We start from the raw sequence: 71,905 nt of genomic DNA, 5'->3' as shown, positions 1-71,905 counted from the left end.
ATCCGTTACTAATTACTTTAAAATTTTTTATATATAGTATTTTTATAGTATATGGGTGTTTTCTATAAAATATGTGAGTATTTTTTATAGAATATAAAGTAATAAATAATAACTAATAAAAATAATTTTTCTTTATTAATAACGTGTTAACTGCGCTTATAAAAAAAAATGTTAACTACTCTACATTTTATTTTGAGAAAAATAAAAACTTATATTTGCAATCATTAATCATTCCATCAAGTTGGGTACACAATGGTTTTTTTTTTTAATTCTTGCTAGGTTAATTTAGTTCTTCTACTCATTATTTTTATATCATATATTTATTAATAAAAAAATAAAAATAAATGTGTCGTATAAAAATGATGAGTAGAATTATTTTTACTGTCATAAAGTGTGTAAATGTCTCATACTTTTTTTAAAAAAAATGAGTAAAAAATTCACATAAAAAATAATTTTTTAATAATAAATTTTATTTTCTTTTTTAAAAAATGTGTCACGTTGCAACTCATAACTATATTAAACATTACTTTTCTATTTTTATATTAATCTAATCTAAAGTTGTGTAATGGTCGTGGGGATGATATGCAATTATGCATGGTGATTGGTGGGTGATGGGTTTGGAAATAGGAAAATGTTATCGGTAATTATAATTTTTATTTATGTAATAATACACGTTGACGCTTTATTTATTAATATATTAAAAATTATTAATTTTAAATTTTAAATTTTAAAAAAATTGGTAAAATAGATTTTATACATAAAATTATAAATACATATAGTACTATTCTTGAGATAAATAAAAAATATTAAAAACAAAATTAAGTTTTCACTAGTTTATTGATTTTTTAATTTTCACATATTATACATGGATTTTCTTTTCAAAAACTTTTTAATTCATAAGAGTATTTTATAAAAGTAAAATTTACAAATAATATAATTTAATGTGATAAATTTTATTATAAAATTATTTTTATTATAAAGTAAGATTAGCATGTAAGTCTTGGCATCGATTTGTTATTTTTCTTTTAATAAGATTTTTTTAGACCAACACTTTTGTTTTTTAAAATTTAATAAAAAATATTATCACTTCTTTTTTGGGGGATGACGCAGAAAAATTTTGAACTGCACAGCAACAAAATTAATCATGGACAAGAGCAAGGTACGCCTATTCGATGCAGCTATTCGCACCATGTTAGTTGCTTCGCTATATTTTCTAACGTGGCATTCCTATAAGATTGTTTGGACATAAATATATTAAAATATTTATAAATAGTAATAAAATAATTTATTAATAATAATAAAATTATTTGAATTAAAGATATCTAAAAGCCAAAGAGCAAGAGAGGAGAAAGAAAGTACGAGAACAGAGGGAGAAAAAAGGAAAGAAAAGTACTTCTTGTATTTCTGATTTTGTATAAAGACTACTGTATATTACAGAAGCACACGTGCAATATTTATACTGTAATTGAAATTAGTTACAACCAATGTGAATGATCCAACTAAACTATTACTTAACTCCCCTTCAAGATGGAATGTGATTATTTAGCACACCCATCTTATTGAGTAGAGAATGAAATTGAACAGAGCTTAGAGTTTTGATCACACTGGCTTGTAATTTTTTCCTCACAATATGACAGTTAATTTTAATATATTTTGTTCTTTCTTAAAAGGCGAGATTGATAACAATATGAAGGGTAGCATTTTGACACAAAATAAGAAAGCTAGTTGGGAATGACAGATATAAAAGTCCTTTAACAAAACAAGTTGCCATGAAAGTTCACAAGTAGTGGAAGCTATAGACTTATATTTGGCTTCAGCTGAAGACCTTGAGATAATTTGTTGTTTCTTTGATTTCAAAGAGATTAAGGAGTCTTCAAGAAAAATACAAAAACTAGTAACTAACTTACAAGTATCAATACATTCAGCTCAGTCTCAATTATAGAAGGTTTTGAGGTGAAAATTAGAATGGGTAGGAAAGAAAATACTTTGTCCAAGAGTGCATTTCAAGTCTCTAAGCACTCTGTGCACAACATCCAAATGAGGCTGTCAGCTTATCTATATATTGACTCAAAACTTGCACTGCATAGACAAGATTTGGTCTTCACATAGTGAGCTAGATAAGTCTACCAATGAGCCAGTGATAGCTAGAAGGATCTGTTAAGATATCACCATCTATGGAGAAGAATTTAGCATTTTGCTCTATAGGAAAATTAGCTGGTTTTGCAACCAAGAAACCCTTTCAGTATGTCTAAAGCATATTTTCTTTAGCATAAAGTAATGCCTTTAGATGACCTAACAATCTCATATTGGATTATCCCGCATTGGTCATGGAAATGACTGGTGGCTAGTTTATAAATATGAAAACAATGCAAGAAAAATAAAGTAAAATAAGAAATCAATAACACAATATAAAGATTTGTGTGCTTCAACAACCTGGCTATGTCCACAAAGTTGTAGATGATTTTATTCTCTTGAGGAATGTCAAGGTGCACTGTGGGGAAAAATTCCAATACTCAAAATAGCAATATTGTTCATAATAAACATAAATAGGTTGTACGAAAGAAATCCTAATTTCACAATTATCGCATTATTCGCTTAAATAAAGTATCGAGTGAGCCTCAAGCGAACTCTCTACCTAAACTTTGCTCAAGAAATCTGTCTCGCAAATGTCGAACGAACTTTCTTTCTAGCGATTCTCGAGTCGGGTAAAAAATTATCAGCCAAAGTCTACGGTCCATGGACCAAGCCTCATTAAAACTCCACCTAAAAAAAAAGTGACGAATCCTTGTCGGGTTAGGTCATCAAATCGGGCCACCACAACAATAAACCAAGCTCCACAAACCTAACACTTCTAAGCCAAGACGATATTTCAGATTGCTCAAATCTCTTATCATAAACTTGTTATCCAAAAAAGTTTTCAATTCAGAAATGGAGTTTAGATCATTGCTTGCGAAGATTATGTCATTAACATAAACCAGTAAAGCAATGAAACTACCATCAGCCAACTTGATAAATAAGGAATGATCAGAATTTACTTAATGAAATCCACAACCAATTATAGCAATAAACAGCTTAGAAAATCATTGTCTAGAGGCTTGCCGCAAGCCATAAAAAGATTTCTTAGGTTTGGAAACCCTTGAGTCCCCCCATTGTGCATATCTAGGAGGGATATCCATATAAACTTCTTCACTTAACTCATCATGCAAAAATGAATTATTACATCTAATTTAAATACTAATTTTTGGCAGCTACCAATGCTAGCAAGCATCTAACAGTAGATAGTTTGAAACCGAAGAAAAAGTCCCTTGAAAATCGAAGCCCTCAATTTGGTTGAAACCTTTAGCAATCAAATGAGCTTTGTACCTTTCAATGGTACCATCAGATTTGTATTTGGTTCGATAAACCTATTTACATCCTATTGACTTCTTTCCTACAGGTAAAGAAGTAAGAGTTCAAGTTTCATTTGCCTTAAAGGCTTTTATTTCAGCATGCATTGCTTCTTGACATTCAATAAATTGCATGGCCTAAAAAAATGATTGTGGTTCAAAATTAGAAGAGATACTTAAAGCAAAAGTTTTATGAGAATGAGAGAATTTATAGTAAGAAAGAACATTAGATAAAGGAAATTTTGTACCTAAGGAACTTTCTGCCAAGGAAACAAATTGTGGTGAGGAATGAGAAGCCAACTGACAGTGATAATCCTACAAGTAGCTTGGTAGTTTTCGTGATTGTATGGATTGTCACATAGGAGGTGAAGGAGTACATTGATTTGTGGGGTTTGATGTAGAAGAAGAAGAAGATAAATGACAATGTATGGTGGAAAGTGAGGGAGAATAGAAAAGCAAATCTAGAAAATTAGAGGCTGGTTTGGGGAAGACAAAAGAACTTGTATGAGTGGGAGAGAGAGGAAGAGGAAAAGAGGAAAAGAAAGAAAAAATGGTTTCATGAAACACAACATCTCAAGATATAAAAGTTATTTAAGTTTCAAGATCATACAACCTGCATCATTTAACAGCAAATGGATAGCCAATAAAGATACATTTAATGGCTCTTGGCTCAAATTTAGATCTACTTCGAGTGAAGGTGGATGCAAAACAAAGACAACCAAACACTTTAAGATGAGTATAAGAAGTAGGAACGGAATACAAAATTTCATATGGGGATTTATTAGAAAACAATGGAGTTGGTTTAAGTTTAATCAAATATGTGGCAGTGAGAATATGATCACCCCAAAAATTGAGTGGCAAAGGAGTTTGAAACCATAGGGATCAAGCAACATTAGAAGATGTTGACGTTTTGGTTCGACTACACCATTTTGTTGTGGTCTTCCAATACTACATTTCTCATGTATGACACCTTTAGAGGAGAAATATTTTGGTAGGACAAATTTAACCCCATTATCGGTTTCTATTTTCTTTATTTGGGATAAAGTTTATGTCTCGACTAGGTTAAAGAAAGATTGTAAATAAGGTTTGGCTTGAGACTTATTTTGCATAAGATATACCCAAGTGGACTTGGAGAAGTCATCAACAATGGTAAGAAACTATTTTGAGCCATCTAAAGGAGGGACTGAAAATGACCCCATAAATCACAATGTATAAAATCGAAAGGAGATTTGGAAATAGTTTCACTGGATGGAAAAGGTAAACACTTTTGCTTTGCTAATGGACATATCGTCCAGGGACAAGAATCTGAAATTTTTGACACATGTATATCTGATACAGAATTATTGAGAAATTTCAACCTAGAAAAGGAAATGTGACCTAGCCTATAGTGCCACAGATTGAAGTCTTGATGTATTGAAGAGGCAACAAAAGGACCAACCAAAGGTTTTTGCAGCAAATGATACAAACCGACTTTCTCTTTACCCACTTCAATCATTGTCCATGAAGATAGGTCCTGAATGAAAAGATTCGAGACAAAAACAAGGCAACAAAAAGAATTATGAGTTAGTTTGCTAGCAGAGATGAGGTTGAAAGAAAATGATAGGAAACAAAGTACATTATGAAAAATCAGTTTATCATAAAGATGAACAATTTCAATGTGTGTAACTGAAACTAAATGAATATTTGGCAATCTAACAGAAGATGTAATTTGGGAAGTAATAGATGCAAAGTAACGAGTGGAGTTGACTGTGTGGTTTGTTGTTCCAGTGTCAATTATTCAGAGAATATATTTACTTATAAAATTTTCGTAATGAGGCATTTTGTGGAATTAGGAGAATATTAGAATTTGATAGAGATTGACTGTTTGGTGGTTCGATTGAGAGAGAAGTAGCTTGATTGATAGAATGAGTAGTAAGTTGTGGTTTTAATATAGTAAGAAGCTGCTGGTACTGATCTTGAGTTAATGAACATTGTGGAGCATCATCACTAACTAGACTTGTAGAAGACGATGTTTGATTTGTTGAGTGATTTGCTCTTCTTCTTTTTTTTCCTTTTTTTTTTACTTCAAACTAGGTGGAAACCCATGGATTCGATAACATTTCTCCAATGTATGTCCTATGTAACCACAATGACGACACACAAGTTTATCTTTGGGGAAGTCAGATTGTTTTGAAGCAGAAATACCACCTTTTGTGGACTGTGTCAGCAAGGTAATAAATTATTCAAAGGTAGGTTGTTGTTTTGTCATTAAAGTTGAAATTGATTCAAGATTTGGTGTAGCATTGATACTAATTTCCCTATGTTTTTCTTCTTGTAATAGAAGGGCGATGACCTTATTAATGGAATCACTTAAACCCATCAAGAATTGCACCACATATTCTTCTTGCAGTGATTCTTCAAAAAAAAAAAAATAAATAAATAAGGTTACAAGAGAACATTGTGGCAAATTTCGCTTATAATTTGTTAATTCATCCCAGTAGGATTTCAAATCAATGTAATAATCACTCACCGATTCCTGTTCTTGTTTCAAAGAAATAATTGCATTTCTCAATTGAAATATTCTTGGACGATTACCTTGTAAAAAGCAATCATTCAAATCCTTCCACATATCGGCTGCATTATCTCTGTACATAATGCTTGAACCAATATTCTTGGCAACTAAATTCACAATCCATGAGACCACCATGTTGTTGCATTAGACCCATGGCGAATAAAGAGGATCGGCTTCTCCAAATGGCGTCTTGAGGACTATGAAAATGAATCCCATCTTATTATTGGCACTGATGACTTTGGACATAGACCTTGCCCAAAGATGATAATTTTTTCAAGCATTCAGTCCCGAGTATGACACCAAGGCTCTCTCCGTGATGTAAAAAATGAGGGCTTGAAGGGTTGTCGGTCGAGATTGGGGGAGTAGAAGAAATCATAGTTGATTCCATAGCAAAATTCAAGAACAATCAATTAGATTACTATGGCAAAAATGAAATTCTGCCACAAAGAATCTTGAAAGGCTAAAGAGAGAGAGGAGAAAGAAACAAAGATAAAAGAAAGAAGAAATGTACTTCTTATATTTTTTATTTGGAAAATGTTTTGGATCCCGACAATGGGTCTCAATTGTCTTTTTTATTTTATTTTATTTGTAATAATGATTAATATTTTTTTTAAAAATAATTTTACATATAATCGTATCGTACATAAACATCGCATAATCGTTTTGAAAAATAGTGAAGTCTAATGTTAAAAAATTAATTTTTTTTATATAAATTCTTTGTTTTATTATTTTTTATAAAGTGATTATGCACAATTTACTATTGTAAATATATATATATATATATATATATATTTTAATGATATCGTGATTTTTAAGTTTTAAGGAGATTAAAAAAATACATAAAAAAAAAAAAAAAAAACACTCAAATCGTCCGTGACTTTTCTCGACAGGGTGTAGTGTACTTTTTATTCTGTGCAAGAACTATTGTATATTACAAAATCACGTGTAGTATTTATTCTGGAAATGAATTAGTTACAGCCAATGAGAATGAGCCAACTAAACTATTACTTCGAACGGCATATATATGTGCGTGAACAATTAGAGCTATTGTACCCTTGTATTATTGTGAGAGCATTTTTCACATTGCAGAGATACCACTCAATTCAGAATTCAGGTGGCTAAGCATAAACCTTCAAAAGCTGGTATTCTTCAAGTTCGCGTAGGGGGAAAAAGCTATATTGAAGTTTAATCTGCGATCTTTTATTGGGTTTTACGGATCATCTTCTCCCTCGTCAATGGCGCCGCTCCGCTCAATTCTTCTTCTTTTGGTGTTTGCATCTTCTTTCTTGATCTGTTTCACAGAAAGGTGGAAGCCCGTCTCAATTTTTTCGCATTGCAGCCACAAACGATTTATAATTTAGCTCTGTAACTAACCTATGTGAGTTTTTTCATTGCGGTGATTGTTGATTTCTATTTAACTATTCAGAACCTAGTAATTCTAGGCGAAAAATGGGAATTTATAGCGTTCTTCATCTGGATTTTCGTCAAAATGCTACATCTGTTTGAATATATGGATATTTTTGTGTTTTGTGAAACATGCTTATGTATGGAATATATATTGTTATCAATGACTTCGTTCTAGCTATATGTGTGTTTCTCAGTTCTGTGATTCAGTAATTCTTTCTGTAGGCCTTTTGAATTTTAGCAATTTTGAATATAGATTTTTCTCATGATGCCCTCGATCTGGTTTGTGCTGCAGTGCTACCATTACACGTTTCTATTTGTTGTAAATGTGCATTCTTTTGTCGTGGAAATATATCCTGAAGTTGGTCTTGCGAATTCCCCAAAAAATCTGCATGTATGTAGATTAACTAATTACATATCCACTTTTGTATATCTTTGAATGAGTTACTTGAGAGTGAGTGCATGTGCATCTGTGTAAAAGGAGGAATTCCATCACATTTTTGGGTTAATTCATTTAGCTATGAATTCTCTCTGGCAGATAAGCGGTTGATCATGATTGGAGGATAATTCCTCTCATTGTTATTACTTATTTGATGGTCCTTTTTCTCCTATTAATATGACCTTTTATTTGTTGCCACTATTTTGGTTCAGCAGCCGGAAGAAATTTAGTGGTAAGCAGTCTGATCAGGAAACTGTCATAAAATTGGGGCACTCTGTTGATTCCAACAGAATTGACCCATCACGGGTTGTCCAACTCTCTTGGCAACCAAGGTCAGGTACTTGATGACCTTTGGGTTTTTTCCCCTTCGTGACAGATGACATGGCTTTTTTCATATGCAATTGATTAATATGTAAATGTATGGAGACTGTTTTTTCTATAAGAGGGGCAATCATTTGTGGCATTTTATTACAGCTTTGAATATAATGACATAATCTTCAACTAGGTCTTTTTGGAGGAACAATTCCATTCACATTGATTTACCTCAAAATTTTGATGATCTGCTTCTTATAATAGGGTTTTCTTATATGAAGGTTTTCTATCAGTTGAGGAGTGCGACCACCTTATTTCATTGGTAAATTATTGTCTAACCACTTTCAGGATCTTTATTCATTATGCTTGTATGGGTTTTAAAATATGTGTTTCACACTTAGGTGCATGGGAGGAAAAAAGAAGATTTGGGCAACAATGGCAATTCAGAACATGTTGTCACGAACAGGCTGCTTATGAGTTCAAAAATGCATTTAAACATAGAAGTGAGTTTCCATGTGTTCCCAATGTTAAAATTTTTACTTTATCCCACTTTCGTAGGATTTTTATAAAACCAGAGGCTATTTATCAAATTGGTGTAGCTTGAGGGTCACAGTTCTCCACCTGGGGACTTTTAACCGGCCTATATGGTCATATCACTAGTACTTGTTAAAATTCTAATTCATGAACTAATGCATAAATTATGTTTGTTCTTTAGTGACATAGAAGCTTATTTTAACATACAATGACATAACCATATGAATTCTATTTCTCTTAATAATATTTCTGATTTCTAGGATGATGTAGTTTCAAGGATTGAGGATAGAATTTCAGCATGGACTTTCCTTCCCAAAGGTACCTCAGCCCTGGCCCATTGTTCCTTGTCCTTGTCTCCCTAAAACAGCTGTCGTGTTGGTGCTATACCTTCCTGACATGATGCTTTCTATTATTATGTGATGCTCATTTCCCTTCAGAGAACAGCAGGCCTTTACAGGTTATGCATTATGGACTTGAAAAGGTTGATCGGAACTACAATTTTTTTGGAAACAGAGACTTGTTGGGATTAACCGAGCCTTTGATGGCAATAATTGTTTTGTACCTCTCAAATGTAACTCAGGGTGGTGAGATTCTCTTCCCCGAGTCGAAGGTGAGAGAGAAGCAATATAAAACCCTGCTTTAATTAACATTACAAGTTGATAAAGTCACCACTGCTCATTAACCACTGTCGAAATTGTGTCAGCTAAAGAGTAGGATTCGGTCCGATTGTACGGGTAGTAGTATCCCGAGACCCATAAAAGGGAATGCTATTCTGTTTTTCACTCTGCACCCAAATGCATCTCCTGACAAGAGTAGCTTCCATGCTAGATGCCCTGTCCTTGAGGGGGAAATGTGGCATGCCACCAAGTTCTTTCACATAAGATCCATTAGTGGGGAAAAAGTCTCACCTGAATCAGATGGCTCAGATGACACCGGATGCATTGATGAAGATGAAAATTGTCCCAGGTGGGCAGCCATCGGGGAATGTCAAAGAAACCCTGTATTCATGATTGGTTCTCCTGATTACTATGGTACGTGTAGGAAGAGTTGTAATGCATGCTGACGAGCAATCTCCTCTCTCCAACACCCTATTCTGTCAATTTTGGAGCTAATGGTGCATTCTACATTCGCCTCTTGAGCCAAAAATAATCTTTATAAGACCATTGGTAATTGAGAAATTAGTTAGCAACACTGAGGATATTGTAGAAAAACCATCTTCTGTGAGTATTTCAGTTGCTACTTTGGTGTTAGTACATTTCTATTGGTCTCTGGACTGTTCCAAAGTTTATGGTTGCCTATCTTGATTTGGCATCTACATAATGATATTTTACCGTGAAAAAAGGGGAAGAAAGTTCTTTGGATTAGGTAAAAAAAAAACTTTTATCAGATATGAATTTCACCTTGTAGGAAATATCTATATACTCCACTCTGATTTCATTTCTATTATTTTTTGTTGATATGGCTCTATTCATATGATATTTGATCAACTCTTGTTTTTTAAAACGAAAATAATATATATTAAATTTTCATCTCACTTTTATTCAACCATGTTGAGGTGGTATTTCTTTTTTTAAATCAATACCGTATGAATAAAAAAAGGTTGATAGTTAATGCCTACTTCTAAAATGAAAGAAGGGGAAACCGAGATTAAGGATATGTCTGGTTACCAAGAATTTTTTAGAATATTTAAGAATTTTGAGAACTTTTTTTTATATATATTTGTTATTTGGTTTTGGGAAAAGAGATAATTTTTTGAATTTGTTTTGAAAAAAAAAATTGTATTGAAATTTGTGAAAATTAATAAGTAGATTAAAAACTTGTTTTAACATAAATTTTTAAAAGTGTTTTTATTCTGAATTTGTAAAATTTGTAATAATTTTATTATCGATTGGGTATTAAGAAAATGAAAAGTTGAAATATTTTTTTTTTTAAGATTTATTTTATGTTTAGGAATAAAGTTACGAAAAATAGTAAAGCTTTTTAAAAATTATTTGACTGACATACTTGGCCTAAAAGAGTTGTACATATATACTTTTTTATTTGGAGAAATTGACAATTAAAAAAGCTTGATTGTAGTAAAGTGCACCAGAATTTTTCCATTCAGCTTATTCTATTTAGCTTACTATTTATTATTTTACTATTACTTTTTACCTATTATTCAATACTATTTAATATTATATCCTTACTTTTTTATTATTTTTTTATTATTATTCACAAAATATCTGAGATCACCTCACTACCTAAACTCAACATAAAATTTGTCACGACATGGGCTTTTCTCTTGAAGGTATTACTAGTTAGTTCCATAAGTTTTGCCCCCTCAAATTTACTATAAGTGTTGTTAACGTCATGTTTCCCAAACCTTTGAGCCAAGTTCTAACAACTCAAATTTTCAAAAAGGGTCCTGCACAAGATAGAAAATATTACGGCTTTGAGAGGGTGGCCTTGGGGCTGGGAACCTCCGATACCAAAGTTAGTAAATATTATTTGAGTGTAGCAAATAAGTAAGAGAGTCTAGGGATCAGAGAGAATATTTTCGTACCTGAGATCTGCTATTTATACTACTAGTCTGAGGAACAGATCGTGCCTACTTTCATGAAGCCTACATTTCTCGTACTATTCCTTTTGTCAAAGTATTTAAATGTGGCGTGGCTCTGCGAGGGTGTCATTAATATGGCGAGTTGTCTGAGTGGCGGAACTATTAATGTGGCGTGATTCTCTAACTCTCTCCTCTTAGTCCGCCTTCCTTCTGGTCCGTTCATGCCTTCTCTATCAGTGGATCAATAGTTCTCTGTATATCACGCCTATAGTGTGGGTGGGCACTCAAAGACTGGACAATACTCAAGGAGTTCTCAGATCAACAAGTCTTATCCTGTGCACCATCATCCCTCCTGCAGGTTATGTACAGAGGAGCCTCCTAGTGGGCTGGGTTCGTGGCTTTCTGCTTTGGGTTGGACTTGATAGGGCCTCTTGGGCCTTGTGGGGAAAATCCCCTTATAAGTGTAATTGTATTTCTTTTTCTTTTTCTGTTAAATATTTTTAAATATTTAAAAAAAATAGGCCATTTCATTAATATTCACTTCTTTAATTATTAAAAAAATAAAAAATAAATAAACAAAATACCCTCCTTTAAGAGACAAAATCATGGCACAAGTATCATTTTCCTTTCTCTTAAATGCGGGAGGTTTGAGTCAGTCAATCAACCGTAAAGCTATAGGAAAATGCTGTCGATTGTAGGTTTATATATATATAATAGTTAAGAAATTATTTTTTAATGAATTTGTGATTTATATTTAAAAAATATGTAAAAATAATTTACACACTCTATACCCCCCTCTCGATTAATCTTCTCAGCGAGTGTAGCATGATCCGGCAAGTAAAACACAGTCCGGAATAGCAGCTGCTTAACTAGTTTAATAAGATTTTTTTGTTTTGATTTTTTGTAAAAATTGTTTGATTTTTATGTTTTTTTACTTTTCATTAAAACATAAATAAACTACTTGATAAAAAGTTTAAAAGGACATTTTTTTTTTTCTTTTTGAGATTGAAAGATATTAGTTGAGAAATTTTAAAGATTTTCTTATTTTATACAAGAGAAATTTTAAAGATTTGAGTAAACGAAACATGGTCATCCACTAGCCTTACTGCCCTATCCAGTAAAGCTATTATTAGTAGGGGTGCTACCCCTTCCCCACTGCCCAGCCCAGCATGGGACGATGGTGGGATTTTCGCCCTCGGCACCCGCCCCTATGGTGTGGGGGCAGGGTATCCCGTCCGAGTATAGGGGTGAATTTAGGCCCGTCAGTTTGTACAATGTTCTATATAAAATCATTGCTAAAACTATTGCTAATGGGTTGAAAAAATTGTTGCCTAATGTGATCTCTTTGTCTCAAATTGCCTTTATTCTTGGAAGGCTAATATCATATAACATTATAGTGGCGTATGAGGCTTTGCATTCAATGAAAACCAAGAAGAAAAGGAAATGAAGTATGGCCATTAAACTGGATATTTCGAAAGCCTATGAGAGGTTGAATGGGTCTATTTGGAAGCAATTATGAAGAAAATGGGATTTGGGCCAAGACAGGTGGGTTTGATGATGCAGTGTGTCTTCAGTTCAATATTCAATACTAGTAAATGGTCAGCCAGGTGAAGTGATTGTGCCTACAAGGGAATTAAGACAAGGTAACCCTTTATCACCTTATATTTTTGTTATCTGTACAGAAGATCTTAGTTCCTTGATAAAGTACTCAGAAGCTAGAGGTGCTATTAGAGGTATAACAGTGGCAAAATGGGGTACAAGCATTAATCATCTCCTTTTTTATGATGATTGTATTTTATTTTGTAGATCCAATTTGTAGGAGTGGAGGAATGTAGCAGATATCTTGGATCAATATCGAGCAGCTTCTGGTCAAAGTCTCAATTTGCAAAAAACAAGTATGTTAAATACTAAGTTAGATATCAAGGATCAGATTGTAAGAGAGTTAGGAGCTAGGGTGAGTAGGGATGCTGAGAAGTATCTAGGGCTTCCATCAATGGTTGGGAAGTCAAAATCTAAAGCCTTTAGGGAGATAAAGGAGAAGGTGTGGAGTAAATTGCAAAACTGGAAGAACAATTTTCTTAGACAAGCTGGCAAAGAGATCTTTACCAAAGCAGTGATTCAAGCCATACTGACATATACCATGAGTGTTTTCAAGCTTCCAAAGAAGTTATGTAAAGAAATTTCTGATATAATGGTCAGGTTCTGGTGAGGTCACAAAACTTAAGACAAAAAGATCCAATGGAAGAAGTGGGAGCATTTGGGTAGGCCAAAAGTTGAAGGAGGGCTAGGATTCAGGGATATAGAATGTTTTAATTAAGCCATTTTGGCTAAGCAATGTTGGAGGCTTCTTATAAATCCTTCATCACTGGCAGGAAAAATTATGAAGGAAAAATACTACAAAACATGGACTATCCTAGATGCAAGGTTAGGGGCATGTCCATCACAAATCTGGAGAAGCATAAGGGGTCTTTAGCCTTACTCAGAGAAGGATTAAGATGGAGAGTAGGGAATGGAATTAAAATAAAGATATGGGAAGATAAATGGTTGCTCACTCCAAGTACCTTCACTGTACAGTCACCTATTAAAATTCTGAATAAGGATGCAAAGATGGGGGAGTTGATAAATAGTGATGTGGTTTGCTGGAAGAAAGATTTAGCCCATGAATTTTTGAAGCAAGTGAGGCAGGTGCTCTATGCAAATTATCTTTTAATAGAATGAAGTTAGAAGATAAATTATTTTGGGGACCTACCAAAAATGTAATATTCACTGTAAAGAGTGCATACCATTTAGAAGTTAATAAAATGAGGGAGGATGGAGAATCTTCAGGTGGTAAGGGACATTTGATAGGGTGGAAGAAAATATGGTCTTTAGATGTGCGAAATGGGGTTAAAGTGTTTCTTTGGAACGCAGTGAATGATGCCCTTCCAACTAAAAAGAAGCTATTTAATAGAAGGATTATAGACAATGCTATATGTCCCATTTGTGAGACCGTGGAGGAAACAAACTCTCAGGTTTTATGGAGTCGTGTAACTACCACTGATGTATGGTCTAAAGAGGGTAGTTAATGGCAGATTCTCCAATCAACTTGATTTTAGGAATTAGCTTACTTACCATATACACTCAGCAACAAATTAGCATCAACTTGATTTTAGGAATTAGCATACCATATACATTTGTTTGCATACATAGCATAGTCAATTGTAATCTATTTATTTGTACTCTTCTCCAAATGTACAGAATGAAGCAATACAGAGTTAGTGAAAAAACTTTGCAATTTGCAATCTTAACATGGTATCAGCCTAACATGCAATCCTCTATCCTTAGCCCAAATGGTTACCAACCCTCCTTCCTCCTCTCCTTACCTACTCCACCCCTCTGATTCCCCTAGCCACATTCTTGTCGCTGGTCTCCTCACTAGAGATAACTTTCCCAAATGGCAGAAAAACATGACCCCATGCTCTCGAAGCCAAAAATAAGTTAAGTTTTGTTGATGGCACACTCAACCCACCAGATCCTACCTCTCGAATATGCTTAATGGAACCAAACAAAGGATATGGTTCTCATATGGATTCTCAACTCTATCAGCCCTTCAATTGCTAATTCTCTTGAGTATCATATTGATCCTCGTGAAGTTTGGGTCTATCTCACATCTCGGTTCTGCCATGGCAACAATGCTCACATATACCATCTTAAACGAGCACTTTCCTCCTTGCAACAAACAACAAATTCTGTCCATGAGTATTATAATCAAATGAAACAGATTTGGGATGAACTTGGATATTTACAAAGCAACAATGACTTCAAAGAACTGCAACAACAGATTGAAGATGAAAGGGTTTTCCAATTTCTTCTTGGACTAAATGATTCCTTTGCTCTTCTCCGTACCCAGATTCTAGCCATGGATCCTCTTCCCTCAATCGGCAAAGTTCTCTCAATACTTCTTCAAGAAGAACAGTAGGGGCTCTTGAATATCCAATCTACACCCTTCGACACCCTCTCCTTGGCTGCTCGATCTACCGGCCATTTCAAACCTCCACTGAAATGCACGGCATGTGGCAAGGACGGCCATCTTCACGACCATTGTTGGATCTCATTGGTTACCCACCTGGCCGAGAGCCCCGCCACAAATCTCGGCCCTCTATTCTTGGCCAACCACCACCGATTGCAAATCAGGTCTCCACCACACTCCCTGCCTTGAGTCCAGTCCCAAGTCTTTCGCCAGAGCTCTACCAAAAATTGATGGCCATGCTCACACCGTCCACTTCCTCCTCTTTCCATTTGGCTCACTTTGTCAGTAACGCTTCTTCCCCTAATTTTTCTTTTGATCGCTACAGTGACTGGGTCTTGGACAGTGGTGCCAGCAACCACATGTGCCACCGTCGTGAGTCATTCTCCAATCTAAGGAGCCTTGCCTCTGATAATCTAGTTTGGCTACCCACAAGCCAGACCATTTATATTGAAGGGTTTGGGACCTGCGTCCTCTCTCCCACTCTTATTTTGTCTAATGTCCTTTATGTCCCTCAATTCTCTTTTAATCTCTTATTTGTCCCTCAACTCACCACTAATCTTTCTTGTGTTATTTTTTTTTTCTTTTACCACTTGTCTCTTTTAGGACCCACAATCGACAAGACTGATTGAAGCGGGTGAGTTTTGCAATGGGCTTTACGTCTACCAACCCCATCCTATTCTAGCACTATCTGCGTAACCTATTGCTAATAAGACCTTGTGGCACCAGCGTCTAGGTCACCCTTCTAGTTTCACCATTCCTAGTATTTTTAATTCTCCCTGTATTATTTCTATTTGTGACATTTGTGATGGTTCTAAGCACACCATATTACCATTTCCTACTCATGTTAATAATTTTTTTTTCATTTTAATCGTATTTTTTGTAATATTTAGGGTGGCTATCATACTTCTTCTATATGTGGGGCTCTTTATTTTTCTCACGATAGTCGATGATTTTTCACTTACTACTTGGATATACCTTATGCGTTATAAATCTGAAGCATACACTCATCTCATGCATTTTTTTGCACTTGTTCAAAATCAATTCAATACTACTGTTAAAATTATTAGGACTGATAATGAAAAAGAATTTCCTTCTCACCAATTTCAAACATATCTTCATGATGGCATCATTCATGACCGTACCTATGTTGAAAATCCACAACAAAATAGCGTTGCGAACCGTAAACGTCGGCACCTTCTGAACGTTGCTCGCAGTCTTTGCTTTTAGGCCCACTTACCTTTAAGATTTTGGGGTGAGTGTGTTCTCACCGCCGCATACCTCATCAACCGTACACGCAGTCATATTCTTCAAAATAAATCTCATTTTGAACTTCTCTTCTCTAAAATGCCCAGCTATAACTACATTCGTGTGTTCGGTTGTCTTTGTTATGCCCAAACCCTCCATGCTCATCACGATAAATTTTCTCCCCGTACCTCGCAATGTGTTTTCCTAGGCTGTCCTAGCACCCATAAAGCCTACAAGCTTTACAACATTGACACTCAAAAAATCTTTTATTCTTGTGATGCCACCTTTCATGAATAGCAATTTCCTTTTCAGCACATCTCTGATCCTCCTCTTTCATCTCTCCATGTCCTCCCTCTTCTTGTTCCTGAACCTATATTGCCATCTTCTTCTTTACTTCATCTTCACCCCCCATCTTCGCTGCACTATTACTCGACCTGCTTATCTCCAAGATTGCGTCTGTCCAACCTTACACACGAAGCCCACAGAATCCTCACTTGCTACATAGACCTCAGGTACTACTCATCCTTTATCTGTTTTTCTTACCTACTCTCGTTTCTCATCTTCTCATCTTAATTTTTTAACTGCTCTCACCGCTTCTGTTGAACCATCTTGTTATTCTGATACTCCTTGCCACTCTCATTGGCGTGAAGCTATGTCTACTGAAATTCGTGCTCTTGAGGAAAATTCAATTTGGACACTTGAGCCACTTCCTCTTAATAAGAAACTTATTGATTGCAAATGGGTTTTCAAAACTAAGCTCAAAACGGACGGTTCCATCGAAAGGTACAAGGCTTGGCTGGTAGCCAAGGGCTACACTCAGGTTGAAGGTCTTGACTATCATGAGACTTTCGCTCCCGTTGCCAAAATGACTATTGTTTGCTGCTTGTTAGTTATTGCTGCCACAAAACATTAGATCATCTATAAACTTGATGTCAACAATGTTTTTTTACTTGGTGATCTTGATGAAGAAGTCTACATGACACCACCTCCCGGATATTGCATCAAGGGGAGGCCTACGTTTGCCAACTCCAAAAATCTCTCTACGAGCCTCCCGCAACTGGTTTTTTAAACTAGCCATTGTGCTTCTTGATGCAAGTTTTCATCAGCCTCAAGCAGATCATTCTTTATTCACCTTGGTCATTCCCACCACTATCACTCTTGTCCTTGTTTATGTTGAAGATATCTTGGTTGCCGGCAATGATATTTCTCAAATTGGGGTGTTCAAAAGTGCTCTATCCACACACTTCAAAATCAAAAATTTTGGTCCTCTAAAATACTTCCTTGGACTCGAAGTTGCTCGCTCTCACACAGGTATCTTCCTCAATCAACGCAAATATGCTCTTGACATTCTTTCTGACAATGGATAACTTGGTGCTCGGACCGCTCCTTTTCCTATGGAGCAACACTTGAAGCTCACCACTCATGACGGCGATCTCCTACCCGACCCTTGTGCTTATCGCCGACTCATTGGACAACTCATCTACCTGCCCATCACATGTCCTGATATTGTCTATGTAGTAAATATCCTCAGTTAGTTTATGCATGCTCCTCGGGTTCCCCACATGACCACTGCTACCCCTGTTCTCTGTTACATTAAAGGCAATCCAAGGCAAGATATTTTCTTCTCATCATCTAGCGGGACACAGGTCACAGCCTATGCTGACTCTGATTGGGCCAGTTTTCCCACCAATTGTCATTCCACCACAGGATACTTCATTCAATTAGGCACGAGTCCTATCTCCTAGCGTACAAAAAAACAGATTACAGTGGCTTGCTCTTCCGCCATAGCCGAATACTGCGCTATGGCTGTCACTACCTGTGAACGCACGTAGTTGAAGCAACTTCTCACTGATCTTGGTATCTCTCACCCTAAGCCATTCACCTTACATTGTGACAATCAATCTGCTTTCTACATCTCTCACAACCCAGTGTTTCATGAGCGTACCAAACGCATTGAGATTAACTGCCATATTACCCGTGATAAGATCTGCTTGGGTCTCCTTGCTGCCGTTCATAGCTCTTCCAATGAGCAAGTTACTGACATTTTAACCAAAGTCTTAGGCGAGAACTTTTTTCTAATTTTTCACGCAAATTGGGCATTACGGATCTCTATGTGCTAACTTGAGAGGAGTATTGACAGATTCTCCAATTTACTTGATTTTAGGAATTAGCATACTTACCATATACATTCAGTAGCAAATTAGCATCAACTTGATTTTAGGAATTAGCATGCCATATACATTTGTTTCCATACATAGCATAGTCAATTGTAATCTATTTATTTGTACTCTTCTCCAAATGTACGTAATGAAGCAATAAAGAGTTAGTGAAAAAGCTTTACAATTTGCAATCTTAACAGTAGTCCAGGTAAAAAATGGAGCAGTTCTGATGATGTTTTTCTCAACTTATGGGAGAATATGGTTTTTAAACTAAAAAATATGAGCTGGAGGAGACAACAGTAATTCTCAGAAGAATTTGGCACAGACGAAATAAATTTGTGTTTGAGCAGAAATTTGAATGTCCAAGATATGTAGTTACTGTGACAAAGAAGGAACTGGAAGAGTTTAAAGGAGTTCAGAGTATGATGATACAACATATTAACACAATTGAAAGAGCATACATATATATTAAATGGCAGAAACCAGATGTTAATGTGTTTAAGTTTAACTAGGATGCAGCTACTGATGGCCAGAATCATCAAATGGGTGTTGGGATCATCGTAAGGGACTGGCAGGGTGAAGTCATTGCATCTCTATGTCGGAAGGATGAAGCAGCATCAACACCACAGATTGCAGAAATAAGAGGGCTTTGGAGAGCTATGGTCTTATGTGATGAAATTGGCCTAAATGCAGTGCTGTTTGAAGGTGATGCCAAAGCAGTGATCAATGATGTTAATAGCCCAGAGGAGAATTGGTCTGAACATGGTCAACTTATTGAAGACATCAAATGCTTTAGAAGGAGTCGGCAGCAGTGTTCAATTAGATTCATTCCACGTGAAGGAAATAAGGTGGCACACCTACTTGCCAAACATGCACTGTCTTGCTAAGGAGAAATAGTTTGGATAGAGGAGTGTCCTGATTTAGTCAGAGGATGTATTCTTGAGGAAAAACAATATATTCAAAAAAAAAAAAAAAAAAAAAAAACTAGCCTTACTTCTAAGACTATTCTTTAACTTCCTGAAGTAATAGTTTACAATGCATGAAAATGAAATTGCAGTCCCTTCTATCGCGTATTCATTTTAACTAATTCCGACTCTCCATCACCAATATCTCTGCGACTTCAAAATTGGTGTGCACGTACTATCATTATTATCTTCTCATTTTTCCATCAATCACCAATTGAATAAACCTGAAATCTAAATAATTGCATGAAATAAAAAGCCTTAATTGACTATTAATTTTCAAGGCTCTTCATATCCAATACTCAATATTAAATAAGAATATATAGTTTCATTGATATATCATCAACGATTTGGACGGTATACGTGATTAAAGTGACACGTGATATATTTTTATTAACAATCATGTGGTATGGGCCACGTGAAATAGGCTACCATGTGTGGGTCTGGCTGTTGCATAATAATGGAAGTATCAAAATGATCGAAATTGAGAATACAATATTGAAAATTCTAAAAATTAGTCTCGATACCAATTTGTCTATTTTTAGTATGAAATCCTGAATTTTTGAAAACGGTAAAATCACAGTTAATGATTTGTGATGAATCCTAATAGGAGAGACTAGAACAAGAGCTTATTAAAACCTACGAGTACGTAATTATATAAAACCTTTTTGTAATTATTTTAAAAATGCAAAATAATATGTTAGAACCCTTTTACTTAAAAAAAAGTAATTTGCTAGCATAACATACGCCTAGTAATTGTAAAACTGATTGTATGCTGGTTGTATCAATATTCATTTAGCTAGGCAGCCTACTACCCACACCTAGTAGGTAACACCATTCTATCACCAAGAACGAGGTGTAAGATTTATGATCCGAACTTTAGAGAGTTTTAGGTATATTGAGATTATTATTTTAGGTGGAGAATTTTATTATTATTTCATATGGAGAGTTTTAATTATGTGAAGATCTTTAGTTACTATTGTACCTGGAGTTAAGATAATTGTTAGGTAGATTTATTATTAAGCTTTTAATTGATCTCATTATTAAGCCAGACACTTGTTTAGGTTTGAGTTAAATTTAGAATATATGAGGGTTGACACATAGTGTGCCAAAGTGTACACTTAAAAGGTTTAGTAAAGCATCTTACCAAAATAGGGGATGATTATAATTGTTGGAATATTAAGCTCGACTAAACTATTTAGGAGTAAAAGAGACATAGAATGAATGTAAGTTATTGGAGGTCTAGCAAATTCCGAGAATGTAATTTTATAAGGAGGGGAGTCTTGTAACGTCTCAACCCAATAATTCTAATGTCGAGATATTAATAATTTTTATTATGACTAAATTATATTTAATGGGCCATACTGAATAAGCCCACGAGCGATAACTTATTCAGATTGATTAAGAATTTTAATTAGGCCCAATAACTAGATTTAATTCTATTTATTATTTATTGAACGAGTTAGACTTCTTTTAGAATTTACAGATCGGCCATTAAAAATTTATTTCAATTTAAAATTATCATTGATTGAAGTCTTCTACACAGTCTCAGTCATTGTCAATCCTAAATTGAATGAACTACTAGATCATGTTTTTAAATTCAAACTCTCTTCCTGAATGATCTTGATCGAGTCCAACTCGAACTCGTCCGCATTCTATTCCAACAGTGATACAACTCTACTAGTTACCTTCACGTTAAAATTCTTTAACCGAATCCAACTCAAACTGGTCGTCACTATCTCCCAAATATCTCTATGTCCCTTCTGCATGTTATTTGGAAAAAAAAAAAAAAAAAACCATAAACCGCACAGTCCAGTATCGTGATCCATTTTGTGTCAAAAAATTTTTAAGACAACACAGTAAGGTAAGTAGCTTGATCATAAATTAGGATTAACATACATTAGCTGGTTATATATATTATTATTAAAGCCAGTTCTTTCAAAACCAGTGTTTATGTACCATGCATGTTATGATATTTGCAAGCACTTCATTCATTATTTTTCATTCCGCATATTACAGTTATATATGTATTGTGCATGTCATGCATCTCACGTTGCATAAAATACATAAGTTCTCTTAAGATCAAGTATAAGATAAACTCATAACAGATAATCATATAGTCATTCAGATGAATGGTACCAATGCAGTTTCAGGGTGGGCGCAAGTCACGGACTCAAGCGTGATCCACCGTAGTATGCTAGAGTACCGCACAGTCAGTTTCCCTTACTGCAGCAAGGGAAGTTAGTGAACAACCTTACACATAGGGTTAAGTGTGTTAGCCAACTAGATAAGTCAAATGAGTAAGATAAATCAGATTAGTCAATTAATTCAAATAAATCAGTCATGCATAGCATAAACATCTGTATGATCTGTCATGATTTTAATTCTCAACATGAAAAATATTTTTTGAAAAACATTATGTTAAGTATGTTTACGTTATGATGGGTTTCTTATTGAGTCATCGACTCATTTTAGTTTGTTTTTATGTTTTTAAACCACCCCAAGTCAAAATATTTATAACGATAGAGTTGCATTATGAGACTTAGTCCAAGGAGGCGTTATAGTGACCTTAATTATGTACAAAGATTTTAACTTATAATTTTTATAGCACAAATTTTGAGAAATTTTAATAATCATTTCATGCACTCTCATTTATGATTTCAGTATTTTAATACAAAATGACTCTATTTATTATAATAAATCTTTGTACTTTGCATTTTTTTAAGAAAATTTATTTTTAAGTCAAGTTAAGTAGTAACACTCAAGCTCCCTAGAATTTTCAAAAGTGACTTTATTTTTAACCATGGGGAGAGGGGTGTTACAAGTTGGTATCAGAGCCCAGGTCGAAAGATTTTGTAGATTTTGAAAATAAAAGAGAACAAAACTTTTGAAAAAAAAATTACAAGGAAAAAAAAAATTTGAAAACAAAAAGTGAAAAAAAAAAAGATCTAGGCCAAAGTCTCCTCAAGGCATGTCCAGCTATGCAGTACGTATTTTTAAATTTTATTATTTAGTGTGTTCATGAAAATTAAGAATGATAATTTTAAATAAATGCATGTCAAAGTGCACCTAGTACGTGAAAGGATTTTAGTGCATAAGGTTTGGAAGTTTCTAAATATGAGTTTAGAAACCTTTGGTTTTAATATTGATGAAGTATCTTGTTCATGAGAAATAGTCTTATATTTTGTGGAGTTTGATCCGAGGAAATTAGGAATGAATTTAGTGGATTTTGGACTTATGACATAGATTTATGAATGGTGTATGATATTTCATGATGATTGGTGGAACATATCTTATGTTCTATAGGTAACACGATTCTATCACCAAAAACAAAGTGTAATATTTATGATCCGAACTTTGGAGAGTTTTAGGTTACGATTAATTGAGGTTATTATTTTAGTTGGAGAATTTTATTATTATTTCATGTGGAGAGTTTTATTTATGTGGAGATCATTAGTTACTAATATATGTGTAGTTAAGATAATTGTTGGGTGAATTTATTATTAAGCTTTTAATCAATCACATTGTTAAGGCAGATACTTGTTTAAGTTTGAGTTGAATTTAGAGTGTATGATAGTTGACACGTAGCGTGCCAACGTGTACGCTTAAATGTTTAGTAAAACACCGGACGAAAATAGGGGATGATTATAATTGTTGGAATATTAAGTTCTACTAAACTATTGAGGAGTAAAAGAGACATAGAAAGCATGTAAGTTGTTAGAGGTCTAAAAAAATTTCGAGGATGGAATTTTTACGAGGGGAGTTTTATAACGACCCAGCACAATAATTGTAATTTCGAGATATTTATAATTTTTATTGGGTCTAAATTATATTTAATAGGCCATATTGGATAAGCCCCCGAGCAATAATTTATTGAGATTGCCTAGGAGTTTTAATTAGACTCAATAACTAGGTTAAATTCTATATGTTATTTATTAAACAAGTTAGACTCCTTTTAGAATTTAGATTTCATTAGAAATTTATTTCAATTTAAAATCATATTGATTGAAGTCCCCTATGCAATCTCAGTTACTATCAATCATACATTTGAATGAACTACTAGATCATGTTTTTATATTCAAACTCTTTTTTTGAATGATCGTGACCGAGTCCAACTCAAACTAGTCATCACTCTCTCCCAAATCTCTCTATAAATATGTCACTTACGCATGTTATTTGAAAAAAAAAAAACCATAAACCACCAAGTCCAACACTGTATCGATTTTGTATCCGAAATTTTAGAAAGCAACACTACAAGGTAAGCAACAAGGGAAGTTAGTGCACAACCTTGCACACAGAATTAAGTGTGTTGGCCAGCTAGATAAGTCATACCAGTCAAATAAATCATATCAGTCAATTAATTCAAATAAATCAGTCATGCATCGCATAAACTTCAGTACAATCAATCATGACTTTAATTCTCAACATGAAAAATCTTATGTTAAGTATGCTCAAGTTATAATGGGTTTCTTACTGAGTCATCGACTCAATTTAGTTTATTTTTATGTTTTTAAACCACCTCAGGTCAAAATATGTATGAAGGTAAAGCTGTAAGATGAGACTTAGTCCAAAGAGGCGTGACAGTGGCCTAGATCATATACAGAGATTTTAAGTTATGATTTTTATGGCACATATTTTGAGAAATTTAAATAAATGTTTTCACACACTCTCATTTAAGATTTCAGTATTCTAATACAAAACAACTCTATTTATTATAAGGAATCTTTGTACTTAGCGCATCTTTAAGAAGAAATATTTGTAAGTCAAGTTAGGGAGAAGAACTACTGCTCCTGAGAATTTCCAAAAGTGACTTTATTATTAACTGTGGGGAACGTGGTGTTACAAGTTGGTATCAGAGCCCAGGTTGAAAGATTTTGTAGTCTTTTCAAAATAAAATAGAAGAAAACATTTTTAAAAGAAAAAAAAGTTTTACAAGGAAAAAAAATGATTTTTGATAACAGAAAGTAAAAAAAAAATCTTGGTCGAGGTCTCCTCAATGCATGTCCTTCTCTGAAGTAATTATTTTTAACTTTTACTATTTAGTGTGTTAATTAAAATTAAGAATGATAATTTTAAATACATGCATGTCAAAGTGAACCTAGTACGTGAACAGGTTTTAGCGCATAAGGTGAGGAAGTTTCTAACGATGAGATTAGATACCTTTTGTTTTAAGATTGATGAAGCATCTTGTTCATTAGAAAATAGTCTTATATTTTGTGGAGTTTGATCCGAGAAAATTAGGAATGAATTTAGTGGATTTTGGAGTTATGACATAGATTTATGAATGGTGTATGGCATTTCACGATAATTGGTGGAAATTATCTTATGTTCTATAGGTAACATGATTCTATCACCAAGAACGAGGTGTAAGATTTATTATCCGAACTTTGGAGAGTTTTAGATAACGATTTATTGAGGTTATTATTTTAGGTAAAGAATTTTATTATTATTTCATGTGGAGAGTTTTATTTATGTGGAGATCTTTTGTTACTAATGTATGTAGAGTTAAGATAATTGTTGGGTGAATTTATTATTAAACTTTTAATCGATCCCATCGTTAAGGGAGGCACCTGTTTAGGCTTGAGTTAAATTTTGAGTGTATAATGGTTGACACGTAGCGTGCTAGTGTGTACGCTTAAATGTTCAATAAAGCACCAAACCAAAATAGGGGATGATTATAATTGTTGGAATATTAAGTTCGACTAAAGTATTGAGGAGTAAAAGAGACACAACAAGAATGTAGGTTGTTGGAAGTCTAGCAAATTCCGAGGATGATATTTTTATAAGGAGGGGATTTTTGTATCGATCCGGCCCAATAATTCTAATGTCGAGATATTAATAATTTTTATTAGGTCTAAATTATATTTAATAGGCCATATTGGATAAGCTCATGAGCAATAAATTATTCATGTTGATTAGGAGTTTTAATTACGCTCAATAACTAGGTTAAATTCTATTTATTATTTATTGAACGAGTTAGACACCTTTTAAAATTTAAGAATCGGCCACTAGAAACTTATTTCAGTTTAAAATCATCACTGATTAAAATCCCCTACGCAGTCTCAATTATTGTCAATCCTACATTGAATGAACTACCAGATAATGTTTTTAAATTCAAACTCTCATCTTGAATGATTGTAACCGAGTCCAACTCGAACTCGAACTTGTCGGCATCCTATTCCAATAGGAATACAACTTTACTAGTTATCTTCATGTTAAAACTCTTTAACTGATTCCAACTCAAACTAGTTGTCTCCCTCCCCCAAATCTTTTTATAAATATCACCCTTCCGCATGTTATTTGGAAAAAAATCATAAAACTTCCAATCTAGCACTGTGATTGATTTTGTATCGAAAATTTTAGAAAGCAATGCTACAAAGTAAGTAGCTTGATCATAAATTAGGATTAGCATATGTTAGCTAGCTATATATTATATTCTTAACGTCAGTTCTTTCGAAGCCTATATTTATGTATCACACATGTCATAATATTTACAAACATGTCAATTATCATGTTTCACTCTACATATTATACTTGTATGTATTGTGAATCTCATGCGTCTCACATTGGATAAAACATGTAACCTTTCATGAGATAAAGTGTAAGATAAGCTTATAACAGTTAATTAGATGGTCATTCAGATGTATGATACCAATATTGTTTTAGGGTAGACTTGCAAGTCACAAACTCAAGCATGGTCCACCATAGTACGCCAGAGTATTGCACAGTCGGCTTCCATTGCTGAAGCAAGGGAAGTTAGTGCACAACCTTAAACACATGGTTAAGTGTGTTGGCCAACTAGATAAGTCAGATAAATCTGATCAGTCAATAAATTCAAATAAATCAGTCATGCATAACATAAGCATCCGTATAATCAGTCATGCTTTTAACTCTCACCATGAAAAATATTTTATGAAAACTTTATACTAAGTATGTTTACGTTATGATAAATTTTTTACTGAGTCATCGACTCATTTTAGTTTATTTTTATGTTTTTAGACCACCCTAGGTTAGAATATTTATGAAGGTAGAGCTGCAGGACGTGACTTAGTCTAGGGAGGCATGACAGTGGCCTAGATCATGTATAAAGATTTTAAGTTATGATTTTTATGGCACAGATTTTGAAAATTTTCAAGAAGTGCTTCCACGCACTCTCATCTATGATTTCAATATTTTAATACAAAATGATCCTATTTATTATAAAGAATCTTTGTATTTAGCGCTTCTTTAAGAAGAATATTTTAAGTCAAGTTCAGAAGTAGCACTCCGGCTCCCAAGAATTTTCAAAACAGACTTTATTATTAACCGCAGGAAGCGGGGTGTTACAATTTTGTATTAGAGCCCAGGTCAAAAGATTTTGTAGACTTTTTAAAATAAAAGAGAAGAAAAGATTTTGCTAAAAGAAGAAACGTTCTACAAGGGAAAAAAAAAAAAGAATTTTGAAGACAGAAAGTGAAGAAAGAAAAATTAGGCCAAGTTTTACTCAAAGCATGTCCTCTTTTGCAATAAGTATTTTTAACTTTTACTATTTAGTGTGTTAATGAAAATTAAGAATTATAATTTTAAATACATGCATGTCAAAGTCCACCTAGTACGTGAAAGGATTTTAGCTCATAAGGTGAGGAAGTTTCTAAATATGAGGTTAGGAACCTTTAGTTTTAAGATTGATGAAGCATCTTGTTCATGAGAAAATAGTTTTATATTTTGTGGAGTTTAATCCGAAGAAATTAGGAATGAATTTAGTGGAGTTTGGAGTTATGACATAGATTTGTGTATGGTGTATGGTATTTCATGATAATTGGTAGAAAATATCTTATGTTCTATATATAACACGATTTTATCACCAAGAACGAAGTGTAAGATTTAGGAGTCATTTGGATTGAGAAACACTCTCAACTCATATCATTTCATCGCATCTCATCATTACAAGTTTTTCAAATTCTAAAAAAATTATAATAAACAATTCAACTTTTTTAAATCTTAAAATAATAATAATATTAAAAAATATTATTTTAACAATATTTTGTTCAACTCATCTAAAATCATCTAATCTCATCTCACTATCCAAACAGCTCCTTATGATCCAAACTTTGGAGAGTTTTAGATTTCGATTTTTCTAGGTTATTATTTTAGGTGAAGAATTTAATTATTATTTCATGTGGAGAGTTTTATTTATGTGGAGAAGGTTAGTTACTATTTTGAGAAATTTTAATAAATGCTTCCGCAATCTCTCATTTATGATTTCAGTAATTTAATACAAAATGCTTTATTTATTAAGAAGAAATATTTTAAGTCAAGTTTAGTAGCAGCACTTTAACTCCCAAGAATTTCTAAAAATGACTTTATTATTTACTGTTGAAGAGTGGGATATTACATTTTCCCTTCTATACTTGGGGGGAGGTGAAATCCAGGCGGGTGGGTAGCCCCATCTGCTCCCCGTACTTGCATGTTCTTTTTCTTGGAAAGCCTGTCCGCCAACTCACTTTGGCCGGATTCGGGGGCCTGGCAACAACCCTACATTTAATGTCAATACCATTATAAAAGAAAACATGGAAATTTGGAAGTTTGAGGAGTTACTGGATTTCCATTTTCTTTGACAATTGAGATTTAATTTACTTTCTTGCACATGTGAATTTGATGCAGTAAGATATCCTAAGTTCAATTTAAACCCCTATCTTTGAAAGCTGGCCCAACAGATATAATATTGAAGGGAAGGGGAGAGAGAGAGAGAGAGAGAGAGAGAGAGAGAGAGAGAAAAGGAAAATGGTACTTAGCAGTTAGCATAACAAATGTAATTGTAATTTTGCCGAATTGGCATTAGGCCTAATTTAGTCATCTCTTTCTATGAAATGTGAGGTAGTTTTTCTTTCCCTTGGCAAAGGACTGTCTCTTGGGCTCAAGTCTGAAGAGTTCTAGTATGGATGAAGAGATAGTAAAACTATGAGAAGGTTTTAGTATCACTAATCAAGAGAGACAGGATCCGGTCCTACCAACCTCTGCAATGAATAGTCCATATCAAAAGGGAAGTTATGTCTTCTTGCACTGATTGTTTCTAATAAAGTAGTGAATAAGGAAGCTTTTTGCAAAATCATGGCAAAAGTTCGGAGATCGGATGGATGGATACAATTCAAAATTTGGTGAAAATAGATTTTTGTTAGAATTTCAAAATAGGCATGATAAATAGAAGGTAATGTGGGGGAGGCCATAATCTTGCGACAAATTGCTTGTATGCCTTCTAGAATTTGAAGGTAACACTCCTACAAAAGATATTTCCTCTTGTCAAAGAGCATTTTTGGTTGCAACTTCACAATATGTCATTGTCATGCATGACAAAAGAGATCGGATTTCAACTAGGATATGTTCTTGGAAAAGACTTGAGGGTGGAAGCGGATGGGAAATGCATTTGATAGGAAAAATTCTCGAGAGTTAGAGTGGAGATACATCACAAAGCCTTTACTTCGAGGTAGATTTATGAATATTGATGATAAGCAAATGTGAATTCCTTTCACATATGAACGACTCCCAATTTTTGTTTTGATTGTGGAGTTCCCAAAATCAATCGTAGAATTGCTGGGGGTTTGGAAACTATCAGACAGTTAGAGACCTTTATCAGATGGTGAAGACTAAGGTCTTGTATGTTTTCAAAGATAAGTTGAGATTAAAGTTAAAAAGTTGAATAAAATATTGTTAGAATATATTTTTTAATATTATTTTTATTTTGGAATTTGAAAAAGTTGAATTGTTTATTTTATTTTGTGTGGAGATTTAAAAAAGTTGTAGTGATGAGATGAGAAGTTTTCAAAGTTTTCAAAATTTTGAGTTTTAGTCTTGAAAGCAAACCAGGCCCAAGTCCCCAAACTTTATTTTTCTTATTGAGACAAAGTGTAGCAGGAATAAAGTGGAGAATGTGAGGAATGGTATTGGGTTTGAGTATAATTTTGTTGTGGACAATAAGAGGATAAGTGGAGGCCTTACTTTTCTATGGAAAGATCATATAAATGTTGCTCTAGTCTCTTACACTCATAGTCATATATCTTTAAAAGTCACAAATCCAGGGAGAGGAAAGAACTGGCTTTTAACTAGTTTTTATGGAAATCCTTTGACTACTAAAAGGATTTTCGGCTGGAAACTGACTCGAGCACTAAAGCCAGATATGGGAGTAGCATGGTTATGTATAGAGGACTTCAATGAGATCCTTTATCATTCTGAGAAACATGGGGTAGCAGTGAGACCATTTAGATAGTTGGGGGCTTTTAGAGAAGCTATTGAAGAGAGTGGACTCAATGACCTAGGTTACATAGGTAATAAATACACATGGAGTAATAACAGAGAAGGCAAGAATTTTAACAAAGAAAGACTTGACTGAGGTTTTGGCAACTCAACTTGGCATGATATGTAGTTAGCAACATATGTAAGAACCCTTGCAGGACAAAGCTCTGATCATTTTCCCTTACTAATTGCAATGCAGAACAATTGATTTGGTGATAGAAAAGAGAAAAAATTGTTTCATTATGAAACTACCTGGGCCCAAAGAGAGGAATGCCATGTCATTATTAAGGAAATGTGGAAAAAAAAACCTACAATTGTCACCAATAAGCTGATGGCTACTACTGCTGGCTTATAAAGGTGTAAAGACAACTGACTATTTGGAGTAAAAAGACTTTTACCAAACTCAACCAATTCAACATCTTTAGAGTTTAAATCAGGGTGACTTGACTAGTAATATCAAACAATTGTAGATGGAAGCAAACTTATTGTTGGAAGAGGACAATCTCAAGTGGAAGCAAATGGCAAAACCGAATTGGTTAAATGAAGGTGATAGAAACACTAAATTCTACCACTCGTGTGCAAACAAAAGAAGGAAAACCAACTCTATTCACAAAATTTCTAATGGGGCAGGTAATCTAGTAGCAACACCTGAAGAGATCAACTCACAATTTCAGCAATATTTTCAGGAGCTTTTTCAATCTTCCAAGCCTAAAGGAATTGAAGAATGCCTGTAGTTCATGGCTCCAAAAGTGACTGTCGAAATGAATGTTCTCTTTTAAAAGATTACACTGTCCATGATGTGGATGAGGCTATATTCCAAATGAATGCTATTGTCTCATCAAGCCCTGATGGCTTTCCAGCAGCATTCTACCAAAACCACTAGAATACTGTCGGCAAAGAGGTATGTGATGCTATTTTACATGTGCTTAATGCAAATGGATTGGTTGATTCTATTAATGATACTTATTTTGCTCTTATTCCTAACTCAAGTCCCTTACAAAAGTCTCTGATTTTAGGCCTATCAGCCTATGTAATGGGATTTACAAAATTGTTTCTAAGGATATGGCTAACAGGATGAAACTTGTTTTAAATGACATTATCTCTCCCATGCATACAATGAATAGTAGGTTGGCTAAAAAATCAGGATATATGGCTTTAAAGCTAGATGTGAATAAGGCCTATGATCGAATAAAATGGGCCTTTCTGAGAGCAATGTTGAAGAAATTGGGTTTTGATAAGAGATGGATTGATCTTGTGATGAGGTGCATTGAATCTGTTTCATATTATATTAGTATTACTGGTATTCCTTTGTTTCAAACCAACCAGAGGAATCAAGCAAGGTGATACTTTATCACCTTACCTGTTCATTTTGTGTGATGAATCTTTGAGCAATCTTCTAAGTCATGTGGAGATCTCTTGTATTCTCTCAGGCACCCCCTTAGCTCGAGGAAGCGTCACATAAACCACCTATTTTTTGCAAATGATAGCCTTCTGATATGCAAAGCTAATTCACTAGATTGGAGCGAGCTCATACACATTCTGGAATCCTATGAGAAGGCATCTGACCAAAGACTTAATAAAGAAAAAACTTGCATCCACCTTAGTAAGAACACACTTAGAGATACTCAAGACATCATTCTTAGCATAGAAGGCATAATATCTACTATGTCATATGAAAAGTACCTGGAACTGCCAACACTCATTAAGAGATCTTGAGCCAATTCTTTTAGCAGCATCCTGGATAGAATGAGACAAAGGATCAACAAAGTTTTTATCTTAGGCAGGTAAAGAAGCCATTCTCAAATCAGTGGTGCAAGCTCTCCCCACTTATAGTATGAAAGTTTTCAAACTTCTTAACTCCCTTCTCAAAAATATCAATCAAGTTATGCAACAATACCGGTGGGGACAACAAGACAAGAAAAAAAATATACACTGGGTTTCTTGGAATAGGATGGGAAAGACTAAATCTGCTGGTGGGTTTTGGATTTATAGATTTGGAAAGCTTTAATCTAGCCATGCTTGCAAAGCAAGGCTGGAGGCTTCTCTAGAGCCTTAACTCTCTAGCTTCAGAAGTTCTGAAGTTCAAATATTTTGCTGATGTCTCTTTCTTTCAGGCTAAATCTGGCAGAAAACCATCATTTATCTAGAGAAGTATCCTAGCAACAAGACATCTATTAAAAGAAGGAACGATGTGGAGAATTGTGAACATGTCAAAATATGGAAAGACAAATAGATTCCTTATCCCCCTTCATTCAGAGTACAGAGTGTTGTAAGATCCTTCAGGAAGATACAAAAGTGCAAGCATTAATAAATCTGGATTATAATCAATGGAGACATACTCTAATTGTAGATATTTTCTCAAGAGAAGAAGCTGAAACCATCATGAAAATTCAACTTAGTCTCAACATTAGTCAGACAAGCTAGTATGGGGAGGCACTACAAATGGACTATGTTTAGTCAGAAGTGCCTATCACCTGCAAGTAGAAATTTAAGAGAGAACTAAAAGGCAGTCTTCCAGCGCTAATAGACAAATGAGAGTTTGTTCGCTAGTCTAGAAGCTGAACATCCCAAATGCTGACAAAATCTTCTTGTGGAGAGCATGCCTAGAAGCACTTCCTACAACCTTAAATTTGTTTAGAAAGAAAGTTGTGGAGAACCCAAAATGCCCTATCTGCTTAAAGGAGGAAGAGTCAGTGGATCAAGCCTTGTGGGGATGCATTGCTGCTAGAGATGTTTGGAGTCAATATAACAAGCAAATACAGAAGAGCAGTTTTCCTAAGATGAGTTTTATTGAGTTAATGGAAAACATATGTGAAACCTTTGAGAAAGAACATATTGAGGAAATTGTTGTGGTTGCTAGAAGAATATAGTTGAGAATGAATGATTTTATTTTTAATGCAATTTTAACCCATCCAAAAAATGTGGTGTTGCATTCTAAGCAAATTTTGTAGGGGATGAAGGCAGGCAGAGAGGACAAGTTCATTAGAAGCTACTAGAAATCAACCTTAATGCTGGACACCTCCTCCTCGGAAATCAACTAAGCTCAATTGGGATGCTGCAATTGACAAGACTCTATGCAAGATTGGTATTGGAGTTATAGCTAGAGATTGGGAAGGAATAGTTATAGCCAGTATGAGAATGAATAGAAGTTTATCTCCTGATCCATTACTTGCAGAAACTTTCGGTACTCTCCAAGCAATTATCTTTGAATCTGAGTTGGGGCTTACAAACATCATACTCGAGGGTGATTGTCTTCAAATTATCCAAGCCAATTCAAAAGCTGGAGAGTCTTGGACTAGTAGTGAGATGCTTGTTAGTGACATTTGAAGTAAACTTCAAAGCTATACATGTTAAAAGAGAAGCAAATGTAATAGCACATGTCCTGACCAAAAATATGTTGCATATTTCTGATGTAATTGTGGATATGGAGGCTAGTCCCCCGTGTATCCAGTCTTTGTTGCAGTGATGTTGATTAATAAAATAATCTTGATTTAAAAAAAATGAAATTGTGCAGAATTTTTATTTTTTATGTTTAATATTAATAAAAATTAGTTATAAAAACAATGGAAAAAAAACCTTTTTGATATGAATCTGGTCATTTATGGTATTATGATTAGTAGTACCCAAAAGATTTTCAAGGAAAACAACTCCTACCGAGGATGTCGCTGACATTTTGTACTGTTTTTTATTTTTATTTTTACTTAATGATTAAAAAATATTTTTTTAATAAATTTGTGATTTTTTTAAAAAATTGTTTAAGGGGTTTGAAAAATGTTTGAAAAAAACATTATAATATTTTTATTCAATTTTTTTTCTTATTTTTCAAAATCTTATCAAATATCTTTTAACTTAAACTATTTTATTATTATTTACAGACAATTTCAATCTTATTTATAAAATTATGAGATTCTCCAAGTATCCAAAATTTCAACCTAGCCTTGAAAATTGAGAAATGATATTTGCAGTCATAGAGTGAGTACCATGCGTTCTTTTTTTAAAAAGTGAGTAAATATAATATCCACATGAAATATTAATTTTTCAATAATAAACCCAACTCTTTTTAGAAATGAATATCGTATGCTTACACAATTCAAACTATATCTAACGTTGCTCTTAAAAATTTGATTTCTAACCAATGTTTTAAATTCCGTTCCTGTGATCATTTCGGTTTAAGTACTAGAACGAAATATTTTGATACCGGTATCTTTCAATGTACCGTTTTAAGGTTAATTATATATTATATATAAACTAACAACTAATAGAATAAATACATATATATGTAACTGTGTATCATATATATGTGTATATATATGGAAGAATTGAATGTTTATAAAATGAATATGCGTTGAAAAAATCACAAACTTGAGTTGAGACACAAAAATAAAGAAAAAAAAAAGAATAGAGAAATTATAAAAAATAATGATATTTAAAAAAAATGATAGGACATATTTAAAGTTACAAAAAAAATAAAATTATATAAATGCATTTTCTATTCTAAAATTAATTAAATACCATTTGGATTTAAAATTTATAAAAATGTCATTCAAATACAAAAAAATTACAAAATCAAGCCGAAATAGAATAGAGACCGAAATGTCAATTCGGGTAGAATGACATGAATTTGACCGGAATGGCCCGAATCGGCCGTAATTTGAAGAGAAATGAAATGAGAATATAGTGTACTGAATACTACACTAAAATAGAAAATTCCCACCGGAACGAAACGGAATTTGCAACTGTGCTTCTAACTGCCCGTAAAATTCAATATCTAAGCCAGATCCTGAACGGAAAAGCATTCTTGTGGTGTGGCGGGAAGAGTCGGGCAAGTTGGCCATTTGTGATCGTTGGGAGCGCCAGGTCAGCCGGATTTTGAAAACCCCCAACGGCTACTTTATTCCCATGATAATAATCTTAACTCGAATACCATAATAATAATAATCTTAACTAAAAATAGAAAAAACAAAAGAAAACAAAAAGGAAAAAAAATAAATCCAAATCCACTCTTTCTCAGCAAGCCCTCTAGACTTCTTTTTGTTTCTCTGAAATTTCAGTCAGTGAAGTCACCCTTTTGACCCCTTTCTCCCTCTCTGCGTTCAGATCCACACCCCTTCAGTATTTCCATGGCTTCGATTCCATCGGACCGCAGCAAGGCCATCACGCGTCGAAAAGTTCGAGTCGTAGCCAAAATCCGGGGCTTCGCGGACACCCACGCCGAGTTTCCAGCTAACTCGGGGGCTTCGACGACGCCGCGGTTTTCCGTTAACAAGCCCAACGGAGAGGCTTCTGAGAGTGTTACGATTTTCTTCCCAGCCCAATCGGGAAGGTAGACTACTATATTACTGTTTCTTCTTCTGTTTTTATATAAAATAAATCTATATTGTTGACTTTTTTGGGACCTTTTGGTTTTTTCGAGTGTCTTTTATATTAGTGTTTAGAGTACGGGGACCGGCGAAATTATTTTGGTTGGATTATTGATGTACATCTTGAACGAAGGATTCGGTCGAAGAGAACATTTACCGTCTTGTTTTTCTTAAATGAATTGAGGTTTTTAGATTTTGCAAACAACATTTCTTTCAAATTTTAAGCTTAAAATTTCTTTATTCTCACCGTTCATTTTTTTTAACTAACGAACACAGGATTATGTTATTTTTTATTAGGGTCTGATTAGTTCGTCTTCCCCCTCTTGCAGTTGTAAGGAGTATTGTGATGTTGATTACTGTTATGATCAACAAGAAGACAATGATTTGATATTTTCGAGAGAGATAAAACCTTTGATTTTCGAGGTTTTTGAAGGATGTAATCCCACTATTATTGCTTGTGGAGGAAGACGTAGTGGAAAGACTTACTTAATTCAGGTGAGATTTTAGTTTCCCCTTAATTTTTTGTTTCTGGGTTTTCCCTAGCATTTATTAATTGATTGTCTTTCTCGGATGTATGGTTGAATCTCTACAATCCAATTTTCAAGGGCTCCAATGGGAAACCTGGTTTGGCTACGCTAGCCGTGTCTAAAATTCTTTCTATGGCCGATCAAACTCGAAATTCGATTACTATCTCTTTCTATGAGGTTTATCAGGAGCATGTTCATGATCTTTTGGATCCAAAGCAACCAGTGGTTTCAATATTGGAAGATAAAGGCAAAATCCAACATAAAGGACTTTCCCAGGCAAGTTATATGCTGTTTTTTTATTTATCAAATTACAGCAAGCGATAATAATATACTTTTGTGGAACACCCCTTGATGTGCTTCTTTTAAAAAAATCATTCCCAGGTTCCTATAAGATCCATTGCAGAATTTTATAGACTATATTTCAGTGGGTGCAGTTCATGTAAATCAGGGCAAAAACCTGCAATTGAGCTTCCTCGCAGGAGCCACAGAGGTTTAGTAATAAATGTATTATCTTCTGCTGAAAATTCAGACACGCGTCTTGTAGGCAAGATGAATTTTGTTGACTTGGCAGGTTTTCCTACGCATTCCTGATTATTTCTCTTTCATCAATTTGTTATTAATATTATTCGTATTTTTTTTACTCCTATTTGATGTTATGCTGCACTTGTTGTCAGGTTATGAGGATGCCAGAAGAAAAAGTACTGATGGGATAAATCTTGTTGAGAGTGCCAAAATTAATAAGTCCATTTATGCCATGTATAATGTCATTTATTCTCTCAATGCCAACGAAAGGCATGTGCCTTACCGGGAAAGCAAAATTACTCATATGTTAAAAGATTCTTTTGATGGGATGAATAGAATTTTGATGTTCACATGCTTGGTAATGCTCTTGATTGTCACACGCTGTTTATTTTATTTATAGGTTTCTGAACTGGTTTTTAAATTACTTCATTTTTCTCTTTTTATTTTATTTTTATTTTTTATGTAGAACCCATCTTCCTGCCAAGATTCTGTGTACATGTTAAGTTTAGCATCTCGATCTTGTCGAGGCATTAATCGAGTTGCCACAGGCTTCACAAAGGAAGCCAAAAGTATGACAAGACCGATGGTGCCTTCCTCACAAAAAAATGGACCACCTGGAAGTGTTCCCACCAATGTGAAGAAGAAAAATACTGCTTCACAAGTGCATTTTTCCAAAAAGAAAACCAATGTTACTGCTTCCACAATGAAAGGAAGGTATGTACAGAAAGTCTCCACATATATATATATATATATATATATATATATATATTTTGATAGGTTCTCGTCTCCACATATATGTGAGTATCCATTTAAAAACATTTTATTTTTTATTTGAAGGAAACTATTTGATGAAGCTAGTTGTCAGACCAAATCTGAGAAGGTACTTTATTTTTTACTGTGTTTAGTATCAAGTAATCAAAATACTTATGAATTTTCATTCTGATTTTGTGCAAAATTCTTTTTTAAAGTCAAATTTCATGCTTCTAGTCAAGCTTTGAATGTGTTCTTGATTTGAATGTGAGGCTTACGCTGCATTGCCAATTGTCTTTGTGCCATGCAAATGATTGAATATATTATTGGTGGATCTTTCACTGGTTCTATTCTTATTTTGAGGTTATTCGTTGGACTTTTGGAAGGAAGCATGCAACTTATTTAGTTCTCATTCTAGTTTATATGATCTATCTGACATTTGTATGTCAACGGAAGTAAATAAGCTTTCTTTACTTTAAAGGTCTTGGAAAAATTTGTGTTCTGGTGGATACGTTGGAAAAATAAGGTTTCCAACTTGTAAATAAGCCTAATAGGCATCATTGCAGGCAATCAGCTTGGAAGATATTGACTCAGCTGATGAACCTTTGGTGCAGGAAGAGGTGAGTCAGATTTTTTATCTTATGGTAGAATGTACTTGATAACAAATAAGTTCGCTAAATAGATTTATTTATTTCTAAACCAGATTATGTAATTACCTTTTTTGTCAGGTGAAGTGCATTCCAAATGTTACAAATTTAACAGTGCTTTCAGAAGTGGTAATTTTTTTTTCTTTGGTAATTTAATATCTCATTTCGGTACGTTATAGTATTTAAAAGATGTGATTGAGGTAAATTGATATCCTGTATAAGAAAAAATCCATTGGTATCGTACCTACTATAATAATAGAAAAGATATGTACGATTTTATTAGTGTCCCATTATCAAGACAATCTTACCATATTCATTGATATCAGGTGCTTTGTATTTCATTTACAGGAAGCTTTCTCATTACCAACTTCCAATATGGTGAAAACTACTATACTAAATAAGGTAACTAAACCAAATATGGTGATTTGATTAAATATATGGTTTGAATACGTTTATGAAACTTTAACAATAAATGTTTGTTGTATTCTTAGGATGTTTTTATGGCTAGCAAGGTTTGTCTTCACGGTGGGGACATTACTCCTAGTCCTTGTGTGAGTAGCAGCACAAATGGAGCATCTTTTACTGAACAAGGTTGGTAGCATGTGAACGTGATCTTTGAATGTTGATTTGCTAGCCATGCAATGTGCATCAATGTATATTAAGAATTTATTTGTGATTTGTGTTCGTTTTCATTACAGTTCATAGCATGGACAAGGAAAACCAAAGTTCATTGGTCGATAAAGTTATTTCCCCACCATTAAGTGCAAGACTGCGAGAATTATCAAACAACTTAAAATCACTTTGGTCTTCAACTCCATTACACATAAAGTTGCCAGAAGAGAATGATGCTTCATCTTATGGTCAAGTGTGTACTGAGATTGTGGAACCAAAAACACCAATGATGGATTGGAGTATTGTTAATGAAGGATGGGATGTTGCAAATGTTCATAGTCCTTGGGAAACATTAAGTATGCGCAATTCTGGAATGAAGGTTAGATCTAACCATTTCTCCAATACATTTGATTTGTGTTCACTTGACTTTCATATTGGAACTCTTATATTATTTTTTTCATTGTAGAACTCCATTGTTCAAGATTATCTTAAGTTTCTAAACACTGCTGACAAGTAAGTTTCTATGCTTTATGGGAAGTGTGTCCAAAATAATGACAGTTTATTGTTATGCTTTTTTTTAAGTGAAGTTCTTTGGATTATGTATATGTTTAAAATTTTTATTAAGGAAATCCTTTCGCGAAAACATTTTGAGCTATAACATTTGATTTCATGTCCTACAACGTAGACATGGGGTGTTGGATAATCTTTGTAATAATCTCTCGTTAGGAAAAATATAAGCAAAATGATTGGGACTCGGGGGAAAAAGGGGCAAATCACGGGCTGCAGGAAAACAGTGCCAAAAATCTTGCTGCAGACCTTGATTTCCCTGTAATTCCCCCCGTGTTTGTATCAAAACTCTAAATAAAATGACTATATATCTCGGTAAAAAGCTTACTAATTTTATAAAATTTAAAAACCATCATGAGTTCGTAGAGAAGTGAGTAGTTGGGTACTTAATAGTCATCAAGGGGATAACTAACGGGAATAACAGATTCGATTATCTACGAGCAAACAGATGTAAGCTTTTTCTTGTTGATATGCAGTTGTGGGCCTATTGAATGAGACGCACACAGTTCTATATTCATTTGTTAATTTTTTCTTATTTAACTCGCTAACCTTTGTATTTTCCTCTCTCAATTTAATCAACAGGGAAGACTTGAAAAGACTAAAGGTATATAGTACTTTTGAATTTTATAAATGGAGTACCTATACAGCCATGGGCTGTTTTTTACGTGATTTATTTACACTACGTGTAAATCATGTAAACGCAGCCCTTATTTTTATCATTAGTGTTGTAAATGTTTATAACCTATACCTTATTATAACTTTATTGACATAGTTTGTTTTTTCATAGGGAATTGGAGAGAAGAGAGCTACCTCAATACTTGAGCTTCGTGAAGAATCTTCGGAACCCTTTAAGAGTGTAAGTTGATCTCATAGGCCTTGTTTGAATAATAAATTGATCTTAACTCGTCTCATTTCATCTCATCTAGTCATTACAATTTTTTCAAACTAATAAACAAAATATAATAAAAAATTCAACTTTTTCAAATCAAAAGAAAAATAATAATATTCTAACAATATTTTATTCAACTTATAACTCTCACCCCACCTCAAGTCATTAACAATATGAAGAGTTTTTGGTTTTGTTTTGTTTTTTTAAATGAATTAGTTCCTATAGTTTATTCAAACACGCTTGTTTCACAGCTTGATGATCTCAAAGAGGTTGGACTTTCGGCAAAGCAGGTAGTTTTGTTCTTATTCCTCCTTTTTAGGATAAGTTCATTTGTTTTTATTTGACCGTATGTCTTTGATTTTCTACACAGATAAAGGGCATGATGAAAAAGGAGGTTGCAGTGCTTTTTAACTAACATATTAAGAGATTTTGATGACTTTCTGTATTTTAATTGTTATACATAAACTTTACAGCATTCTGATTAGTGCCAACATGAAGTTGCCTTGGAAATGTTTTCCTTAATCGTCTAGTCTGATATTTACTTTTTCTTTCCCGCGTTGTTCTGCGCTCTCCCTGCCCCTCACCTCCAACCTTCCTCTCCATTCCTCCACTCTTTTTTCTTCGACGTTTTCATTAGATGTGAATCCCTCCTCTCTACGCTTGCTGCAAGTCAAGATGTGCTGGTCTGATGAATTCTAGCCCAGGAAGTAAGTGGTAATGTGTAATTCTCATCATGTCCTGACGTAAGACCAACATATCAGAAGTTGGGGTAATGTGTAATTCTCATCATGAATTCTAGCCCTTCTCTCTACGCTTGCTGCAAGTCAAGATGTGCTGGTCTGATGAATTCTAGCCCAGGAAGTAAATGGTAATGTGTAATTCTCATCATGTTCTGACGTAAGAGCAACATATCAGAAGTTGGGATATAACAATTGTTTCTAGTCTTTTTTTTTTTTTTTTGAAAATGTTCCTAGTCTTGGTGAGAGATGTTTGAATATCGTGACATTAACCAAGCATATTCGATTTCCATCCTTTTTTTTTTTTTTTTTTTTTTTTTTTTTTTTTGCAGTCATGAATATCTTGACATTAACCAACACATTTCACAACATATTTCACAACACATGTAAAATAAGGATATTTTGATAAAATGATATAACTTTTATAGGGTAGTTTACAAAAATAACTCTCATTTTAAAATATTGTTGTATAAAATGTTATGAAAAGCAATGTGTTAAAATAATGTGATGGAGGCTTCAAGATTTGTAGTCAACCGATTTCCATAGAGAATTTGGTCATATAAGGAAAAAGGAAATTTTCAGGCTTCTGGACATTACAAGATAATGGGACAATACGGTTAGTCTGAGACTGCACATTACACCCTCGACAAGCATTTGATTTCCTAACAGAAACATGTTTGAAGGGGAGAAGAAGGGGGATAATAAAAGGATGACAAGGTAAAAACACAACGTAAAAGTGGGAAGTTAGGAAGAGGAAGACGCACAGGAACAGAAAAACGAACAGTTAAAATAAATCAAATCGTCCTCTACTGAGGACTATGGTACATCACACGTTATAGTGAAGCAAGGCTTGCATTTCCGGTAGCATCCTTCTCGCATTCTGAACTCTACCAGTGGCACCATTAGCAGGATTTACTTTGAGGGCTCGCCATGGCCAACAAACGTGCCTTATCTTATGGCTATTCCGCACCCTGCTCTCTGCTTCATCTAATTGTCTTGTCAGCTCCTCAATCCGTTCACGAAGTCCTGAAGCCCTGCTGTCTGATAGCTGCAGAGACCTCTCTGCTGCAGCCTGGGCAGCCATTGCAGTGGCAGCTAGTTCTTCCTTCAACTTCAATTTGCCATTTGATATGTCCAATGCAGCTCTCGTTTTCTCCAACTCTTGCTTAAGAATATCCGCCTACCGGAACAGAAATGTAAATGGAATTAAGCTTCAAAATGAATACATATCAAGGGTTTCTTGCAAGGATAAAAGACAGCAACCGAGTAACTTTAACCACTGAAGTGCATTTAAAATTGAATGCAATTACGTTATTTTCGGTGATAAATACAATTATACCATATATCAAGATATTCTCCAAAGTTAACATTAATGATTCCATTGCATAGAAAACATGCCTGGTTTAGTTACACAGTTCAAACTATCTCATCTCATATAATCATTACAACTTTTCTAAATTTCCACACAAAATATAATAAAAAATTCAACTTTTTTCAAATTCTAAAACAAAAATAATATTAAAAACTTATATTCTAACAATATTTTATTCAATTTTCAACTTTTATCTCATCTCATCTATGTAACCAAACGACTTCCAGAAATGTCATACCAGTGATACAATGTAGAACTTCGCTTCCTGGATCTCATATGCATCAACTTCAATTACAGTTGTAGTAAAAGTTATAGTATCTGAGTTTTGCTATTTAAAAAGGCTGGCTTAGAACTTCCCAATCTAACAACACTATGCACTCAACAGTGTATGTAACAGAAACAAAACATATGGTTCACGCCTGCATTTTTTTTCAGTAAATAAGAATTTTATTAAAATAGGCAAAACCAAGTACACGGGACATATATAAGAGCAACACCCATGCATGAGTGTCTAAAGATACAACGAAATCATGTACGATCATGCCATTAAAGTCTATTACATTTGACCAATGGAGTAGAGTGAGAAAATAAAGTTCTAGGCTGGTTTGGATGGTGAGATGAGATAACATAGTTTTAGATGAAAGTTGAAAGTTGAATAAAATATTGTTAGAATATTATTTTTTTAATATTATTATTGTTTTGAAATTTGAAAAAGTTGAATTGTTTATTATATTTTGTGAAAAATTCTGAAAAATTTGTAATGATGAGATGAGATGAAACACTCTCTGAATCCAAACGAGCCCTAATCTCATCCATTGTTCATTCACGATTCTCAAAATTTCGACCATTCCTCCATCCATATACACCACGATAGACAGATCAGTATCATCTTCCACATAGCTGCAATTTGAGTGGTACCTCAGATGCCTTGCCTGCTAGCAAAAAAATCCACAACCCTTCATGGCATTACCCAATGGAGCCCCACCCTAGCAAATATATCATTCCATAAACTCATGGCTACGTTACAATGCAATAATAAATGATCCACCGACTCCCTACTGTTCTTACACATATAACACCAATCCAACACAATGAGTTGGCATTTCCATAGATTATCTAAGGTGAGAATCTTCCCTAATGAAGCTGTCCATAAAAATTAAAAAAAAAAAAAAAAAAAAAAAAAAAAAAAAAAAAAAAAAAAAAAAAGAAAAGAGAGCTTTTAGGGGGGCCTTGGTCCTCCATATGTTCTTCCATGGGAACGGTCTCTTGTAGAATGTTTCATAATGGACTCATAATACAATTGTACAGTAAACAGAGACCACAAAATTGTATCAGCTCCTATGTTCACTCTACAATTATACACCAGATTAAAGAAATCTGTAAATATGTCAATTTCTTAGTCTTGGGCAGCTATAAGGAACATGATATTCCATTGGGGAGAGCCACTGGAAAGAAACATGAATTCTGCTACTGAAGGCTCCTGTCTGTGTGGGATGCTGTATATTGTTGGATAACTTCCTTAAAGACTATCTGCACACCATAAATTAGTCCAGAATTTAATTCTGAAACCATCCTCAACTGCAAAACGTGTGTATCGAATCGATGGATGTTTGTCTAGCCTCTTCAGATGTGTTTTCAAAGCCCCACCCCATGAGGTCCACTCACCTCATTTGAGCACCATCCTCCCCCAGTCCACCACATTTCAAATCTATGATAACTCTCCACAAAGCTCCCCTATCCTCATGGTATCTCCATAGCCACTTACCCAATAAAGCCTTATTGAAAACCCGAAAATTACGCATTCACAGCCCGCCTTCACGTATTGGGGTACAAACCGTAGCGCAATTCACCAAGTGAAACTTGAATTCTTCATCTATTCCCCCCATAGGAAATCCCATTGCAACTTCTCTAACCAATAAACCACCTTGCATGGTATTGGAAAAAGAGATAAGTAGGTAAGTATATTGGAAAGAGTACTTTTTATTAACGTAACTCTACCACATTTGAACAAATAAATCCTCTTCCAACTCGCCAGTTTCCGCTCCATTTTTTTCAACACCCCAACCTAGATGGACTATGACTTGAAGGAGGCACCCAAGGGAAGACCGAGATACTTCATTGGTAAGGTGGAGACTTGCACCCCATAATTTGGTGAAGCTCAAAACACCTAGAACATTTCCAACCGGAACTAATTCTGACTTGGCTAGATTCACTTCCAATCTCGATGCTGCTTCAAAAGCCCGCAAAGCTTGAACGTGATTGTGACTAGCACCACAGAATAGAAGAGTATCATCTGCAAATTGGAGGTGGGTCATCTCAAGTGTGTCGATTCTTGCATCCCCTACTACAAAGCAATATAGAAATCTACCTTCCACAAGACTTGCAATCATTTTACTAAAAGCTTCCATTTTCAAAACAAACCATAGTGGGGTAGGGGATCACCTTGCCTCAATCCTCTCGAGCTTCCAAACAAGCCCCTTGGAGTACCATTCACAAAAATGGAGTAGCGTTCGGTGGATATACAAAATTTGATCCAAGAGCACCATCACCCTCCAAGTCTACACCTTTCAAGCATGTGCAACAAAAAATTCTAGTTTACTCAATCATATGCCTTCTCCATGTCAAGTTTGCATAATAACCTTGGAACACCCGACTTGATGTGACGACTCTCAAGGCATTCATTGGCAATGAGGACAGGATCAAGGATTGGTCGACCTCATATGAAGGCATTCTAGGGCTTGGAAATGATCTTCTCCAATACCGTACTCAAATGTATTAGCCAAAACCTTCGAAAGAATTTTGTACATTCCAATCACCAAGCTAATAGGGCAAAAATCCTTAATCTCCACCACTCCCAGCTTCTTTGGAATAAGAGCAATGAATGTAGTATTAAGGTTTTTTTCAAAAGTACCTCGTTCATGAAACTCATGGAAGAAGCTCATGATGTCATCTTTAACTACTTCCCAACATGCCTTAAAGAAAGACATAGTCAACCCACCCGAACCTATAGCTTTATCACCTGCCATACTTCACACTACCTTGCAAACCTCCGTCTCCTCAAATGGTCTCTCTAGCCAACTTGTTTCATGGTGATTGATCGACTAAAAAATAAGACCATCCAGGCATGGTCTCTAAGAGAATTGCTCCGAAAGTAATTGTTCATAGACGTTGGTAATATAGTCCGCGATCTCAAACAGATTCAATGTAGTCCTCCCATCTACTAATAATGACTCAATGACATTGTACCTTCTATGCAAGCTAGCCATGCAATAGACGAACTTGGTGCATTTATCCCTTTCTTTTAGCCATAAAGCCCTTGATTTTTGTCGCCATGAAGTCTCTTCCATTAGTCATCCTTTCAATATCCGATGTCACATGCTGTTTGTGAGTCTTCTCTTCTTCTGTGAGACTCCCTCTCCTCCACATCCTCCAAAACTTGTAATTCGTCAACGAGGGACTTTTTTCGATGTTCCACATTTCCAAAAATCATTTCATTCTACCTTTTCAATTCCCTCTTGAGAGCTTTTAGCTTGTTGGCCAGCACATAACTAGGGTTGACCTGTATAAGATAAGGATGACCACCATTGTCTAACTCTCTCAACAAGTCCTTCTGATTTCAGCCACATATTTTCCAACTTAAAATATCTTTTACCTCCCTAAATACCTCCACAATCAATGAAAATGGGAAAGTGATCCGAACACAACCTTGGGAGCCATTTCTAGATTAGCTCCGAAAAGCGTGCTTCCCACCCAGGCAAAATGAGGAATCTTATCAAGTCTTGACCGAGCTGGATATTCTCTATTGCTGGACCATGTGAAATTACCACCAACTAGAGGGATGTCTAGAAGGCCTTGCTCATAGATAAAGTCGGAAAAAAATCTGCCATTGCTAAACTAGAAGGCCTACTCATTCACTTGGGAAGCGTGTGACATTAAAACCTCCCCCATACACCAAGGAAAGCTCCATAGGCTACAAAGTCCAACCAATTCATCCCACAAGCCTCTTCTCTCGGTATTAGAATTAGGACCATAAACACCGGTGAAAGACCATTGATAACCATCTTTGACATTCTTGAAAGAAGTAGCCACTGTATATCTCCCCACACACTCATTCGTCTTTTCCACCACCCTTTTATCCCACATTACCAAAATACCTCTCGAAGCCCCCTTCAACGGCAAAAATGACCACCCTACATGACAACAATTCCGCAAACTCTGTATTATGGTAAGGGAGATGAGTTCCATTTTTGTCTCTTGTAAACATACCACATTCGCTTTCTAGCCACGAAGCTGATTTTTTACTTTGGTGCGCTTCTCTATCATGTTAAACCCCCTTACATTCCATGAGACTATTTTGAGCTTCATAAAACCTCCAATTTTGCCCTACCCTTTGTCCCTCCACAACTTGCACTCCCTTCGTAATTCACCGAACAAGGAAGCACTTCAATTCCCTTGCCCTCTTCTTGTTTGAGTGGCATTTCATGTCCGAATTAGACTGTCCAGCTTCGATTGCAGCAAGTAGAGCCAAAAACTGATCTTCAAAGCCAATGCATGGGAGTCCTACATACATTTGAATCTCCTTGGCTTTAAGTAAAACCCAATCTGAAGCTAAAGTCTGGTATTTCAGTGGAATGATTGAATTCAAAGGGGTAGGCTCATCTCAATCCTTGTTATTGTGTTCAATATTCATCCCATCTGCCACCACGACCTCCTTGTTATTGTGTTCAAAGACTCTAGGTGTGAATATTACCAAAGTGCCAGTCTCGGTTTGGGTATCTTGAACTCCCAATGTCTCAATGTTGTCCTCCATCAGCATCTCGGTGACCCTTTGAGGTTCTAGTGCAAACAAGGCAGAAGTGGGACTTCTGTCTATGACAGAGAAGGTCACCACCTCGTTCTGCCACTCTTCCTCTACCTGAGAGCCACTTACACGCCGGAAATGAGTTGTCTCGTCTTCTAACACCGTCGGCAACGTCAACTCCGGCGGCCTCAACTATGTGTGAGCATCGGCTCCTTCTAACCCTCTTCCACTGCTCGATAGCCATTCTCAACTTTGATCTCCATCGGCAGCCTCAACTCTGGTAGCCCATTGTCAAAAGTTCCTCCCACCATGTTGCCTGCTTCCTCCCACCAACCAGCGTTTGGGCTGGGCTGGTGCCTTACCTTTCTAGGCCCAAGTAAATCTTCTTTGTCTCGGCCCACTTTGGCCAAAGAAGTGTGGCGAGCTCAAGCCTAGGCCCAGGCCCCTGTCCATTGCCTTATCATTACATTGACCAAACTCCTCAATTATAGCAGATCTTGTCTAAGAAGAGGAAGATCTTCAGACCCTTCTATGCGTCCTCTCTCGGTTAGGGGGCCTTTTACCATTTCAGTGTTATTTCTTCAGACTTGCTCAGGTTATGCATGTCTCCGTCCTACATCCACAATTGCTACCTTCTTTGCCTTCAAAATTCCAGAATTGCCCTTCACCCCTAGTGCTGCAGCTGCTGCTTCTCCCTGAGCATTTGTTTCTGTTTCATTACTGCCAGCAGTAAGCCCCGATGACCGGACCACCTCTGCGTAGGACTTAGTCATAGTGTTCATCAGCACTTTCTGTGTTGGATATTGAGACCTTAAGAAAGCAACCTTTCTCCCCTTATCCAAGCTACCGTAAGCTTCCTTCATTGTTTCCGCCAATTTTTCCACCCTTTCCCCTCCATTGCTTCAAGTATGAAAACAAAATTCCTTTTGCCACCACCGCCATATTCCACCAATGCCATATATCGACCTTGAGCATTGGAACATCTTTGCGCAATGTAGCTTCTATTACCATCCCATGAGGTTGCAAAGAATTCCTTTTATCTCCAGTCGAGCATTCCTCAAGGGCTCCAGTAAACTAGTTCACCGTGAGCATCTCCAAGATCAGTGCTTTTGTAACCTTCCAACTTCTCTCTGTTAAGCAAATCCATCGTCTACCTTCCTCAGACAATACAAAAACCTTAGATTCTATAAGAATCTATCTTGAGTACACCATGATGATCTCGTTGTTAAACACTAAGATTCATCCTCAGTGCGAGAGTGTACAGAGAGAACTTTTTCCTACCACATAAACACCCTATGGAGCAAAACCATAGGATTTCAGCATAGCATTTTCAACCACGGTATGAAATAAGTATCAACCATTCAACTTTTGTTAGATCAGACGTGGATAAGCAACACCCTGCTAATTGAAGCATTATAAAATTCATAATCAGTGAATACAAACAACAAAAATCCAATCCAAAGCATTCAGCTCATCTGCCAAATATTCTGTATTTATTAAAACTTCATTATTCCATTTTGACTGCTTTAATATTTATTTTGATGTTTTTACTTTCTTCTGAATAAATGATGAGGCCAAAAGTTAAAAGAAATGGGAATATCCACGCCTGCATTTATACATACCACTCCAATTGATATCATACAACAAATTAAAATCTTTATCCCCTGTTTTGTATACAATTTACATATTCCCCACATCGCATCTATTTGTTATAGAGCACCCAATAAAATCTGAGCCATGCAAATGCATAGGCATGTCAAGTACCTTCTCCCCAATTGTTTTTGGGGGGCAGGGTCTATTCTACAAAATAAAAAATATTGGAACAATGGTTTTCTTGGAAGCTTGAGCATGCAGCATGCCATTTTATAGTCCCCTTAGAATGTATATTTGGATTGCGATGTCAAAATTGAAGCATTCCCTAGCCAAGGATGTTATTTCAACTTAAGGTTGGTGATGTGGCTAACATTGTACCTTTGTGCATTAGTCAGAGCTCTCATAGGAATTGGGAATTTGGGAGCATTCGAGTTCATAGACTAATGAACTTTGGCCATCTGTAATATAAAGGGAGCTGCTTGCATTTCCAAGTTAAATGCATGAAAGACTACAAGCTTCATGTGCAAAATAACCATTGCATTAGTTACTATAATCACATCATGACACCTCTGGCTAATGAGCCACATGAAGCAAAACTCTGATAAGCAAGAAAGCGCTATGGTCCTTTTGCTAGGTGGCACCTCAACCCATCCCAAGTATGGAACAGTGTGGGATGTCCACAGGGCAAATCCCCTTAATTCCAATTGCCTAGTTAAAAAAATAAAATAAAGAAAGCATGGAACTACATAACTAACTAACACACAAAACAACAGTATATCGAGAAGCACTGATATCAAAAGGAAAAATAAACCTTTACCACTTTGTTACGTTCTATAATTTCATTTTTCCCAGCTTCCACTTCCAACTCACATGCTTCCCTCCACCTAGCAACCTCGGCATCGATTTCTTTTATTTCAACCAATAGTTCTTCAACCTATAGCAACAAAGAATTGACATCAAAATCGGCAAGAGTATGCTCTAGGAATTCACCCAGAAAACTTCCAATTTCTTGGCAAAATAGATAATCACATTTTGAGCTAACACCCTCTCTCTATCTTCTAACTCTTTGATGTACAGAGTATTTTCAGTAATTTGTTGAGCTTGTTTTTCTGTAAGACTCTGTAGGCGCTCGGTGTCTGACCTGGCATAGAAGAGAAATAAGTACATAACCAACTATACTAAATAAAGAAAGAGTGCGGGGGCAGAAGGTGGTTGAAGAAACAGATAATTATAGTGAGGTCCTTAGATGATAAATCAGAGATTAATTGCTGATCTTCAATAGTACATCGTGCAATTCCTTACTAATTTACCAGATCACACTTTGTCTTACCATTTTAATGGATTATGAGTAATATCGCATCTCCAGTATGGTTGGATCCAAAGGATTCTTTGGAAGCCTAAGTTGCAAAACCAAGCAATAAGCCCGCTTGGTGAGAAAATAAGTGTCCATGCTAGTAAGTTTATTACTATTTGATTTTTCTAGAATTAAGTATATTTTCATCATTCAACTGCTTGTGGGCCACAGGTTTATTTTCCATGAAGGAGTTTTATTTAATTTATAGGTTCTTATGAGTGGGCTTTCGTCTAGTCTAATTAGGAGTTTATTTACTAATAAAACTAGGAGTTCTAGTCCTATCAGCGAGTGTTAAGATCTAAAGTATACATAAATGTGCATTTGATCTCAAATAATTTCAGAGAGATAAAGTGATAAACAGAAAGAATGAGAGTTTTTCAGGTTAAATTACACTTTACCCCCTAAAACTATTACTTCTTTTGCAACATGACAACCACACAACCAAAGTTGCCTCATCACCCCAAATTACCACTCCTTTTCCAATTTCCCCCTCCTTTAACATCCAACCATTAAGATCATTCGATGCCCCTGAATTTTTTGTCCATCTTAACGGTTAGATCATAACGAAAGGGTGTAATATACGGTTTTGATTATAAGTATTATTATTATTATTATTACTAGTATTATTATTAGTTTAAAATCCAATTTTTAAGAGTTTATTTTTATTTGAGGATTCTTCCACCACCCTCTTCACGCCCCTATCTCTCGGGATGATTTGTTTCCTTGTCCAAAAACCTTCCAAAATTGTAACTGTGGTTTTACAAGCACAAAACCCTCACATATATACTCTATGTTTCCCCCAATTTTGTTACAGAGATACTTTTACAGAGATGCTTTCTATATCTAGATAGTATAACAGATAAATAGATAACATATACAGTAAATAGACTCTTCGTGTACAGTAAATAGGCTTAACATGTAAATAGCAGCTAACGTGTATAGTAAGACAGCAGCAATTAAGCGCTGGAATTAGTGCTCGGTTGTAACCCCTTTCTATATAAATGAAGGAACACAATGGAAAGAGGTATTCAGACCAATATTGACATGGTATCAGAGCTTTTACTCTGATTATCATTTCTCTGTGGTCTTTATCCTTGAGAGTTTATGAGTTGCGACAGTAGGAATTATTTTCCTTCTCTGTTTTCGCACGTTGGTAAGTTTCTAAGTTTGTGGTGAGTGTTTTCTCACACGTCTGGTGAGTTTCGACTTGAGGGGTCGTCACCTTGGTGGCTTTGAGGTTGTCGGCAGGTTCTATACCCGTGATCCTATTCTGGGCAGTGCAGTTTGGTGCTTGTCGGCAATTTCTGGTGGCTGAAGACGTGCGAGTGTCTCCCTTGGTGAGTATCGACAATTTCTATGGAGGTCTTTGGGGTGGTCCGAAAGTTTCTAGGCAACTGTGAGGCAGTCGACCATTTCTGTGGCAGACAACACTCTCTGTGGTGGTGGGTTCCTTCCGTGTGGTGGCTGTGTGGAGGTTGGCTAGGTCTCGGTGATCTCTGTTTTCAGAAATACTCTGGGCAGGTCTGTGTTCCTTTTTTGTTTTGTGGGTTTTTCACGTGGGCTTCAATTCCTTTGTGTTTTTTTTGTTTTACGGGTTGGGCTTCTCCTTATCACGTAGACTTTCTACATACGGGTGATCTGGTTTACGTGTTTGGGCCTCTTATCATTTGGATTTGGACCTAATTTAAGTTAGGCTTGCCGCTTATTTGATTGACTACTTGAGCATATTTCTGTAAGTGTTTTTCATCATATCTATTGAAAATACTATTGTTCGCTTTACTGGAAAGAATTTTCCTACATGGGAATTTCAGTTTAAGATGTTTTTGAAAGGAAAAGAATTATCAAATCATATTGATAATTCTGCTAAAGTTCCCACTGATGAAAAAGAATTTGCTCAATGGGAGGTCAAGGATGCCAAGGTAATCTCTTGGCTATTGGGGACGATTGAGTCTCACCTTGTGACCAATCTTCGCTGTTTTACTACAGCTCAGGCTATGTGGGATTATCTTCACCGTATTTACCACCAAGATCATAGTGCTCGGAAGTTCTAATTAGAATTGGAAATTAGTACTTATAGTCAAGGCAATTTGCCTATCGCACAATTTTATTCTGGTTTTATTAACCATTGATGCAAGTATTCTGCCATTGTTCATGCTAAGGTTCCCACTACGGCACTCACGGCTCTTCAAGCAGTTCATGCTGAGAGTCAACACAATCAGTTTTTTTTTTTTTTGATAGGTTTATCCGTTGTTTCTCTCCAAGTAAGACTTTGTAGCTTTCGATCAGTTTTTAATGAAGCTTCAATCCGAATTTGAGCCCGTTCGAGCTGGTTTGTTGAACCGTAATCCGATTCCTTCTTTGGATATTTGTTTGGGAGATTTGTTGCGTGAAGAACATCGATTATCCACTCAAATAGGTATGACTTCAGAGAAGGTCTTTTCTGACACTGTGAATGTAGCCTATGCAGCACAAGGGAGAGGGAAGAACAAGTTGCAATGTTTCAGTTGCAAGGAATTTGGTCATATCGCTCGCAACTGTCCTAAGAAAGTTTGCAACTACTGCAAGAAAGAGGGTCATCTCATCAAAGATTGTCGAGTATGGCCTCAGAATCGCCAATCCCAAGCTTTTCAGGCTGTTGTACAGTCTTCTTCTTCATCTTCTGCGCCCCCTACTGTAAGCTCTGATTCATCTGTTCTCACACCAGCAATGGTCCAACAGATGATTGTGTCTGATTTTACGGCCTTAGGCCTGCAAGGTACGGGTACTAACTCAACTTCTTGGATTGTTGATTCGGGCGCTTCTAATCATATGACTGGTAATATGACGGGTCTCCATGGTGTTCGTAAGTATAGAGGCGCGCAAAATATTCAGATCGCTGATGGCAGTACTCTTCCTATTGCTGCTATTGGTAATTTGGGCTCTTCATTTCGCAATGTTTTTGTCTCTCCTAGATTGTTTACCAATTTGAATTCTGTTGGACAATTGGTAGATAATAATTGTGATATTCACTTTTCTGGTGGTGGTTGTCTTGTGCAGGATCAGATGTCGGGGACGGTGATCGCAAAGGGGCCTAAAATAGGACGTTTATTTCCCTTACAGTTTTCTATTCCTAATGTTGTTTCCCTTGCTTGTACGGCTACTGTCAATACTAATGAAGTCTAGCATAAGAAATTAGGTCATCCTAATTCTGTTGTCTTGACTCATCTTATGAAACATGGATTTTTGGTCAATAAAGATTCATTTTCTTCTTCTCCTGTATCTTTTGATTGTGCTACTTGTCGTCTTGGTAAAAGTAAAATTTTCCATTTTCCTGCACATGGTAGTCGTGCTTCTAACTGTTTTGAGATCGTACATACTGACGTTTGGGGTGTGAGTCCTGTTATTTCTCATGGTCAGTATCGTTATTTTGTGACGTTTATCGATAATTATAGTCGATTCACCTGGATATATTTTCTCCGTTCTAAAGCTGACATATTTTCTGTCTTTCAAAAATCTTGCACTTGTTGAGACACAATTCAGTACTTGTATCAAAACTTTAAGCTCCGACTCAGGGGGAGAGTACATGTCTCATTTTTTCAAACTTTTCTTCAACAAAAAGGGATCATTTCTCAGCATTCTTGTCCTTATACTCCTCAACAAAATGGAGTCGCTGAGCGTAAAAATCGTCATCTCTTAGATGTCGTCCGTACTTTATTGATTGATTCTTCTATACCTTCTAAGTTCTGGGTAGAAGCTTTATCTACTGCTGTCCATTTGATCAATCGTTTGCCTACTACTACTCTAGATTATGATTCTCCATATTTTCGATTATTTGGCATATCTCCTGAGTATCAATCCTTTTATACATTTGGGTGTGTTTGTTTTGTTCATCTGCCACCTGTTGAGCGTCACAAGTTTGCTGCACAGTCTGTCACATGTGCCTTTATGGGATATAGTCCTACTTAGAAAGGATTTGTTTGTTATGATGCTCATGCAAAAAAATCCCAAATCTCACGGAATGTGATTTTCTTTGAAAATCAATATTTCTTTCAGTCTCAAGTTATTTCTACTCCTCCTATTACTCTTCGTCCCGCTTTTGATGATGTGTCTTCTTCTATTAAGCGATTTCAACCAAGCATGGTGTATCATCGACGTCTTCCCCCTTCTTCAACGCCCCTTCCAGACACTGATCCGTCATCTGATTCTGCAATTCCTATACCTTGGCAGTCCACCCGGGTTACACATCCACCAGATAGGTATGGTTTTCCTCACATCTCGCTTACTGCCACTTTCGACACTATTTATGTTCCTCACTCGTATACCCAGGCATCCACCCAAGCGTGTTGGCAGCAGGCCATGCAAGAGGAAATCCAAGCTCTTCAAGATAATCACACTTGGGACCTTATAATTTATCTCTCTGATGTCAAACCTATTGGTTGTAAATGGGTGTACTCAATCAAGTTTTGAGCTGATGGCTCATTGGACAGATATAAGGCTCGTCTTGTGGTTCTTGGGAACCGATAGGAGTATTGTATTGATTATCAAGAAACATTTGCACCTGTTGCCAAAATGACTACTGTGCGAACTATCTTGGCACTTGCCACGTCGCAAGGGTGGTCTCTCCGGCAGATGGATGTGAAAAATGTTTTTCTACATGGAGATTTGAAGGAAGAAATCTATATGTCTCCACCTCCCGGCATGTTTGCTACACCTTCCTCAGAGGTTTGTCGGCTACGCCGATCCTTGTATGGACTGAAATAGGCTCCGCATACATGGTTTGACAAATTTTGCTCTAACCTGCTTGCTTTTCATTTTACTCAGAGTCAGTTTGATTCCTCTCTTTTTCTTTGCAAGAATCATATTGCTTCTCGTATATGTCGATGACATTGTGATCACTGGCTCTGATACTGAGTTAATTAAGCAATTACAACAGCATCTCAAGGCCTCTTTTCACATGAAAGATCTTGGTCCCTTGCACTATTTTCTTGGCCTTGAGGTACAGCTTACTCCAACTGGTACATTGTTACACCAGCACAAATATACGCAGGACATTATTTCATTGGGTGGTCTCCAATCGGGTAACTCTGTTGTTACTCCCTTGGAGGTAAATCTTAAGCTGCGTCAGGAAGAAGGGGAGCTTCTATCAGATCCTTCCTTGTATCGGCAGCTTGTTGGGAGTTTGAACTACTTGACGATTACTCGTCCTGACATTTCTTTTGTTGTACAGCAAGTTAGTCAATTTATGCAGGCTCCCCGACATCTTCATTTAGCCGCTATCCGTCGCATTATCCAATATCTGAAAGGCACCTCTACACACAGTTATTTCCTAAAGAATCTTCCTTACAGTTGGTGGGGTATAGTGATGCTGATTGGACCGGATGTGCAGATACTCGTCGCTCTGTTATTGGCTGGTGCATGTTCTTAGGCAATGCACTCATTTCTTGGAAGAGTAAGAAGCAAGACAGAATTTCCAAGTCCTCTACTGAGTCTGAGTATCGTGCTATGTCTTCCGCATGCTCTGAGATCACATGGCTTCGTGGGTTATTGGGTGAACTTGGTTTTCCTTAGCTACATCCCACTCCTCTTCACGTTGATAATACCAGTGCTATTCAGATCGCCGCTAATCCTGTCTTCCATGAGCGTACGAAACATATCGAAGTCGATTTTCATTCTATATGTGAATCATTTGACAAACATGTGATTACACTCCCTCACATTTCCACTGAACGTCAAACTGCAGACATATTCACTAAAGCTCTTTCTCAGCACCGGCATTAGTTCTTGGTTGACAAATTGATGTTTCTTGATCCACCAGCATCAATTTGAGGGGGCATGTTACAGAGATACTTTTAGAGAGATGCTTTCTATATCTAGATAGTATAGCAGATAAATAGATAACGTATACAGTAAATAGACTCTTCGTGTACAATAAATAGACTTAACGTGTAAATAGCAACTAACATGTATAGTAAGACCAGCAACAATTAAGCGCTGGAATCAGTGCTCGGTTGTAACCCATTTTCTATATAAATGAAGGAAAACAATGGAAATAGGTATTCAGACCAATATTGGCAAATTTCCCTTCACCAAAGCCACAATATTCTGCGGCTAGAACCCCCATCGCATAGTGAAAGCAAATTCCCTCCTATACAAAAAAACCACCGTAGTCTTCCTTACACAAACCAAGACTCTCACCTCGCCGGAATCATCTTGAGGACACCGTCAGGAAGTCAGAATACCACTCGGCAACCCATAAACTTCTAGCCAGTCATCTCCTATCGAACTCGCATTGTCCGGGTGAGCCCAAGTGTTACGGCTGGGAAGGAAACCCTAGTCTTTAGAGTCTTGTCTTAAGCACGTGGACTAGGTCAGAGGAGAGGGCCCGTCAAGTTATCTATTTTACTTGTTGCAATAAGTCCATTTGAGTCTGTTATGTTTACTGGGCCACGTTGGCTGAGTGCCAGTTTAAGTCCATTTCTATTTTCATGGTCAGTTATTTAGTCATGGGTCAATTATGAAGTTGAGTCTGTTGTGTCCGTTGGTCATCACTTGACCAAGTCTACTTGTAATTGCTTTAAGTACTTTTCAGTGCTTCAATAATCAATTATCCAGTTTCTACAATAATTTGTGTTACAAATTGGAGGTCCAAGCCCCTCGAAGTGCCTATAGAAATTACATAGTGAATTTTATAGACCCTAACACCAAGCCGGAATCTTCCTCTTTCTCTTTTCGTCGTGGTTCTCGGTCTAAAGACCACAAAATTCATTTTTCTCTCACTTAGTGTTTACGATTTCCTTCTCTCTCTTAGAAACTTGCGTCTCGGGTTACTTCCTCTCCCTTGGTGTGTCTCAGACCTCGTCACATGGCCCTTCTTTTCTCCAGCGAGTGATTGTTTCCTTTTAGTTGTTCATGCCTTTTTGTTTTTTTTTTCGCTTTACTGAAAAGTACATGCAAGTTTTGGTTATTACACAAATACCCTTCAACCCATTGCCCATAGCCCTTCCATAAAATGTCTCTTGAAGAACCTTTCTTGAGTAATTAAGTTTTTTGCTCTTCTATGACAGATTTTATGTTTTAACCTTGTTCATTACGTGGGCTGATTTCCTTATGTGGGCTGGGCTTGGCGTTTAATCGGAAATGTATTTTTAAGTTGGGCTTGAGTTTTATATTAGACTTGCCTTAATTGTGCGCCGTGTTTTAAGTATTCGAATTTACATAGCAATTTCTCAAGGGTCTACATTATGTTTTTACAAATCATTTTACAGCAGTGATTTTATAAAGGGTTAAATTTTATATTTAAAACGTGTGAACATGATTAAACCTATTTTTTAAATTGAGATTTACTCGGCATATCTAATAGATTTATATTAAGCCTAATTACACTACTAAGTTATAATTTTAAAGTTAAGATTTGATATTAGTATTTAAATAATTATATAATACTACTATCTATTAAATTTAGTATATAACTAAATATTTTATTAGATTAATTTCCCTAGCGTGTGAATAATTAATTAAGATATTACGACACGGTTTCTAGAAATTTAGTAACGTTTAGTGCTTTGTTTAGATATCGAATTGCGAAGTGAGATTCAGGAAGCAGCGCTAAAAGGCAAGTAGCATGATTATAACTTTATGTGTGCTGTAAATATTCTGTTTTTGCATGAAAAATGTGATATTTACCTATGCTACGCTACGAGCCAATTCAAGGTTAGCCCCTTTTCATAAACCTAGATGAATTACAATGATATGCTTGTGAATGAGACTATGTTCTATGTTGATATGGATTGTTGTTAGAATGGATGATATGTCAGTTCCCGTTACGTTATGTAATGCTTAGATCATGTTATGCCATGTCCATGCTATGCTATGCTACGTAAGGCTCATGTCAATAGGCCATGTTTAATGTTATGCCATGTACATGAATATGTCACACCATGTAAATTCATGAAGTCAATAGATTCACATGGATTATGAAAGTTAAGGAGACATATGAATGATGAGCAAGCCTTAAGATTGTCCTTATGTTATGGGTGGATGTGCAAGCCACGAACTTAAACGTGGTTCACTACATGTATGCTATGATGTTATGTGATAACACAGACCAAAGCGTGTTTCACAACATATTATGATATGAATGCGGTGCCACGGACCCAAACATGGTTCACCATATGTTATGTGATAACACTAACCCAAGTATGTTTCACTCCTTATCTTATGGGTGGATGTGCAAGCCACGAACTTAAGCGTGGTCCACCACATGTATGCTATGTGATAATACAGACCAAAGCGTGTTTCACTGCATATTATGATATGTATACAGTGTCACGGACCCAAGCGTGGTTCACCATATGTTATATGATAACACTGACCCAAGTGTATTTCACTACATGTTATGATACGTTATGATGTGCCATAGACCCAAGCATGGTTCACCATATGTTATGATATGTTATATGCAGTCAATGACAATTGGACCAATGCACGTATGTTATGATAGCCACTAAGTAAGTGAAAGACAAGATGAATAAGCCATGCGTGGAGTCAATTATTCATGCATCATGTTACATGTATTGCTATGATTATGTTAATTCCACCTACGTTACTGATGAATGTCTACGCATGAATGTTTTCTTAGTTAAGCCTGATGTTAAGTTAAGTTTATAGTATGATGCGCTATTACTGAGTCTTCGACTCATTTGTTTCTCTATTTTATGTGTTAATGTCCCAGATGATAATTGTGTGGATACAGAGATGGAGTGCCAGGAGTAGACTATTTTCAGAGACTTAGACCTTGAATAAGTGTTATTTTCACATGGGCTTAATTTATGATTAAGACATTTGAATAAGTGACTATCAGTCATTTTGTTATGTTTCAGCTTTTCTATCATGAAAGACTATCATGCTAGACAAGTTTACCGGGCATTCTGTTATAAATGTATGTGACATTCCTGACCTATGGGAATGGGTGTTTCAAAGGGTAAATTGCAACTTATGTTTCAAATTGGGGCAAATTGGCAATTTTGGTTGGTTGATGGTAATATTGCAAAAGAAGTGGTAGTTTGAGAGGTAAAGTATGTCCCTTTTTTATTTATGGAAGGTTTCAATGTCTAGAGTGATTCTTATCATCTTTTCTGTTTAGCCTTTGCACCTTAACCAAAGAAACAAACCGTAACATATGTAATTTTATTGCTGCCCAGAATTCTTGCTGTCTTTGTAATTTTTTCAGCTGAACCATAAACAGTAATAACTGCCTTTAACAATTCTAAGTTGTAGGCCCTTAATTTGCTTATTGTGCCAAATCTTAAACCCAGGAAGCACATTTAGACAGGTTTTCCAAATCTGCACCAAGTTAATTTCCCTCCAACGTACACAAATTTAACAGAATCTTAGGCTAATTTTTTTTTTTGATAAGGAACCTTAGGCTAACTTCTGCACAATATATATAATCCAAACATTTTTTTGGTTCTTCCAGCCATTTTATAATGTCCTTGAACTGGTCATTAAATTTCTAACCAAAATAGATGCAGTAAACCATGCAAAGCTGACAGGTATCTAAGATTTATTATAGGTGCCTGGAGGAGAGAGAGGGACAGAAGGTTTTCCACACTACAATAATAACAATCCAAGGAAAGGTCCTAGGGTGGCTTTTTATTGGCTCGACCAAGACTTTATTTATAAAATAAACTTGTTTGTTTAATGATGTTTCATCTCACGTTCCAAGTGTTTAGCTGATCAATTATATTACTTGCATATGCAAACATTAAGTAGAGTTGTCTAAGCATCAACTTGTGAATCGACACACCAAGTGCATTGCAGTGGATTGAGTTCACCTGAACTCTTAGTCTTACACACTGAAGGTCCCTAGTTCGAGGGTTTACGTTAATGGCGTTAATTCCTTGCGGAGATCAGCGTGTTGTTTCTCTTGGTTTGTGGTGTTGGTTGGTTGCGATGAGATTGTGCAGAGAGGCTACTCATTGATCAGAAGTCATTTGCGTTTAAGAGAGAAAACGAGAGGTGGTGGAGAATCACGAAGAGCAGTCACCGTGTGGTGAAATATATTTCTATTGATCATGAAGCTCTGGGGTGGTTGGGTTCAAATGGTGAGGGAATGTGTAGCTTTAGTGGGTTCATCTGAGTTCCTGAGAACTTGTAGAAAAGGAAACCAAGTGCTTGTGGTGCAAAGGGACTGCAATCACTATGGCAGGATCATCTCTTTGTCGGAGTATGGCCAACAGAAGAAGAGAGGCCTGGTTGTGGTGCCGAAAGGGAGAAGGGAGAGGGATGGAGGAATTTCGAGGAAACCTTGAAGGAGATCTTTTCTCCATACTCTGTTTCGGGTGAGGAAAACAGAGTGAAAGGTGGCTTGGGTAGGCTACAGCAGGCAGGCATGTCGAAGGAGGTTGGAAGAGATGGTGGTGCATCACGAGTGTTCCCACCTTCGACGATGGCAGATGGTTCTCAATTGTACAGGGTAGGGGTCAGCAGCGGGGCCCCGCCCCTGCTACCCCGCCTTGCTTCCGCTCCGCTCCGCCCCCGCATGGCAGGGCGGGCAACCCCGCTCCGCTCATGCGGGGGCTGGGCCCCCCGCCCCGCATCTAGGGCCCCTAGAGGGGACGGGTGACGGGGAAGGCCCAACCTTGCCCCGCATTTCCCCCGCCATGCCCCCGCCCCCATTTTTATATATATATATATTATATACATATATATAAACATAAATATATATTTATATTTTACAAATTGTGTATATATAAATATATATTACAATTTGTTATACTTGTTCACAAAATATGCATTGGCAAACTTAAAAACTACATAGTTTAAAAACTAATACACTACAATTTACACAAAATATGCACTAGCAAATTTAAAAATTACATAGTTTTTAAATTACAGTCATATTTACAAAATTTAAATTTATAATTTAGATCTAAAAATGTATTTTTAATTACTTTTGCACTTATAAATAATTTTTAAATAAAATAAATTAGTATTTTTTTTTAAAGTGAAAAGAGGCAGGGCGGATTGGGCGCCCACCGGGGCGGGGGACGGGGGTGAAAACCCCACCCCCGCCCCCCCATGCGGGGAAGGGAAAGGGGTGCCCCCGCCCCGTAGGGGGCGGGTAGCACCCCTAGTACAGGGACGTGCTCAAAGTCCAAAGGGTGCTGCCTCAAGCCACGAAGCATGCAAGGAGGGTAGAGCTGCCAGGCTTGGCTATTTCGAACATCGCATAGAGGCGTGAGGGAGATGGCAGAGAGATGGTAGGTTCAAATGAGGAAAGGATGTTACAGGCGTTGGCTGATATGGAGGAAAAAGTGGGGGTATTGTTGGAAGACATAATCTAGATTAAATAGTGCGTTAAAGGGAAGGGGGTTTCGCTGATGGGCCTAGGCCGAGAGTTGCGCTCTAAAGAAGGGATGGGAAGCCTCAGTGTCATGGGTCAAGGGGTATTGCAGATGGGCCTGGGCCGGGATTTGGGCTTCAGAGCAAGGAGCGGAATACTCGATGTTGCGGTTCATGCTGGACCGTCTAAGGGAACTGGGTTGGGCTAGGGTTTAGGCCCAAAAAGGGTATGGAGGCAAACGAATCGGGTGCCAGCCGAAATTTCAGTCCGGGGCTTTAGACACCCTCTCGCGGCGCCAGCACGTGACCTGTCGAACCCCACACCGGCATAGAAAGTTTTGCCGGTCGTCGTCGCCCCATCATGGTGGGCTGGCACAGTCACATCAACGGGAGGAACCCGAGGAAGGATAATTGTTAAAGGAGTGATGGTGGGGATGCTTCAAATGAGGAGATCAGGCTGTCTTCTGTGCAGTTCAGCCCTTCAATGGGGGAGGTTCCTTGAAGGGAGCTTGTCATGGATGGGTGGTATGGCTGACGGTGGAATGGGCGAGGGTGGCATCGGGAAATCAGCAGAGGTGTCGTTTGGTGAGTTACAGTTGACTCGATCAATAGGGGCAGGACTGTTAGACGATTTTCAGAAGGCGATTGAAAAGGGTGGTGGAGCTACAGGGGATGTGGGGTTAGAAGGATATTCAGAGGGTTTTCAGATAGTAATTGGCGAGTGTGGGGGAGATAATCTAAAGGAGCTGGGTAGTCCCATCCCTTTATGTGTTATTCCACCTAATCCAGCTCCTAAGTCTTCAGATTGGGTGCTGAAAAAGGTGGCGGAGTTACAGCAGTGGGAAGGGATATCTTGTGATGGCTATGAGGAGCAATTTAAGGCCTTTCTAGTGGCTATCGAACCAGGCAAATCAGCGGCTTTGAAGTCAACAGTTAAAAAAGATAGAGAGCTGAAAAGATTGTTGTGCATAATCAACTATGACAATAAGGAGGGTAGTGTTGGGAGGGAAAGGGTGAAGGGGCGGGGGAGTTGCTTATCTTATGAAGCCTAGAATTTAATCATGGAATGTTAGGGGGATCAATGATGTTAACAAGCGACTTCGCATTCGATCCCTTCTCAGTAGTTGGAAAGTTGACATTGTGTGTCTTCAAGAGACCAAACTACATCTTGTCGACAGAAACATTATTCGTAGTTTATGAGGTTGTTCGTTTGTGGGGTGCAGCTATTTAGCTTCTTTGGGAGCCTCAGGAGGGGTGTTGTTGATGTGGGATAGGAAAGTGGTGGAACTAGTAGAGGTTTGCATTGGGGACTATTCTATTGTTGGTTCTTTCAAGAATATTGAGGATGGGTGGGGGTGGGCTCTTGCGGGAGCGTATGGGCCTAATGTTGATAGAGAAATAAGTTACTTGTAGGAGGAACTGGCGGGTTTGTATTCTTTATTGGAACTCCCTTGGGTCATGTGTGGGGACTTTAATGTTGTTCATTTCCCTTGTAGAGGGAGGGGGCTTCTTCGTTGACAAGGGCGATAGAAGACTTCTCAGAGTTGATTTTTATCTTAACTTGATTGATCTACCTTTGGTTGGGGGTTTTTTATGTGGTCTAACAATAGAGGGGGGTCTACTTCTTGGGAGACTCAGTACTCGGACTTATGTCAGAAGAGATTGTCACGGGTATGCTCAGATCATTTTTCCACTTTGTTAGATTGTGAGGGCATTCATAGGGGTAGATGTTATTTCAAATTTGAGAATATGTGGCTACAAACGATTGGTTTTGAGGAGAGGGTGAGGAATTGGTGGGCTTTCTATTCCTTCCATGGCACACCTAGTTTCATTGTGGCTAGTAAGCTTAAAGCCCTTAAGCTGGACTTAAAAAGGTGGAATATTGAGGTTTTTAGACATATGGATGAGCAAAAGAGTCTTCTTTGGGAGGAGTTGCATTCTCTAGAAGTTGGGGGATCAATGAAGAGTCCTCGTTGAGAAAGATTGAGGTGGCGGCAGAGATAGAGAAGGTTTTGTTGTTGGAAGAAATTTCTTGGAGACAAAAATCTAGGTTGACATTGTTGAAAGGGGGCGATAAATGTACTAAGTTCTTTCACAAAATGGCAAATTCACACAGGTGTAATAATGTAATTTAGGTGATTCATTTTGGTAATATGGTGTATCAGTCCCCAAAGGATGTTCAAGACCATATAGTGTGCTATTATGAAAAGCTCCTCCAAGAGACGGCGGGTTGGCGTCTCAAACTGGATGGGTTGTCTTTTGGCCAGCTGGATGATAGTGTTGCATGTTGGTTGGAGAGACCATTTGAGGAATCCGAAGTGCATCAAGTGGTGCGTGGTATGTGTAAAGACAAAGCCCCGAGCACAGATGGATTTTCGTTGGCTTTCTTTCAAGAGTGTTGGGATGTAGTGAAGGATGATGTGATGCAGGTTTTTCAAGAGTTTCATCTTTGTCACAAGTTTAAGAAGTCCCTTAATGCCACTTTTATCGCTTTCATCCCGAAGATTGCGAGGTCCATGGAAATGAAAAATTTCCGACCTATAAGTTTGGTAGGCAGGATTTATAAAATCATTTCGAATGTGCTAGCAAATCGCATGTGTTTGGTGATAGATAAAATAATCTCCAAACCTCAAAATGCCTTTGCTCGGACAGCCGGTTGATAGCAAATAAGTGCTTGGACAGCCGGTTGAGGGATGGTATACCGGGAGTCCTTTGCAAGTTGGACATGGAGAAGGCCTATAACCACGTGAGCTGGGATTTTTTGCTTTAATGTTAAGGAGATGTGGTTTTGGAGATAGGTGGTGTGGCTGGGTTAAACATTGTGTTTCAACTACCCGGTTCTCTATGCTAGTCAATGGCAAACCTTGTGGATTTTTTCAGAGTTCAAGGGGTTTGAGACAAGGGGACATGTTATCTCCTTTTCCATTTGTTTTAGTAATGAAGGCTTTGAGTCGTCTGGTGGAAGTTGCTGTAAAGGGTGGTTTCTTTGCTGGTTTTTCAGTGGGAAACAATAGTAATGGGTTATCCATCTCCCATTTATTGTATGCGGATGACACGTTAATTTTCTGCGATGTTGACAGCAGATATGTTCAAGCTTTAAGGGCTGTACTTTTGTGTTTTGAAGCGGTTTCGGGTCTCAAGGTGAATTTGGGAAAGTCAAAATTGGTCTCGGTTGGGGAGGTGGAGAATATTAACCATCTAGCTAATTTGTTGGGTTGTAAAGTGGCTGCTCTTCCTATGAGTTACCTCAGACTTCCTTTGGGAGCCTCTTTTACAGCAAAAAATATTTGGGATGGAGTAGTAGAGAAGGTAGAAAAAAGATTGTCGGGTCGGAAGCAGCTTTACCTTTCAAAAGGTAGGAGATTAACTCTTATCAAAAGTACGTTTTCCAATCTTCCTACATACTATCTCTCTTTATTTCCTTTACCAGTGGGGGTAGCTAATCGGATTGAAAAACTTTTAGAGCTTTTTTGTGGGGTGGTATGGGTGAGGAATACAAGTTTCATCTTGTGGGTTGGCCAAAAGTGTGCAGTCCAAAGGAGATGGGAGGCTTGGGGGTGCATAACTTGATTACTTTCAATAAAACCCTATTAGGAAAGTGGTTGTGGAGATTCCAATTGGAAGAGGATTCGTTGTGGAGAATGGTAGTGGATGGAAAGTATGGTTGTGATTGGGGGGTTGGTGTTCTAAGGAGGGTAGGGGGACTTATGGAGTGAGTCTTTGGAAGTTTATTAGAAAGGGGTGGAAGGCGTTTGCAACACACACCAGTTTGGAGCTTGGTGAGGGCACAAGAATTAGTTTCTGGTTTGATGAATGGTGTGGAGAGAGAGCTCTGTTTTTTGCATTTCCAAGAGTTTTCAAATTAGCCAGAAATCAACAGGCTGCTGTTTCAGATGTGATATGTCGAGCCAATGGCACAGTGTACTGGAATCTGACCTTTTCCAAAAATGTGCACAATTGGGAAGTTGAGGAGAGAGCAGGTTTTTTCAGTTTTCTTTATTCCAAGAAGCTAGGAGGAATTGAGAGAGATAGAATGTTGTGGAAACATTCAGGAAACAAAAAATTTTCTGTCAAATCCTTCTATAAGATGCTACAAGACCACCAACCCATAGTGTTCCCATGGATGGGTATATGGAGAGTTCCAATGCCACCTAAAGTTGCCTTTTTTGCTTGGACTGTTGCTTTAGATAAGATTTTGATGGCTGACAATTTAAGAAAATGAGAGATGATTGTATTGGAGTGGTGCTACTTGTGTAAGAAATATGGTGAATCGATTAATCATATTTTTTTGCATTGTGAGGTGGTGAGGGAGTTATGGGATGGCATTATTAGTAGGGCTGGGTTGACTTGGGTTATGCCCAAGAGTGTGGTGGACCTCCTAGCATGTTGGAATAAGCAACATCATAGCTCTCAGCTGGCTGCGACGTGGAGGATGGTTCCTTTGTGCTTATTATGGTGTATTTGGTGTATTAGGTTGGAAAGAAATGAGAGATGCCTCAACAACAAGGAGAGAACAATGGGGGAAATCTGGAACTTTTTGGTATTTTCTTTGGTTCCATGGTTTTCTGCTATTGTATAAAAGGGAGGGAATGTTCATGAGTTTTTGCTTTCTTTTCAGCTTGCTAGAGTGTAATTAGGTCTCTTTTGTATACTTCATGTGTACATGGGCTTTGCCTAGTTGCATTCGATCAATAAAGTTTATTACTTATAAAAAAAAATACAATCCAAGGAAGACCCAAGCCACATGTAAGTTCATACTCCAAAACGACTAGTTAATGTTACACTTCAAGCCCTTGGGATTCATTATAAAAGGCAAGAACTTCTCTTTCTCTAGAGATGTGGAACCTCATTTACCACCTTTCGTCATAGATGGCACGACTCAAGTCCCACACTTCTAGTCAGACTGACTCTTATATCATTTGTAACAATCTAAGAAAAGCTCAAGCCACATCTAGGCCCATACTTCAAAAGTACTAGTCAATCTTACAATTGGAGTACTTGGAATTTATTACAAAGGGCAGGAACTTATCCTTCCCAAACAAAGCAAGATCCCATTTACCACCTTCTCTTTCTATACACAACTCGTGGGTATGACAACAACGGTACTGAGTCGACCTCTCTTCACTTATTTCTTTGAAACTACATAAGATTTACTTCTATCTCCTATTCTGCTATGACGCAATTAATTGATGCAGTTACGGGATAAACATATTAATGGGAATGCCAAGTGAAACTGCAGGTATTACAGGTCGATAATGAAGTATGTACCTAGATTCTTCCAAAGATCTCCTTAACTGAGTGATTTCCTGCCGCAAATTCTTCATTATCCTCTCTACAGTTGAAGCCTGGTAATTAAGAACAATGATGGATGAATATCAGACCAATTGTCGGAAATATATTCTCTCCGACAATTTTTTCTTTTCCAAAAGAACGCAGAAGACCGTGTCTAATGTTCAACAAGCACATGAGCTTTTGATATCTGTATATATATAAAGCACATGTGAAAAACAAGTTGTGTGTGTGTGTGTAAAGCACCATACCAAACTATCGTTGATCTCTTCCTCTTCACACTCGCTAGTATCTGAACTAGGCTGAGGTTGTTGCTCACTACTACTGGTTGTGGTGGTCCCAGCTCCCATCATGAAGCCGAACCCAACTCTCTGCAATCCCCGCTCTGCAATCTGCAAAAGGGCCACCCTTTTCTGCTCATTATTGTTAATCCCCTTCAACTTACTCAAACTCTTCTCCACAGCCTCCTTCTCCACCAGCGCTACCCTAAGCAAACTGTTGATGTCTCTGTTCTCCTCTGTCAAACTCACCACACTCTTCTCTAACTCCCTCTTCTCCTTCTTCCACTTCTCCTTGTACTTCGCCACCTTCTCCTCCGCCTCCAAAGCTACCCTCCTTGTTTCCATTATTTCTTCTTCTTCTATGCCTACGCGTGCTACACTCGCCGGTTCAACGCTCACTACCTCCACCTTTTCTTCTTCTTCTTCGCCCACGCTCTCGATTATCCTCTTAAAGCTGACCTTTGATTTCCGGAGAAAATCCAAAAAAAAATCCTTTCGGTCTTCCATTTCGGTTTCCAATTTCTGGATTATTTCTCTGGAAACTTCCACCTGGCTCTCGAGCTTCTCTGTTTTTTTCAATTTCTCTTCGGACTTTTTAGCGAATTCGTCCTCCTTTTCCTTCAAAGATGCTTCGAATTCATCGACTTCACCGCGAATTTCCCTCGAGATTTCATCGATAAAAGTGGTGAAATCGGATACCGAGACTCTTTGGCGCTGGAGCAGAATTAGTGTTTCCTCCGTCGCCGGGGCCTTCGATTGGATCTCGGCGAGATGAACATCATGAACGGAAAGCTGTGATGTAGAAGTGGTGTTGGGTGAATCGGGGACGATGATTTCGGTCGCGGGCGAGTTCTCAGTAGGGTTGTCCATGGCCCATGGAACAGTGGATGATCAGGAATTTTCATTAAGATAGGAAAAGGGACGACAGGGAACTGGGCAGAGCTAACAGTCAAAAGGAAATGGAGGCGAGGACCGTGGTCAGGTAGGTGAGGGCGCGGCCTGGTTGTTTATCCTGTTGTAAAATAACGTAACATCACATCTATAGTTACCGATTGCACTTTCATTACGCACACAGGACAATTTTGAACTTTGGAGAGTGGCATAATTGGATAATTTTATAAATAATATTAATATATATTATTCAGAATAAAAATGAGATTGTTTGAGTTTAATGTTTTATGAGATTTTAACTAATAAAAATAAATGTTTTATGGGATTTTGATAAATGAGAAAAAAAATGAATAAAAAAAATTATAAAGTTTAAATATTGTTAAAATATAATTTTTAAAATTATTTTTATTTAGAGATTTGAAAAAATTGAATTATTTTCTATTTTTATTTAAAAGTTTGATAAAGTTATAATGATTAGTTTGAGAAAGTGTAATAATTAGTTTTAAAAAGTTGTAATAGTTAGTTTAAAAGTATTTGTATTTAAGTAATATTTGGGAAGGAGATTAGATGAGATGAGAATTTTGGAATTGAAACTTTTTTCCAAACAAGCCCTAATGCTCTCATAGATTCACATCTAATTACAGGCTACGCTTAGATGTTAAGAGTATTAGTTGTGGAATCAATCTAGAATTTAGTTAGGTTGCATAAAAACTAATTATAATAGACTTAATATATCTACAGTTTTTTTAACCAAAATTATTTTCATTGGCCAAATCTTATTTTAGGCATAAAAAAATTGCTCTTCCCGCCTGCTATTCTGATTTCATTTTTACTTCTTTTCTTTAACTGGGTTGATGGTGATGCTCTGTGTGGGAAATGGGTTTTTGAATTTCGATCATCGTCAATAGGTTTCTGGGTTTCGATCATCTTTGTCCACATATATCCTTTTATCTTATAGTTTGTCCATTTCTCTACCTATATATATATTTTATTACCCTGAGACCCTGAAAGTGGTAAATCTCAGTTGTGCTGAGATTGATAAAAAGTTTTGATAATTGGTATGTTTGAGGAATCATCATGTGAAGACTCATACAATGTGATCCATGTATTGAGAAATTGATAGATATTTCAATTACACTTAGAATTAAAATAAATGAAAATATAAAAATTAACATTTTAATATAATAGTGATAGATTTGGAGAATTTGTTATTTGGTATTGTTGAAAAGTGACTAGCTAAATTTATAAAAGTGAATTTTATAGTCAAAGTTTGGCCAAACTTTGGCTAGGCCACTACTAATGCTCATGAGATGAATTGAGTTGATTTATAAATAGTAATATTTTGTGAATCCCAATTAAATGAGTTTAACTTTTTTGGGTTGAAATGGGTTTAACATTTTAGATTGAAATGTATGAGGTATGTTAAAATGAGTTTAACTTTTTTATAAAAAGTTGAAAAGTAGTAGGTTTCATCAATGATTGACTTGAGATGAGTTGAATTTGATTCAACAATCAAACACAACCTAAGAGTTTCTTAATTACATTTCAGTAAAAGGATTTAACTTTTGGAAAAAAAAAAAAACTCTACAATCGACCTATTATTTTATTGAAGAAAGTTTTGATATTTGAAACAGTAGATTCCTAAATATGGGATATATGGTTCATTCCTAAATTATTTGCGAAAGTATTTTTGGAAATGAGTTTTTTGTACCCAGTCGAGCCAGGCTAGCCCAGGCTCGATCCACATCGTCGAAACATGAGGCCTATGACTTGGCGGGCCAAGAAATGAAAGGGAGTAAACCCAAGCCAGCCTAGGAAGGGAGAAGCACATAACATACACTTAGATGCGCCGCATTAATGAGGGAAATACGACGTCAAATAGCCAGCACAAAGCATTGAGTTCCTGTCGCTGACAAGAACAGCCACATTAAATGCAATGTCATGTCATTTGAAACAATGGGTGATCATTACAGTGATAGAGAAGCCAATGATCCCTAAGGGGACAGGAGTATAAATAAGAAGGAGCAAGCAAAGGAGACAGGTTAATCACTCTAAACAAACTCTTAGCTCTCTCTCTCTTATCTAATGGACAAATATTCTAACTCTGGCATCAGATGTGTCACGAACACACCGGACCATCTCTTTCTCTTCTTTTACAGGTACCCAATGTGATTCAGAGCTGGTGGTTACAAAACACGTTTTAACAATTGGCGTCACTATGGGATCGATAGTTATTTTGATCTAATAGCATCATCGTGCCTATTGTATGCTAGCCACGACACATTCCCAAGCAACCCTTGAGTAGTAAGTTACATCGACAGACATAGAATGAATGTTTGCATAAATGGAAGAATGCCTGAAGAAAATGGCCTCAACTATGGAGGCCTTCCAACGAGAGAACGAGGAGTTGAAAAAAAAATGCCGAGTTTAGAGAAGGCGCCAAACCAAGTCGGACTGAATGGATGGAGGAGGAATCACAAATGCTAGCAGGGTACTGCCCGAAGACAAAGAACGCAAGAGGATGATCAACGAGCTGCGCAGCCTCATGGGCAAATACAAGAAAATGGGGGGATCGTTGTCTGTGGACCAGCTACTCAGCAGCACAAACCTCTCTTACAGTGCAGAAGTGATGGTTGTCCCACAATGCAGAAGGACACAGAACTGAAGACTATCACCACCTGAGGAAGAAGATGGCAGAGATCAGAGAAGAGATGCTCGGACATATGGGCACCCACCACTTGTCACCCCCAAGCAAGCAATTGGAGAATGGTGGGACCCAAAGCAGGAGGATCATTGAAGTGAGAGTCTGAAGAGGAAGAGGAGGAACATGAGGAGAAGAGAAGAAAGTCCTCAACGACAAAACCAGAACAATGAGTCATTGGGTGAAATCCATTCCATAGCTAGCGAGCTCACCAGCGAAGGCAAGTCCGCATCCGATAGGAACACAAACACCCGAAGGACGAGATAAGAGGAAGTCTTCAACATCGAGAGGCCACTCAAGCAAGCCTATACCCAAAAGACCCCATCAATCTCCTTTGATGATGCAAATTGCGAAAGGGAGACCTACCCGCATGATGACGCCTGGGTAGTAACGATTCTAGTGGCCAACTTCACCATTAAGAGGATATTAATAGACAACAGTAGCTCAGCCGACATCCTCTTCTGGGAGACCTTCGTCAAAATGGGGATTAGCCGGGATTGATTGCAACCGTCTCTCATTACACTGAAGGGGTTTTCTGGCAAGACGGTACAACCATTGAGTTCCACAACTCTTCCCATGACTGTCAAAACAAGAAAACTCACCATGGTAGATTTCCTCGTGGTCAAGGCCCACTCCTCTTACAACGCCATAATCGGGCAGCCAACGCTGAATAACTTGAAGATGGTGACCTTAACATACTATTTAAAGATAAAGTTCCCAACAGAGGTGGGTGTATGGATGATACATGACGAATAGGTGGTGGCCAGGGAATATTCCGTGTAAGAGCTAAAGGGTAAGAAGGGTGAAGGGCACAGTATGGAGTAGCTGAGGGGTAAGAAATCAGCCTTTTTATCTAAAGCAGTTCAAAGCTCGACAAAGGGCCAACCAAGTAAAGGCCCATCGAGGTGGGAGGTTAGGATGTAACGAGGACAAAAAGAAGTTCCCTCTTTTGTTAAATAGCTTCCCATATAAAGAACAGTTGATAATTTAATAAAAAGTATAATATGTGCATATGTATATGTGTGTATATGAAGGAATGTTACATCATGTTTTCTTGCCACCTAGTGAGATCGAGTCCATCTCCTATTTGGCTATCTAAGTCGATACTTCACGCTTGTAGCCTAGCGATTATATGAGGGAACACATCTCCCAAGTGTCTTAGTTTCTCCTCGCCACCCAGCATAGTCAAGTCCATCTCTCGCTTGACTATCTAGCATATGTCCAGCATTCGCAATAGGCTTGGTCGAGGACTCCCACCCACGTCAAGCCCTGGTGAGCAGTACACACATTTTCGAGAGACATCCCGCAGTGTATAGGCTCAGTCAGGTCCTAAGTCGGGTAAGGGACTAAAGACATGCAAACTGCTAAAAACAATGGTAGGCTAACAAAACACAAAGTGCATACCTATATAAAGAAAGGATGCCAAGAATCACACTTATTATACATTCAAATGTTGCCAAATACAAAATTCTCTATTCTCAAGAGGGGAGAAAGACAAAAAAATTACAAAAAAAAAAAAAAAAAAGGAAAATATCTACACTTAAGGGTAGGGAGCCAGTTTGAGAAAAGCTTTAGGCATTAAGTCCAAGCCCAAGGAATCAAGGGAGTCAAGATCATCCAGGGTAGGAGCAAACACGGCCAAGTCCAAAGTCCTAGAATTATCTTGAGGGTTTGCCTCCATGTGCCCCCTCATCCTTAACTTCTGGGTGTACCCTCGACTCTAAGCCTGATTACAAAGCCGCTTGACCAACTAGGGAGAGAGCTTGGCAAGTTCCTCATTGGCGACGTTGAACTCGGCCCCTAGTCCCTTCACCCGCTTCTCACAGAACCTCAACTCCTTGAGTCGCGAGTGGGACTTGCCCAGCTCCACGTACAAATCCT

At 36.7% G+C, this 71,905-nt stretch overlaps 4 protein-coding genes across 7 annotated transcripts; 3 read left to right on the top strand and 1 right to left on the bottom strand.

Annotated features, from left to right (window-relative positions):
• The first annotated feature begins 6,983 nt into the window (after window positions 1-6,983).
• Window positions 6,984-9,899, top strand: LOC121256242 (probable prolyl 4-hydroxylase 12). 3 transcript variants are annotated; one of them, XM_041156944.1, is made up of 7 exons: window positions 6,984-7,243; window positions 7,996-8,112; window positions 8,357-8,414; window positions 8,494-8,595; window positions 8,887-8,944; window positions 9,064-9,236; window positions 9,330-9,899. In XM_041156944.1, exons 1-7 carry the CDS (start codon window positions 7,173-7,175, stop codon window positions 9,687-9,689), a joined length of 939 nt encoding a protein of 312 aa, XP_041012878.1. In that variant the 5' UTR covers window positions 6,984-7,172; the 3' UTR covers window positions 9,690-9,899. The 3 variants fall into 3 exon arrangements, with proteins under 3 accessions (XP_041012878.1, XP_041012876.1, XP_041012879.1); XM_041156942.1 differs by having other exon boundaries at window positions 7,993-8,112; XM_041156945.1 differs by lacking the exon at window positions 7,996-8,112.
• Window positions 9,900-12,658: 2,759 nt separating this feature from the next.
• Window positions 12,659-13,374, top strand: LOC121255327. Its single transcript, XM_041155589.1, has 2 exons — window positions 12,659-12,727; window positions 12,985-13,374. Exons 1-2 carry the CDS (start codon window positions 12,659-12,661, stop codon window positions 13,372-13,374), a joined length of 459 nt encoding a protein of 152 aa, XP_041011523.1.
• Window positions 13,375-34,792: 21,418 nt separating this feature from the next.
• Window positions 34,793-40,205, top strand: LOC121256542 (kinesin-like protein KIN-10C). The gene is made up of 17 exons (XM_041157381.1): window positions 34,793-35,132; window positions 35,499-35,664; window positions 35,775-35,972; window positions 36,078-36,267; window positions 36,371-36,576; window positions 36,685-36,932; window positions 37,056-37,098; window positions 37,535-37,588; window positions 37,697-37,744; window positions 37,964-38,017; window positions 38,107-38,206; window positions 38,314-38,606; window positions 38,694-38,740; window positions 39,377-39,398; window positions 39,582-39,650; window positions 39,935-39,973; window positions 40,054-40,205. The coding sequence occupies exons 1-17, from the start codon at window positions 34,930-34,932 to the stop codon at window positions 40,096-40,098; spliced, it is 2,025 nt and encodes a 674-aa protein (XP_041013315.1). The 5' UTR covers window positions 34,793-34,929; the 3' UTR covers window positions 40,099-40,205.
• Window positions 40,206-41,185: 980 nt separating this feature from the next.
• Window positions 41,186-67,420, bottom strand: LOC121254211 (uncharacterized protein At3g49055). Of its 2 annotated transcripts, XR_005938592.1 has the most exons (6): window positions 66,403-67,420; window positions 66,131-66,207; window positions 49,216-49,327; window positions 49,004-49,120; window positions 48,735-48,894; window positions 41,398-41,600 (listed from the first exon to the last, which is right to left on the bottom strand). XR_005938592.1 is itself a non-coding variant. In XM_041154174.1 (5 exons), the coding sequence occupies exons 1-5, from the start codon at window positions 67,300-67,302 to the stop codon at window positions 41,247-41,249; spliced, it is 1,560 nt and encodes a 519-aa protein (XP_041010108.1). In that variant the 5' UTR covers window positions 67,303-67,416; the 3' UTR covers window positions 41,186-41,246. The 2 variants fall into 2 exon arrangements, 1 of the variants encoding a protein (XP_041010108.1); XM_041154174.1 differs by lacking the exon at window positions 48,735-48,894 and having other exon boundaries at window positions 41,186-41,600; window positions 66,403-67,416.
• Between the last annotated feature and the right edge of the window lie 4,485 nt (window positions 67,421-71,905).

The sequence above is a fragment of the Juglans microcarpa x Juglans regia genome, chromosome 3D (assembly GCF_004785595.1).
Source record: "Juglans microcarpa x Juglans regia isolate MS1-56 chromosome 3D, Jm3101_v1.0, whole genome shotgun sequence".
Taxonomy (NCBI): Eukaryota; Viridiplantae; Streptophyta; class Magnoliopsida; order Fagales; family Juglandaceae; genus Juglans; species Juglans microcarpa x Juglans regia.
This window is presented reverse-complemented; position numbering and strand designations above follow the sequence as displayed.

Coding starts and splice junctions, on each gene's coding strand:
- LOC121256242 (XM_041156942.1), top strand. CDS start 7,173: ATGGCGCCGCTCCGCTCAATTCTTCTTCTTTTGGTGTTTGCATCTTCT. Junction 7,244..7,992: donor TTGATCTGTTTCACAGAAAG/GTGGAAGCCCGT, acceptor ATTTTGGTTCAG/CAGCCGGAAGAAATTTAGTG. Junction 8,596..8,886: donor AAATGCATTTAAACATAGAA/GTGAGTTTCCAT, acceptor TCTGATTTCTAG/GATGATGTAGTTTCAAGGAT.
- LOC121255327 (XM_041155589.1), top strand. CDS start 12,659: ATGGGTCTATTTGGAAGCAATTATGAAGAAAATGGGATTTGGGCCAAG. Junction 12,728..12,984: donor CAGGTGGGTTTGATGATGCA/GTGTGTCTTCAG, acceptor TCCAATTTGTAG/GAGTGGAGGAATGTAGCAGA.
- LOC121256542 (XM_041157381.1), top strand. CDS start 34,930: ATGGCTTCGATTCCATCGGACCGCAGCAAGGCCATCACGCGTCGAAAA. Junction 36,933..37,055: donor GCTTCCACAATGAAAGGAAG/GTATGTACAGAA, acceptor TTTTATTTGAAG/GAAACTATTTGATGAAGCTA. Junction 38,207..38,313: donor AGCATCTTTTACTGAACAAG/GTTGGTAGCATG, acceptor TTTTCATTACAG/TTCATAGCATGGACAAGGAA.
- LOC121254211 (XM_041154174.1), bottom strand. CDS start 67,302: ATGGACAACCCTACTGAGAACTCGCCCGCGACCGAAATCATCGTCCCC. Junction 66,208..66,402: donor AAGAGATCAACGATAGTTTG/GTATGGTGCTTT, acceptor CTTAATTACCAG/GCTTCAACTGTAGAGAGGAT. Junction 49,328..66,130: donor AGATCTTTGGAAGAATCTAG/GTACATACTTCA, acceptor CTTCTATGCCAG/GTCAGACACCGAGCGCCTAC.